General features: G+C 42.4%; 2 protein-coding genes across 3 annotated transcripts; one reads left to right on the top strand and one right to left on the bottom strand.

The window, feature by feature from the left end:
- Positions 1-23,429: 23,429 nt before the first annotated feature.
- On the top strand, positions 23,430-27,713 carry LOC308332703 (uncharacterized protein). Of its 2 annotated transcripts, none has more exons than XM_080788723.1 (4): positions 23,430-23,528; positions 25,491-25,567; positions 26,686-26,820; positions 27,208-27,713. In XM_080788723.1, the coding sequence occupies exons 2-4, from the start codon at positions 25,498-25,500 to the stop codon at positions 27,321-27,323; spliced, it is 321 nt and encodes a 106-aa protein (XP_080644849.1). In that variant the 5' UTR covers positions 23,430-23,528; positions 25,491-25,497; the 3' UTR covers positions 27,324-27,713. The 2 variants fall into 2 exon arrangements, with proteins under 2 accessions (XP_080644849.1, XP_080644850.1); XM_080788724.1 differs by having other exon boundaries at positions 23,434-23,528; positions 25,496-25,567.
- Positions 27,714-38,522: 10,809 nt separating this feature from the next.
- adgra1a (adhesion G protein-coupled receptor A1a) lies at positions 38,523-45,025 on the bottom strand (the record flags this gene model as incomplete). The annotated part of the gene is made up of 5 exons (XM_080790016.1): positions 44,904-45,025; positions 42,106-42,229; positions 41,112-41,230; positions 40,908-41,003; positions 38,523-40,548 (listed from the first exon to the last, which is right to left on the bottom strand). Exons 1-5 carry the CDS (start codon positions 44,951-44,953, stop codon positions 38,523-38,525), a joined length of 2,415 nt encoding a protein of 804 aa, XP_080646142.1. The 5' UTR covers positions 44,954-45,025.
- Positions 45,026-55,527: the final 10,502 nt, after the last annotated feature.

Below are 55,527 nucleotides of genomic sequence, written 5' to 3'. Positions count from 1 at the left end.
AAGAAGTGAGAGTCATTTACCGATAAACAGTGTGTAATGCATTTCTGGCCGCATCCCCAAGAGGATATGTTTGGATAAAGTCTAGTTTAGCCCCATTTTAGTCTGTCAGATTCTATAGAGAGAGCGAGAGAGAGATGAGATACCATTGCTGTTTAATTTCTTAAACAGCAATGGTGACTATTTGGAATGGAAGAGGAACTGGTTGAAACTTTGGGAGCTTGCATTGATAATAGTCAATAGTATTCTAGTTGTAGTGTCCTCCATTCATGTCTGTTAAACAAATCGACAACAGAATCAAGTAGTAAGGAAGAATTTAAAAAACTGTTGATCGTGTATAATCATAGACTTTTTTTCATATTTTTCCCCCTATTTCTTTTCCCTATTTTTTTCATATTTTCTTCCCTATTTTTTCCCTATTTTTTCCCTATTTTCCCCCTATTTTTTTCTTATTTTTTTCTTATTATTTCTCATTTCTTATATCTTTCTTATCGGATATGGTTTTACAACCAATCGCTTAACTACACAGCAGGTTGGTAAAACCTGCTGTGAGAGAGAGAGCGAGAGAGAGATACCATTGCTGTTTAATTTCTTAAACGGCAATGGTGACTATTTGGAATGGAAGAGGAACTGGTTGAAACTTTGGGAGCTTGCATTGATAATTGTCAATAGAATGATGCAGTTACTAGTTGCTTGCGAAGTTTTGTTTTGCAACATGTCGGAGGTTCCCTGGAGATAGTGACTACTTGCTTCGCTAAAGCACTTGGATGATACTTGTTGAGTGACCTTCACAATCAATTCAGTGTTTAAAACACCCCAGAGTCCAACAGTCAATAGTATGATGCTGTTCCATTGTAACTGTACACACCAATGACACCATGAATCTCTGTAAAGCACTTTGTACTGTACACTTTGTACTTTGTACTAAGATATTGTGCTTCACATATATCATTCCACATCCTGCACACATGGTTTGTTTATTATTTTGTTGACATCCCGTGTCGGTGCGGTGCAAAAACTAATACATAAATAGGAGAAAAAACCCTACGGGAGAAAAAAAAAGAAGAAAACTAAATTGTAAACAATAAAAATAATAACCGCGTGGGTTGTTATCCCCGCACCTGAACTGCAACAGATCCAGCACCTCGCTTCGGCTGTGGGCCAACGATCGAGCTGGCCGTAGCCAGCAGGTGAGTGGAACTGTGGGTTGTTGTTGATACGGGGGACGGTGCCACTTTTGATTGAGTTTGACACATGCATACAACATTACGACACACGCACTCTCACACGCACACACGTCCACGTCTTTTAGGTCAGGGTAGCTCCTATACAGTATATCTGTTATTTAGCGAGCCATAGGAGCAACCCATGAGGCCATGACACTGTATAGTCACAGTTTAAACTAAAACTAACACCCAAAATATATTTTTACATTCATTATTTACTCTTCAAGCCTGTCATGTCAGTCACATTCAGAGCGTGCTACAAAGTGGATTCACATTGTCTAAACAAACACAGCAGCAGCCTGACTTGTACAGGAATAATAATATACAAAGTGTAATTATTTTAATCGATTAATATACATTTTGTAATAAAATCTAAACCTATACAAAGTAACTGTCAATGAAATATTCAAATAACAGTGGAGCCAAAAAAGTACAATATTGGCCTCTCAGATGTACTGGAAGTATGAAGTGTAAAAATACATTAGTTAGCAATATACTTTTAACCACTGCACACAACTCCGTTTTAGTTTGTCTGCAGAAAGGGTTAATAAACGGTAGATTGGTGGAAAGAACAGAGTGATTGATGGAGAGAGAGAGGGAAGGGATGGTGGAGGTGAGGAAACAGGCGGGGCACACACACGCACGCATGTGCACACACACACACACACACACACACACACACACACACACACACACACACACACACACACACACACACACACACACACACAAACCATTGACTGCTGCCCAAATGTCTTTCTTTCTCACGCTCACCGTCACCGGCAAGGTAAATTTGAACTGTAATCTAAACTATCAATCTCTCATTCCTCTTGTCAATTAGTTTCTTTCATCCTATATTTGTCCTTCATTCTTCTCTCCATAATAAGCAATCCGTGCTAAATTTACGATTTTCTTTCCGACACTCACTCTATTCATTGTGAGTTGCAGTGGTTTCCACAGCAACACCTGCTACACACTCACTCAAGTCACTTCCAGACATGCACTGTATTATGGAAGTTTAACAGACGTTACATGTATGAACCCAACCCCCAGCATTCGTCACCCTACTGTTAATACCCTCTATGTTTGGAAGCCTAAGTTCATATTAATATAATCATGCTAGTGGAGAGAGAGAAAGAGAGAGAGAGATGATTGGGTGTATTTTGGCACAAAGCATCAATTCAAAGCTAGCATGCACTGCACGCACGCACACAGTCACGCACGCACACACCCATCTATGCCACAACAGACAGTGACACCTCCTAATTGGGATGAATGGATGTCATTAAGAGAGAGCCGGATAGAGAACAGGTCCAGAAAGAATACAACATGTTACAATAACAAACATTAAAGAGACCCAGCTCCCTGACACACGTACGCATGCATGCACATTGAGGCCCAAGGATTTTGGTTGAGCCAAGAGTCAGCAGGGTGACATGTGATGACAATGACTTTTACATGACAGTCTCTCTGTCTCTCTCTCTCTCTCTCTCTCTCTCTCGCTGTCCCCTGAGGTCTCAACAGTGTCTTTGGAGCCCCTCTTCTCACTTGCTGCCCCCTCTAAAGCTCCGCCATCACCTCACAAAATGGCGCCTCCCATCGACCACAAAGCTCGGGCCTTATGTCTTCATTATCAAAAGAGCGTGACTCGTTTCAAAACAAACGACGGGGGCGATGGGCTCGTTAAAAAACATCAAAGCTTTTTGCCCCAATATGGACACTAGTGATGTGTCCCCATTTGGTCGCAGCCGACAAGTTTGTTTCTTTTGAACGGAGAACAGGCAACTGAACAGATCTACAAGCCAGCGACACATTCCACTGCGATGCGTCTCTAGCTTGCAGATCCATTCTCCTTGGCAAGCGACACCCTCAAACGATTGGTTTTAAATTAAGCTTCACCATCAGTCACAATTAGAATGTTAGTTGTAGAAAGCCAAGCAGAAAGACTGTTTATTTTTGGGGTCTGTTGATGAAGTGAGAATAATAATGGCAGATTAATGTAAAGTGTAAAGCATATACCGAATACCGTACATGGAACAGGATGGTTGTAACACCCTCTATAATGATAACTGGACACAGTGGTTTTCAACCAGTGGTCCGGGAACCACCAGTGGTCCTTGAGGTGGTTCCAGGTGGTCCCCTGGAATGGTATAATTGGTATAAATGGTCAAATGGTAAAAAAAATTATAAATGGTAAAATGGTATGAATGGTAAAATGGTATAAATGGTAAACTTGGGATTTTGGACAAATTTGGGATTTGGGACAAACTTGGCATTTGGGACAAACTTGGGATTTGGGACAAACTTGGGATTTGGGACAAACTTGGGATTTTACCAAACTTGGGACAAATTTGGGATTTGGGACAAATTTGGGATTTGGTACAAATTTGGGATTTGGTACAAATTTGGGATTTTACCAAATTTGGGATTTGGGATTTTTTTTGGGATTTGGGACAAATTTGGGATTTTACCACATTTGGGATTTGGGACAAATTTGGGATTTGGGACAAATTTGGGATTTTTGACAAAAATGTATAAAAAAACCCCAAAAAAACCACACACACACAAAATGTAACTTAACTTAAAAAAAATAACTTAAATAAAACTTTTTTTAAAACGCATACACACACTAAAAAAAAGAACAACATAACTTAAAAAAACTTACTTGTATTTAGTAAACAGAAAAGGTAGACATGTTCTGGTGGGCTGACAATTTCACCCAATTATGTGGGCTGGTCTTTATTTTTTGCTTCCTTTCTTTCTTTGTTTCTTTCTGAATATGTTCAACCTGTCTCTATCAGCCAGAGTGCACGCACGCACGCACACACACACACACACAGTCACACACACACGCACGCACACACACACGCGCACACGCGCACGCATGTGCGCGCTCGTGCGTCGGTGTGCCAGGACGACTTAGGCTTGTCGGACACTTCTTGGAAGTGATCAGAAGACGACAACACCTAGTACTTCCTGTACAAGTCAGGCTGCTGCTGTGTTTGTTTAGACAATGTGAATCCACTTTGTAGCACCCTCTGACTGACACGCACGCACACAGGCGCACACACACACACACACACACACACACACACACACACACACACACACACACACACACACACACACACACACACACACACACACACACACATTAATGTGAATCCACTTGCAGCACGTTCTGCGGTCTCCTTCCACTGCCAGAACAGCCTGTTGGATGGACTTAATTAACACAACATAAATCATGGGGTGGAAATTCTCCCCGGCCTTGTCAGTTCAAAACAAACACGATTATTATTGAAACCATAGATTTGAGAAAACATATGAAATGTGAAAGGAAAAGAGGCTGTAAAACACTTCCGATAATGACTGTTTTCTGCGTGGATTAACACATTATAAATGGAGGGTGGAACAAAGTGTAATGACGTACATCAATGAGTAAATGATGTTAGCGTTAACAATGCGTTTTCTTTTGTCCTCATGGGAATCGATCTTCCATCATTGAGCTGTGAGCTTCTAAGTCTATCTGCAAGTCCTGTCTTCAAGGGGAAGGGAATAGTGTTAAAATGCAACACAGGCATATAATACAGTTTGTAACGTCTTCCCCTCACCCCAAAGGTCACATGAATCCTACCCTCGGTCCCAGGCTCCCAGACTTACTCATCTGCGAAGAGAAAAGCCTGGTCACAACCTATGGCAACCTATGGCTATCGGCGGAAGTGACGGTCCGGAACATCCGTCAGATATATTTCCCCCGGATACGATATTTTCCCGACCAATCACAACACTGTTTCATTCACAGAGAATGTAAACTGATTTGTAAATCATCAACGTAATTTCCTTGAGCAGTACTTCCGTCAAAATCCAGCAACTTCCGTCCAAAAAAAGCATAAGTCATGCCCAGCGTACATGAATCCACAGCTCTCCTCTCCTCTCCTCTCCTCTCCTCTCCTCTCCTCTCCTATAGAGTACTCTACTCTACTCTACTATAGAGTACTCTACTCTACTCTTGTGGAATCAAGCCAGGATAAACACTGGATACTGGACTTGGATCATGACTCTCCTTGCCTCACTGCAAGGAGAGTCATTCTCTCTCAGCTCAGGAAACCTGTGTCTGTGGCTATTTCTGGAGAGCAACCTTTAGCAGAATGTGACGGAGGGTGTGGTCTTATATTGTGTAAGATGCTGGGCACTACGCCAAACTGGTGCAGAAATAGCAGTATAATCTTCCTCTATGCTGATATACTACACCTGATGAGGGGGAGACACTGACGCCAGTGTCTCCAATGTCGCCAGTGTCTGAAAAAGCTAACACAGACTCTCATGCACAACTTGTGTGTGCATGAGAGTCTGTGTTAGCTTTTTGAGTGTGTGTGTGTGTGTGTGTGTGTGTGTGTGTGTGTGTGTGTGTGTGTGTGTGTGTGTGTGTGTGTGTGTGTGTGTGTGTGTGTGTGTGTGTGTGTGTGTGTGCAGGGCCGGATTTACAGTATAGGGCCCACGGGCTCGACAACATTTTGGGGTCCCCCTCGGCCTTGCGGTGCGCAATTTGCACAAATAAGAAGCTGTTTTAACCATAAATATACAATAACTAAACACAAATTTCACTTGAATTGGATTGCAATAATTTACAATTTCATCATTAAAAAAGCCCAACGGTGTGTGTGTGTGTGTGTGTGTGTGTGTGTGTGTGTGTGTGTGTGTGTGTGTCGCGTGTGTCGCGTGCGTGTGCGGTAGCTTCTGTCACGCTGCCACATGCAGACAGTGGTTGGATGGCGTCACTGCAGTTTGACGTCAGAAAGAAGCAAAAAAAAGTTAGGATCGGAGGAACAGACAGAGGAGAGGGTGATACGACTTCACTCTGTGTGTGTGTGCGCGTGTGTGTGTGTGTGTGTGTGTGTGTGTGTGTGTGTGTGTGTGTGTGTGTGTGTGAAGAGAGGACTTTAGGATCACTGCAGGACTCAGTGACACAGCTTTTTCCCACAGAGGAAGCCAAGGACAGGATGGAAACACTGTGTTGTTGCTTCATAAGACACCAAATCCTTCACCTCAACTCACCTCTCAGCCTGTATGAAGATTGCTCTGTATCCAGTTCTGTATACTTTGACCTTCCACAGTAGGATTACAATTTACAATTTAGGCATTTAGCAGATGCTCTTAATCCAGAGCGACCTACATTAAGCAAGAACAAAAACATGCTAAAATACATCAAATACACAAATATTGTCATCACGAATCATGCGTACCCGTGGAATAATAATAATTATTTTAAACTTGGTCCCGCAGTAAAAAGGAACTGTCTCAGTCAGTCAGAGGATCTAAAGGCACAACGTCTTCCTCTGTACACAGTGGGAGAAGAGGATGACTGGTCTACAGCGACACCAGTGCATCCACACTGGAGAAAAACCCTTCTACTGTACACAGTGAGGAAAGAGGTTTCGATGAAATTTGTAATCTGAGGAAACACCACTAGCGAAAAGCCCTTCTATTGCACACACTGTGTCAAGAGTTTAAATCATTCAAGTAGCATGAAGACACACCAGTGCATTCATACTGGAGAAAAACCTTTCTACTGTAAACGGTGAAGGGACACCTGTGTATTCAGTCTTGAGAAAAACCTTTCTACTCTAAACGGTGAAGGGACGGACACCTGTGTATTCAGTCTTGAGAAAAACCTTTCTACTCTAAACGGTGAAGGGACACCAGTGTATCCAGTCTTGAGAAAACCTTTCTAATGTAAACGGTGAAGGGACACCAGTGTATCCAGTCTTGAGAAAACCTTTCTAATGTAAACGGTGAAGGGACACCAGTGTATCCAGTCTTGAGAAAACCTTTCTAATGTAAACGGTGAAGGGACACCAGTGTATCCAGTCTTGAGAAAACCTTTCTAATGTAAACGGTGAAGGGACACCAGTGTATCCAGTCTTGAGAAAACCTTTCTAATGTAAACGGTGAAGGGACACCAGTGTATCCAGTCTTGAGACAAACCTTTCTAATGTAAACGGTGAAGGGACACCAGTGTATCCAGTCTTGAGAAAACCTTTCTAATGTAAACGGTGAAGGGACACCAGTGTATCCAGTCTTGAGAAAACCTTTCTAATGTAAACGGTGAAGGGACACCAGTGTATCTAGTCTTGAGACAAACCTTTCTACTGTAAATGGTGAAGCCCAGTCTTGAGAAAAACCTTTCCAGTTTCTAGAATCCTAATATCTCGGGTTCTTCGGCTGCGTTTTGGATCAAAACAAGCTTGATTTGCGCCTCATTTCTATAAACGACATGATTGCCTAATGTATGTTTTGGGTGAATTAAATAACATTCGCGCAACATGTAACAAAGTGATGATTCACTTTATCGTCTTCAGGCTTATGTGAACACCCCAGACACTTTATAAATTGCTCGATTTAGTGTTTAGATATTATTCTTCAAACTTTCTGGGGTGTTCACATAGACCAGGGGTGTCGAACTCAACTTGGGGCGAGGGCCGCATCGGTCAAAAGGTCACTTGATGGGGGCCACAACCAGTTGCGAACGCACGCTCGATGTCTCAGTCAGTCACTGCTGTCTGTCTGTCTGTCTGTCTGTCTGTCTGTCTGTCTGTCTGTCTGTCTGTCTGTCTGTCTGTCTGTCTGTCTGTCTGTCTGTCTGTCTGTCTGTCTGTCTGTCTGTCTGTCTGTCTGTCTGTCTGTCTGTCTGTCTGTCTGTCTGTCTGTCTGTCTGTCTGTCTGTCTGTCTGTCTGTCTGTCTGTCTGTCTGTCTGTCTGTCTGTCTGTCTGTCTGTCTGTCTGTCTGTCTGTCTGTCTGTCTGTCTGTCTGTCTGTCTGTCTGTCTGTCTGTCTGTCTGTCTGTCTGTCTGTCTGTCTGTCTGTCTGTCTGTCTGTCTGTCTGTCTGTCTGTCTGTCTGTCTGTCTGTCTGTCTGTCTGTCTGTCTGTCTGTCTGTCTGTCTGTCTGTCTGTCTGTCTGTCTGTCTGTCTGTCTGTCTGTCTGTCTGTCTGTCTGTCTGTCTGTCTGTCTGTCTGTCTGTCTGTCTGTCTGTCTGTCTGTCTGTCTGTCTGTCTGTCTGTCTGTCTGTCTGTCTGTCTGTCTGTCTGTCTGTCTGTCTGTCTGTCTGTCTGTCTGTCTGTCTGTCTGTCTGTCTGTCTGTCTGTCTGTCTGTCTGTCTGTCTGTCTGTCTGTCTGTCTGTCTGTCTGTCTGTCTGTCTGTCTGTCTGTCTGTCTGTCTGTCTGTCTGTCTGTCTGTCTGTCTGTCTGTCTGTCTGTCTGTCTGTCTGTCTGTCTGTCTGTCTGTCTGTCTGTCTGTCTGTCTGTCTGTCTGTCTGTCTGTCTGTCTGTCTGTCTGTCTGTCTGTCTGTCTGTCTGTCTGTCTGTCTGTCTGTCTGTCTGTCTGTCTGTCTGTCTGTCTGTCTGTCTGTCTGTCTGTCTGTCTGTCTGTCTGTCTGTCTGTCTGTCTGTCTGTCTGTCTGTCTGTCTGTCTGTCTGTCTGTCTGTCTGTCTGTCTGTCTGTCTGTCTGTCTGTCTGTCTGTCTGTCTGTCTGTCTGTCTGTCTGTCTGTCTGTCTGTCTGTCTGTCTGTCTGTCTGTCTGTCTGTCTGTCTGTCTGTCTGTCTGTCTGTCTGTCTGTCTGTCTGTCTGTCTGTCTGTCTGTCTGTCTGTCTGTCTGTCTGTCTGTCTGTCTGTCTGTCTGTCTGTCTGTCTGTCTGTCTGTCTGTCTGTCTGTCTGTCTGTCTGTCTGTGCGTGCGTGCGTGCTCAGACCCAGCCAGCCACACACATAGTGCTCAGACCCAGCCAGCCAGCAAGCCACACACATAGTGCTCAGACCCAGCCAGCCAGCCACACACATAGTGCTCAGACCCAGCCAGCCAGCCACACACATAGTGCTCAGACCCAGCCAGCCAGCAAGCCACACACATCAAAAAAATCTTGAGTGACCACTCAAAAAAATCTTCAAAAAACTGAAGAGGCTACTGGAGATTGGAGAACCTGATTTGGACATGATCTGGACAATGTCATTATGACAGAAAGAGAATATGGGTCTTCACACACACACACACACACACACACACACACACACACACACACGACTTTGTCCCTATAATGTGCACGGGCTACTGGCACCGTTCCACTTCATCATATCCCGCAAGAGACGCCACACACCAGTATGGAAGAGAGATAGTCACTTACTCACTTGTTGTAACTTGTTGGGATGCCACAAAGTGACCATCAGCCAAATCGAATAGTCGACAGCTCTGCCGATTAATAATCAATTAATTGAACCCACCCCCCATATTAATCAATATCAGATAAAACGATAAAATAAAAAGATTTTATATTATGCACAGGCCATGGTCACATAACCATTATATGTTGAGTGCATGCTTTGATGGCTACAGTTTTATAATCAGTTTTGAGTAAACCTTTGTGGAGATCTTCTCAGTTCTCATTGTATGCTAGTTACTGCCATTCAGGATGGAAAATGAAATCCATTTGGATTTGGGGAGAAGTAGTTTCATAGGGGGCTGGTATGAAGTACTTGATATAAAGAGAACTTGTTCAGTTCACTAGTCTACACTCTAATCTACACCTGCCTTCATTTCATCTGATTGTCTGTCTTGCAGGCAACTAAAGCCCACCACACACCGGCTGCGCGGCGGACACAGCCGCCTCCATTATTTTCAATGAACCTATCGCACACCGGCTGCGCCGCCCGGCGCGCCGATAGAACACAGTTCTATTTTCCAGGCGGCGCCATGCGGCGCCGCGCCGCAGACGGTCGCAGACGGTGTGCGATGGGCTTAACAAGCGATCGTTAACTGTGTCTGTTAGAGAGAGGGGCAGAGAAGAGTGGCTTTGCTCAACTTGATTTATACTTTTTTGCTTGAGGCCACATAAAATGACATGGCGGGCCACATTTGGCCCGCAGGCCTTGACTGATTGATATTTATTCCACCTGGCATATCAGGTTTTCTTTTATTGAATCCTCAGTTTCTGGTTTGATGACAAGTGACCCTGGACCAGGATTCTTTAATGTTAAAATGCATTCAAGTTGTATGTTTCAGGTTTGCATGACTCAAGTGCCTGTTCTTGTACAGGCACTTGTAGGGATTTGGCTAATGTTCTCAGAGTTTGCTCAGCATGCTGCTATAAGCAAAGAGCACGGAGCCTTTAACGCCAAGTTTAACTGTAGTGTATAGTGTATACCATTTGTTGCAACATGGTTAATCTACTTTGACGTGAGGGTTTCCTAATTGTAGAAAAATCATCCTAGACAGCAACTGTCCTATTCCATGGATCCACCCCTCTGTTCTGCTGTCACTCATCCCCAATCTCACCTGTCCTCACTCACTCCTCATTAGTGGCCGGCTATATAATCTCCCTGAGTGCCTGTCCATCCAGTCATTGTTTGACTGGATGGACAGTCAAACATCTAATATGTAGTAGTAGGCCCATACCCATCCCCCTTGAGTTCTAATTATTGTCTTAGGTACCTAATTGTTTGTCTATTGTTAAATCAATTGTTGAATTATTATGATAATGATGTTTCTCGTCTGTCAGCAAACATCAGACTGTCAGATATACCTCAGAGGTTATAATAGGATTTTGCTCACATAATCAAGGACTTTTTCCAACGTTTTTCTGGAGGTTCTGGCTAGACAGCTGTCTTGTTAAGTAATGACCGGAGTGACAGTGTCTCGCCTCCCGGCGAGACACTGTCTCAACTCAACTACAACATGTCTGTAGTCATGTTGTAGTCGAGTCCACCTAAAGCGAGTTTTGTTAACACACAATACAGTTTCAGTTAGTTGTCATTTTTCTTTTCCTTTTCTAGTTTTTCTTTAATTCAGTTTTACGAAAATGTTTTATTTATTTATTTTTGTTTTAGATTTTCCATTAGTTTCTTTTGACTATAATAAACCTTTCCACGCACGCACATGCACACACGCCCATGCCCCTGCATTGTTTGTGTAGGCAGTGTGTGAGTTCCTCTGCTATGAACTCATGTGGTTGTAGAGATTACAGATCCCTACAGGCCTCCACTAACATTACACACAGTTTGAGCTCATTCACACTCGCATCAGCAACGTGATGTGAGCTTGTATATTGCATTTTCTCAGATCACGACACCATTTTTCTTGTAGCATAAATTGGGCTTCAATCTGTCAGGGTTTTTCAACGTGATAACGCCACAAAAACTGACGGATGTGGGTTCTGGAATGACACCAGGGAATAACAACATAATAAAATAAGATATAATAGGTTTAAATAGCACTCTCCATTTTCATAGTGTGCCTTCTGTATCTCTGGGTGAATATTATCTTTACCATTGGTATGATTTCCTTTGCTTTGATTGTTGTTATTGCTATTTTATCAAATATAAAAAAAGAAGAAAGAAAATGTTATCAGATTTAGATTTAATTAGTGGACTTGCAATTCTCATCACATCTCAAGGAGATGTAGTGGACATGACCACTTCCAAATAACCATTTATTTTGCAGTGAAAATGTGTTGCATTTGCATTGATTATTATTGAAAATGTGTTTTGCCCTATTCTGAAATCATATATCCTACATATCTACATCCATGGATAAACACTCTAAAAAGCAGATTTGATGCATTTAGATATCAACAGATATATTTTTATGGAATGTTGGTTTTCGGGCATGATGGGGTTAATAATATGCATAAATTAATAATGCATTAATCATGAATCTAATTCATTGTGCATATACACTCAACTCAACTCAACTCAACTTTATTTATAAAGCACATTTAAAACAACCATAGCTGCCACAAAGTGCTGTACAGTACATAGGTAAAACAGTAAGTAAACGCATAGACTAAAAACACAGAAAACAAAGACAACCCACAAAACAAAACACAAAACAAGGGAAGGAGGGTGGGGGAGGCTCGTTCAGGAAACAGAGGTCTCATGCTGTGTTAAAAGCCAAAGAATAAAAGTGCGTTTTAAGCAAGGTTTTAAAAATGGCCAGAGAGGGGGCCTGCCTAATTTGCAGGGGAAGGTCGTTCCAGAGCTTGGGGGCAGCGACTGAAAAGGCTCTGTCCCCTCTAAGCTTCCGCTTCGCCCTCGGGACCTCTAGCAGCATCAGGTCAGCTGACCTGAGGGAGCGGGCAGGAGAGTAGGGGTGGAGGAGCTCGGAGAGGTATGGAGGGGCGAGACCACTTAGAGCTTTAAAAGTAAAAAGCAGAACCTTGAACTTAATTCTAAGATTCACTGGCAGCCAGTGGAGAGAGGCGAGGATGGGCGTTATATGCTCTCTCTTACGCGTGCCAGTAAGAAGTCGGGCAGCCGCGTTCTGAATTAGCTGGAGCCGAGCAAGGGAGGACTGACTGGCTCCAAGGTAGAGGGCGTTACAGTAATCCAGCCGAGATGTAATAAAGGCATGGATTACTGTCTCAAGGTGCTGAGTGGTTAAAAAGGGTTTTACCTTTGCCAGTTGTCGCAAATGAAAAAAGCTAGATTTCACCACTGAGCTAATTTGGCGATCTAGCTTAAAATCGTTGTCCATTTTAAAGCCTAGGTTGGAGACTGTTGGCTTCACAAACTGAGCCAGGGGGCCTAGATCAAGAGGAGGGGGGTTACCAGAACCATTTGGGGCAAACACTACCACCTCAGTTTTCTTCTCATTGAAGCTTAGAAAGCTTAGGGCCATCCAGGCTTTAATGTCATCCAGGCAAGAGAGAAGAGCTTTAGGGTCAGCGTCTTTCTTCTTTAGGGGAACATAGATCTGACTGTCATCAGCATAGAAATGGAACGAAATGCCATGTTTTCTGAGGATGGACCCAAGCGGCAGGAGATATAGGGAGAAGAGCACTGCGGCTAAAATAGAGCCCTGTGGAACACCATACGACAACGGCGCTGGGGACGATTCAGAGCCAGCAGCGCTGACAGACATGGTTCTGCCCGTCAGGTAGGACCTGAACCACTCCAGCGCCGTTCCACAGATACCCACTAGGTGCTGCAAGCGCCAGAGCAGGACGCTGTGGTCGACTGTGTCGAACGCAGCCGACAGGTCCAGCAGGACCAGAATGACATAGTCGCCTGCATCATTAGCTATGAGGATGTCGTTAAATACTCTAACTAGTGCAGACTCGGTACTATGCCGGGTTTTAAAGCCAGACTGGAAGACCTCAGGGATCTTATGCTCCTCTAGGAAAGACTGTAGCTGGGCATAGACAACCTTTTCTAGTATCTTAGAGATAAAAGGCAATTTAGATATGGGCCGGAAATGAGCCAACACAGTGGGGTCGAGGCCTGGCTTCTTAAGCAGTGGTTGCACTACAGCATGTTTAAAACACGTGGGAACAAGACCAGAAGAGAGACTGCTATTTATGATTTTCAGGACCGTGTGAGCTACGCTGGGGAAAACCTCTTTAAAGAGGCGAGCCGGGATAATGTCGTGCGGCGAACCTGAGGCCTTTATGTGGCTGACTACATCCTCCAAAACGGACAATGTTACAGGTTCAAACGAGCTGAGCACGGCGGGACATGGGACACAGACAGAGGGGTCAGAGGCAGGAGCAGTGATGAGGGCCCTTGTATTTACCACCTTGTCAATGAAAAAGTGCAGGAAGTCATTACATATGTCAGCTGATTCAAAACAGACAGGCTGAGCGATATTAAGAACAGAGTCAATGGTTTGATAAAGTACACGTGGATTAAGACGGTTAGACTCAATAATATTCGCTAGGTGATCTCTTTTTGCCTCTTTGACAGTGTTCTGGTAGAAGAGCCAGGATTCCTTTAAAATCTGTTCACACATTCATGAACACTGTAGAAAGCCAATTTGATGCATTTAGACCAAGTCTTTTGCATTAAATAGTAACCACAAAACTATTTTGGGTGGGTTTTCAGTGTTTCGGGCATTAAGGGGTTAATAACAAAAAAATGCTCAAGGGATATCACTGGGCACCCTCTTGAATTGTTAAGCTACAAGAATCAGTTGAGAAAAAAACTTTATCTGACGAAACCACGTTCACTCCCACCGCTCCCGGACTAATGTGGTTGTTGCACAACCTCTTCCCCTCCCTCCACCCAATAACCAACAATTCACATCCCTGCAGTCTTGAAATATGTGTCCATCATATTTGCGTCCGCATGCACTAAAGTCCCTATAAATCTGTTTTATTTATTTATTTTCTTCCTGATCACCCTTACTCATTATGGCCTTAGCCTCTCGCGCTAGCAAAACAAACACGCCACTGCGGTCAACTCGAGGGGGGGCGAGAAAATGCAGAGCACAGCCTTGGGTATGTTTGATTCGCTCCAAGTGGTTTATTTGAGTTGGATGTTGTCAGTAATGAGGGACCAACCAAAGCCATATAATCCGAGTGTGAGGAAGAACTAGTATTTTCCAAATAATTCCACTTTCTGCATGATGCATACACTTAATCGGTTCTTCAATAACACCACACAGAGAACCTGTCCACACACGTTGCCAGCTGGTTCTGATGAGTCTGATCCACACACAGACGCACGCACACACATACACACACACACACACACACACACACACACACACACACACACACAAAGCTGAGCTACACCGAGTACGTGTGTGCGTAAAACGAGCACACGCGAGTCCCGCATATACGCACACTTGAAAATAGGACTGGATCTACAGTACACCGAGCATGTGTGCGTTTGACGTGCACGCAGTGCGAGAAAGAAATACGCATGTGAAATGCTCCGGCTACACCAGATCTGTTGGCGTGCGCAGATTTGTGCGGGAAGACAAGACAATTAAAAACTGTCTATTCTATTTAATAGAATCATCTATTAATATTCATACAATCTCCATCAAATTCATCTATTGGCATGGCCGCAGGAAGATATTTTCAGTAGGAGGTGCTGAACGTTCAGTATAGGGGGTGCGCGCGGTAAGCTGGAGATGAGTGTGGGGTGTGCATGTGCACATTTGTTGCCCTTACCCCCTGGTTCTCACACGGAATCTCTCCACCTCCACATATAGATAACAGTTGTTTTCACAGCATTCCATATGTTTCCCACCAGTCCAAAATATGTGTTAACTCAATCTGCTCCATGCCATGCTAATGATGCTATTTCTAGCCCTAAACCTAACCTCATGCTGAAACCACGTAGTTGGAGTGGCAGTGCGTCGGAATGCCACTCTGTCCCCATGATGGACCAGTTCTTCGTTCATACTAATGCTGGACCACTTTCACGTGCACGCACGCACACACAGTAGCACACACAATCCTTATTGGAATGTGTGTGGTGTGTAACATGCCTGTGGCCCCGGACCCCTGCACACTGAAACACAAACACTCAAAAATGGTGTGTGTGTGTGTGTGTGTGTGTGTGTGTGTGTGTGTGTGTGCGTGTGTGCGTGTGTGCGCATGTGCGCGTGCTTGCTTGCCAATTCCTGCTTTTGTGAGTGCATCCATGTGTGCATCAGTGTGTGAGCAGTAGTAACATGACAGACATGAAGTCAGTATAGGCTATTATAGAAAGCAACAGAAATTCATTATGTACACAGTTGTTCTGTATGTTTACTACATCCGGACAGTTGTGTTAAGACTGTTAACTTTCAGCAAGGTTAGTAGGTGCTGTGAAGGGCTGTCCACTCCAAGCACTATAAGAATAGAGGGTTTGCACATGCATAATGTGAGTGCATGGCAATTGGCAAATCGAGTGGCAAAGTGAGTTTAACATTGTTTAATGTCGTTTAATGCATTGCAATCAGATAGGACTTTTCTGTTTGGATGTATGGGCTATAAGGCCAGAAATGTAGTTTTTTGCCACTCTGCTTCCCGCAAAACTTCCGGGTATATGATGATGATGTCACGCGCATACCCTCTATAGATCAAGCCCCCAGTAAGGCTATCCAACGTTGAAGCTGCCACTACACACTAGTCCAATTCAGAAGAACACAGTTTGCCGGCCACTGCTACAGAGCTGACAATGAGGTTATATCTTTCCTTCTTCTTTGGAGTCCGGCCTCAAAGCAGACCAGAGGTAGAAAACTGTCGTACCCTGATGTCATCGCTAGGGACACATGCATCAGTAAGCAGGAACTGGGGATGGTAATGAAGGACCGGGAAGTCTGGCGTGGCATTGTGAACTCCATGATCTAGGCCGCGGTCGAAAAATGATAACTTGAGCCGACAGCCGCGGACAGAAGAACCTGTGTTTTATGTCATTTCCGAGTTTTTAGACAGCTGGTGGATGGAAAAGAAGCTCCACCCCCGCGGCTGACTGCCGTGCCGGACAGATTCCCGGAAACGCTCTCCTCCTTACATCTTTACATCTTTGACAGCTAATACACCACATGTTGTTGTGGTTGATGGAGAGTCCAGGGAAGTGTCTGATTGGAGATGGCCTTTATGACCAAGGTCATTAAATACCAACCACATACCATCTCAGAGCTAGGTGATAGGTGCTGCAGACTAGTTGTTTTGGGATGCCCAAAAGTCTGTGAATGTAACTGTACGGCACCTAGAATATTTGTGTGTGTGTGTGTGTGTGTGTGTGTGTGTGTGTGTGTGTGTGTGTGTGACTCTCTGTGTGTGTGTGTGTGTGTGTGTGTGTGACTCTGTGTGTGTGTGTGTGTGTGTGTGTGTGTGTGTGTGTGTGTGTGTGTGTGTGTGTGTGTGTGTGTGTGTGTGTGTGTGTGTGTGTGTGTGTGTCTCTGTGTATGGGGGGGGTGGGGGTATCATACTGGTCTGTTTCTGATATCAACCTATTGATCAAATTAATAGCCACCAAACTTACCAAAAGTGTCAAACGTTCAGGTATAACAAATTGTCCTATAGCTGCCATCTTGGAAATATGCAAATTAGGGGTCCACCCAATTATAAAGCCTTTTCAACATGTGTATAATTGTCCAGATCAAGTCAGATCAATTGTAGGCTACATATCAAGTTTGCATTTGTAGATAATTTGGTTCAAACATTAGAGCCAAAACTGTTTACAGGTGGTGGTCGTGGTGGTGGTGGCCATATCGGATTTGGTCGCTGTGGCAACCCCGAAGGTCGCTGACTTGGGTGCCCTAGCTAAATCATTATTAGAGCATGCCCTGGGCTGCATCTGGGAATAATTTGGCGCGTTTAAACGGATTAACGCGAAATAACACTGAAAATATTCACCAATAAATGTAATTTTTCACAATGAGTTCTAAGCAGTTTCCTCACACTTTATTTTAAATCAGAATATTTAATTGGATTCCCCATATATGAAAACCTAAAAGAAAAAACAAATCTACCTTGTTTGGTCAAAAATATGTAATATATTCCAGTATACTGGTGGCCGCCATCTTTAAATGGTCCATTTTGAGGATGTATGTAATAAATTAACACGATTTGCCTTCAGCACTTTAAATAAGCACATTTACTGAAATACAGCCTAGTCTAATAAAGCATTACACTTGTTTACAATAGAGATAGGGTCCACCATTTTCAATTCATCAGAACATTTACTTCTATAGCCAAAAACAGGAAATAATCATAAAAGGAGGTAAAAAGGGGGAAAACATACATACAGTGAGGGGAAACAGGGTTGGGTGGGGGTGAGGCGCACCTTTATAGCTTACACTTCATCGCACGTGTTTGTCATGGTTATATCGTTTTAATGTTATATTCTTCTTGATTTGTATTGTGATTCTTTTAGTTGTAGGCCTATTGCATAGGTCAAAGAGGAAACTAGTAGAAGACAAAAAAAACCCCAGTAGATGGAGCGTTGCTGCCACCATGTGGTACATATGCAATACTGCACAAGGCTCATTATTGATGCACTTCTCAACAGGATTTACAGTATTTGGAGGCATTTCTTTATGTAAGACGATAAAAGTAAGTATTTTTAAACAGTCAATTGACACTGTGCGCTTGTATGCGTGTGTTTCTCACTGATCAAAAGAACCATAGACTGACTGACAGATGCAAGCTGTTGGTCAATCAGTCAACAACTTTTGAGTTGACAGCTAATCCAATCACATATAGGAGACAAAAAGACCATCTTGCAAATTATAATGTCATGGAAATATGTGTAATTTATGATATAGGCTATCTATATTATTAAGAAATGAATTGAAGGGTCTCACCTGCAGTAGTAACTAAGCACATTGTGTTTGAATAGATACTCGACAAAGCAGAATACACCACTGGCACCGTGGCTCCGAACACACACCCTCTGCGGTGATGGGCAGATACTTTACCACTGCCCCACCCGAAGCCCTTAAAGGTGATGGGCAGATACTTTACCACTGCCCCACCTGAAGTCCTTAAAGGACAACTTTAGTTTTTTTCAACCAAGGTTCATGTTTTAGGTTATTAGAGAAAGTAAAAGATGAGTGTTAATATTTTTTCATTCGCTGCTTCCTTTCGTTTTAGGGATTTTAGCTGTTTTTGACAGGGGGCAGGGGCATTCGATTTTTTTACACAATATGATGGCGATTTATTTTTTTATTATTTACTATAGTCCTACTAGACCCTAAGAAATTACATCTGCCACAAAAGATCACAGGATCTACTGAATGTGAAGGTAGCCTACTGGGGGGAAGCCAGTGTGTCATAGGCTCAATATGTCAGTTTGACACATTCAGTAGATCTCGTGATCTTTTGTGGCCAGATGTAATTTCTTGGGGTCTATATTACATAAGAAAAAAGAAATCGCTAGAAAATGTTGTAAAATAATACATATTTAGCCCCATGCTCGAATGCCCCCGCCCCCTACAAAAAACTGCTAAAATCCCTAAAGAAAGCAGCAAATGAAACAAAATTAACACTCATCTTTTACTTTCTCTAATAACAACCTAAAACATGAATCTTGGTTGAAAAAAACTAAAGTTGTCCTTTAACACAACTTTTGGTATTACCACTACATTTCACATGCAAATATTGCACGTTACTTCTGCAAATATGACTCAGTATCAGTACTATTACTACTACTGACAGATTACAACTTGTCCAAAATGCAGCAGCCAGAGTTTTAACTAGAACTAAGATGAGAGAACATATTACTCCAGTTTTGGCTTCACTGCACTGGCTTCCGGTTGTTTTTAGGATTCCACTGCTGGCCTGCTCGCTTTGCCTAAAGAAATGGCAATTAAAAAATACGGGGAAGCAGCTTTTTGCTTCTACGGGCCGACGGCATGGAACAAACTCCCACTGTACCTTCGACAGGCAGCCTCTGTAGACATTTTTAAAGCACAGCTCAAGACCCACTTCTACGCCATTGCTTTTAATTGATCTTTTATTTTTTGTTATTCATGTCCTCACTGTATTGCATTACTGCTTTTTTTTATGTTTATGCCTTGCTTTTCTTTTTTTCTCCATTGCTCTGTGAAGCACTTTGAGCTGCATTTCATGTCATGAAAGGTGCTATACAAATAAAGTTTTATTATTAATAATATTATAGTTGTATTAATTGTTATATATACAAAGAGAAGCTCGGTAGATACACAACCTACAAATGGAACACCCCAAAGTACTAAATTGAGGAATTGCTATTGGGCTGTTGTGAGAGTGGTGCGTGCGTGTGATCTTGTTATGTGTGTATTGTATACTACTTCAACAGGTGTGAACAGTTGGCCTAGTTCACCGCACCCACAATCCTTTGTCCTACTGATCACCTAGCACACACACACACACACACACACACAGAGAGAGAGGGACACGCAGGCACAGTGATCACATAACATCTTAACAAGAGAAGATCTGGGTTGTCAGACAATACAGAGACCTGTATTGTATGGCCGGTGTTGCGCGGAAAACTTGTATGGATCCAATGAAATTATTATTTAGTCACAAGCAGTGGTGTACTTAAGTAAAAATAGCAATACTTCAATGTAGAAATACTCTGTTCCAAGTAAAAGTACCAGTATGTAATTGAGAAAAAGTACAAAGTATTGGGCTTGGCATCAACATATGAGTATTTGTAAGTATGTTAAGTACGAAAAGTAGTCATTATCATCATGTCCTATTTCACAAGTTTCCAAATGTATGAAATCCTTTGAAAATTGCTGATCTACAAGCTAACAACTTGTCGCAAAGTGACACGTTGTGAGCTTGTATATCGTCAAATTTCCAAAGTATAGGTCTGAAGTGGTTCATGTACAGTATAAAGTAATTGTGATTGTAGGTGAGCAAAAAGTTAAATATTTGCCTCTGAGATGTAGGGGTGAGCGATGAAGTAAGTAAATGTATTGGAAATACGGTATTTGAGTACATGAACTTACTTTACACCACTGGTCACAAGCTATAGTTACTGTAATACTTTTCATTTGTTCAATATTTATAAAACACACACACACACACACACACACACACACACACCTGGTGAGACGTAGGAGGGGCCCGGACAGGAGATAACCCACAGAGCCTAGTGCTTCCATGCGCCAGAAGCGTACCTCCCAGCCCTGGCAGAGTAGTTCTGGAGTAGTTACAACTTACAACGGATTGTGTGGCCCTGGTTTTTCCCTAATGGGACTGATTGAGGGTAGCTACTGGTAGTACTGGGACGTACGTCAGGACTTGATCACCCTGGCAGGGTCGGCTGAGTGAGGGGTATGATGTTTGAGAGACCCGAAACCCTGATGACCTTGGCATATCCTCATCACTGAGGATACGTCCCAGGTGCATCCATGCAATGGTTTTATATATTTCACTAGTTGGAATGAACACACCATTGTGGAAGGTTTAAAGATTTTATTGAATGAATGAATGATGAGGAGAGTGGGGGGAGCGGGGCGTGGGTTCCGGGGGAACTGCGAGGAAGGGAGGAGGTGAGGAGAGCGGGAGGAGGAGGTGGAGCAGTGGAGATGCTGCTGGGCCTGTGGTGGTGATGGGGATGGAGGCGGGATACGAAAAGCATGGAGGATGCTGGGTTGTATTGGGCGGGTATAAGTAGGCTCAGGTAGATTGGCGTGGAGGGCGGAGAGTGACGTGAAGGTGTGGTCGAGGTGTGTTCCTCCGCCTCCTGAACATCTGTTGTTCCAACTCTATATATATATACACTTATACAGTCAAATCGGCCGATACCTATGTGTTTGCCGATTAATCTCCCATCACTAATATATATATATATATATATATATATATATATATATATATATATATATATATATATATATACACAGTTTACACACACAGTATATACAGTATATGTTTTTTATAGGCTAGCAAAAAAGTAGAAAAAATAGATCTACAAGCTTGTAGGGCTATTGTTTTAGATTGGCTACAGTGTCACACAAAGGGTGACATGTATGAGGAAGTGGTTGGAACTGGGAAGCGTTGCTTTACGTACAAAGTACAATCATAAAAAGTTGTAACATGAAGATTGGAGGTTTCTGCCCTGGGTTGTCAAACAATGAACAGAGCTGGGACACTGAAACCAGACCCATGCTTTAAAAACACAAAGGAGACTAAGCCTGTTTTTTTCCTTTAGAAATGTCTTTAGAACAGTGGTGGAAGAAGTAGCTTAAACTGATATGTTTTCCTAATTCCTTTCATATAGAATTTATTGATTGATTGATTGAAATATTTATTAACAGTTTGTAGAATTACAGTACATTTTAAGCACAAACTCAATACAGAGACTGTTAACTGTGAGTGGACGACCCAATTAAGCATTACACTTGTTTACAACAGGGTCCACATTGTTCAATTCATCAAAACATTTAGAGACATACAAATAGACACTTCTATGTAGTTAAAGAACAGAACAGGAATTCATCATGTAGGAAGCAAAAGGGGAAAGGATATACATTTACAGTGAGGGAAAAGGGGGGGTGGGGGGATTCAGATTTTACAGAGGCCAGTTTCGAATTGCAGCCATCCGTAGGTGCTCTTTGAGAGCGGTTTTGAAGGAGTCAAGAGATTCACATCTCTTAATGACTGTTGGTAGGGCGTTCCACATTTTGGTGGCATAGGAGCGAAAATAATGTTTGTGCCGAATCTGGGTTGTACATGGTTTGTTGCACTCCCTCTGGTGTTGTGGGTGTGGACTTTGTTTACATTAAGGAAGTATTTAGTATTTAGAAACCTATACGTTTGAAAATTAGAAGACTTTTGAATTGGCATACAAGATTTGTATGTCATTGGGTCTCCCGCACTGATGATCATTATACGATGGCACCATTTACTCACTCTGTGTCTCATACCTGTAGGAGGGCTGTGCCAGTGACATCATCGGTAGGCAAATGTGGTCATTTCAAACAACTTTGTCTATCTCTATTCCTTCCAGTTCCTTCTATACGAAGTATGTAGTTTTGATTAGCTTGGAATCCCCATTGATGATGTCACTAGTAGGCAGGTTTCTGATCTATCCACAGCCCTCCTCTGCGATACAGTGATGGTAGAAACTATTACACGATGATAAGAAAATAAGTGAAGCGTTCCATTAAGGTTCAACAGCGTTATGCTCAGTAAGAGGACTCCTCACTAGGCCTGCAGTCATCTGTATCAGTATGAACAGGAATGGGGTCAGGAAGGTGCCCTGTGGTGCTCCCGTCTTTATACTGAGGCCGATTATTTCACTCCGGAAATAACCATGAAACATGCTCACACACTCAGATCAGCCAACGCAGGGAAGCTGGAAGTATATACCTCTTCTCTCTTCTGGCTCCAAAACTATATGGAATGCACTTCTCATTGCAATTAGAACTGCATACTCACTCACTGTCTTCTATCTTCCACCTCTTCAGACTCTTCAGAATCTATAGGCTCGACCCCACTGTTGGGCCGTGAGGGTATCGCAAGTGGGTCCCCAAATAATTGGCAAAACTCTAAGATTTTAATGAGAATGTAACACAAATAAAACATTGAACAGGCTGAGAACCAATGATTTTAATCCTTGGATCCTTTTAAGGCTTGAACCTTCCCTATTCTGGCCATATATAGGCAAACATTCTGCCAACAGTAGAACGCATCATGTTCACGATACGACGTGTTGTGAGCTTGTACATCTGCTATTTTGCCTTGTGACACTGTACAAGGGTTCCCAATATGTTCAACCCGTGACCCCGCAAAATAATAATCTAATATTTCAACATTCAATCCTGAGAAGCACTTGGACTTGTATAGGCACTACATTTAGTCGATTCGGCTCTACGTTTGTGAAAATAGACAAACTACAAGCTCACAACAGTTTCTGCCCGACAGCCACGGTTGAAAAGCAGAGATATGTGACACCTGGGGTGGGACCTGAATGGGGACAATGACAGCAGATCACTGGGATGGGACCTTCATGGGGGACAATGACATCAGATCACATGTCACACATATAAGGGACATTTCAACTGGTTGCAACTCATTCACTCCTGGGTCAGCTACAGAGGTAAGACTACTTACAACACAATACAATAATGCATGGATTATTTTCTTGAGTAGCCTACAAGTTAGACAGTTTCACAAGAAGAAGAGGAAGGGAAAAATGGTTGTCATGTACTGCACATGCATGGCACTTCATGTAATTTTGTTTATTTTAGATGCCCATTAGTCACTGCCTCAGCAGAGACTATTCTTTCTGGGGTCAAATTACAATTAAAAAACGTTAAATACAAAATTTAGCAACACAAAAAATAGAAAAACATTTTTAGCAAAAATTAAAATAACAATTAAAGAGCAAATAGCCTACAGTATGCACATGCGAGGACAAAAACAATTAAAACTAGAACTGCACTCTGTCGAGTGCCTACTTGCTTGTGCCTAATGCGCAAGCAGAGCGCGCAAGTACTGTCGACCGCTACAAACTGTCAAAAACTCAGCTTCTCTGTGAAAGAACTTTTGAAATATTGAATTATTAGGTTTAGCTATTTGCTACGTACCTAGTTTTTGAAGGTAAAAAAGTTGTATTGTTAAGTATGGTAAGACTAAGAGACGGCTTTCGATGGTGACGTATGTCGATCAGTGTCGGGTGCATTAAAGGAAATATGTATATTTGTAAGTTGATTAGCGGTATACTGTGGTTACTTTGCGTATGCCCCGTTTGATGCGTATGTATCGTAGCAGCATATGACGTCAGGGTATAACTAGCTCTCAATGATGACGTAATAAAGATGTGGATTAATCGGCTTTCGATGTTCAGCGTCGGGTGGATTAAAGGAAAGGTGAAATGTGGAAAGGCAATGCCTCTATGTATATGTATATGTAATTTGATTAGTGGTATACTGTGGTTACTTGACGTCAGGGTATAACTAGTATAACTCTCAATGATGACGTAATAAAGATGTGGATTAAAGGACCCAATGCCAGAGTGTAATTGGTTTTCGATGGTGATGTAATTATGATATATTTTAGTGTCGGGAGGATTAATGGTAATGCCCCTATGTATACATGTACGTGTACGTACATGTATGTAATCTGACACCACTGCCATATCAAGCGCAAGTAGTCATTACGTCATACGCTGGCACGGCGCATACGCATCAAACATGGACGAAAACTATTACTTGCACGCTCTGCTTGCGCAAGTAACAATTATGTCATAAAGCTTGCAGACATTTCATCATTGGTCTCTGGTCTTTTCTGTCCCAGCTGCACTGTGGTACCATTCACAGGTCTGCTTGTTCCTCCACTTTGACCAAATTGGATCACTGTACGCTGTATATGCTGCAGTTGATTGCTGTAGTTAATTGCTCCACATTGACACATCATTTATCATTGGCATATTTTCATTTACAAATCTATTAGTGATCTCCCTTCCCACATTTGGTTAAGAACAGTCTAAACCTCAGATCAAATGCCTGGCTGTGGTGTGTAGTACCCTCATTTACATCTGAGTAAGGGGGGTACAAAAATGTCTCGCTTTCTTTGGCCCCTGGTCGTGTAACGACCTGGAGACCAGACTCAAATTGGCCTCAAAAATTCCTCTGAGAAGTTTCAAAAGGATCACGTCAGATGTAGCATGTACACTCCAACATTTGCACATGTTCGGACGTGTACCTCTGTGTAGGCCTACATATTTATATATTTCTGTGCATATTGTATACATTGTGTATACTCTATGTAGAACTTTGCCCCTTTCTTCCGTCACTTAAAGTGTATCACTTTGGAGATCTTTGTATTGTATTTGAGGTACTTTGAAGTGTATCATGGATGTACTATATTGTCTGTTTTGTAATGTCATATGTAAATTATGTGTTTTTTTTCTGCCTCTTGGCCAGTTCCCACTTTGTGTCAATGTGTTTTTACTGGTTAAATAACGGTTAAACAAAAATAATAATAAAATCATGTTGTTTTAACAGAGTAGATACAGTATGACATTCATGTTGTATTTGATTTCATTGTGTTGTTTCAGAGTAGATATGGCGTCCATGACGTGGCTTTCCGTGATGGTGGCTGTGCTGTTTGCTCTGATGGAGAGTCAGAGTCATTGTAAGTAAAGTGAAATAAAACGTATCAGGTTTTACTTGATAACCTGATAGGCCTACTCACAATTAAATGCTCATACTCATAGAATGAGGCAAAAAACCCCCCCCAAACACAAGCAATGATCACATAGTGATAATGCGTCAGGTGAAACAGGCACTGTCTCCGTTGTCCCCCTTGTCTTTGTTTTCCCCTCCCTTTCCCCACACTGGCGCTAAAGTAATATATTGAATAACATATAAATGTAGGTTTTAGAAATGTGGGCTAGAATGGTATTGTAGAGAAGTGGACTAGTGAGAGATGAGATTATATTGTCTCTCCTTCATTGCGGGATTGCAGGACTCTGGAGATAGTTACAGTCGTGAATGATCAGCTTCAGTCAGTTTTGTATAGGTCGTACCTGGAGTTGTACATTATGCACAGGGGACTGTGCTGCTGACTTTATATCCATGGTGTTGTTCAGTCGCTTTCCATGTGCGACACAAAAGTACAATGTGTTTGTTTTGGTTAGTATAGCCTACTGCAGGCGCAGCCATGCTGTTTCACATAATCGCGTTGGACAAAACGAAACCAGCTGGACCAACATTAATGGCTTTATAATGCATGTAGGACCCTCATTTTCAAACTGTCCACTCGTCGCAACGGACCCGACGGTATAAAATATGTTGTGAGTGTTCTGTGCGTGTGTGCACTGTGCATAGAGTTACCGTTGGCATGCCGTTGTTTGCTGTGCCATTGGCCAGAGGAGGCAGACGAGGCATCCAATCAGGCTGTCACTATGACTATAGGGATAGACTATGACGAGGTCGTCTAGTTTTCATGAGCTTTCATTAGTCAGGTTTCACCCGACAAAAGTAAATAGCCAATCAACTGTACCAGCTCACATATCTGGTATTTTCACAATATTTACTAAATAGCTATGCCTTGAGTGGGGGATCCCCAGTTCAAGTGATTTGTGGGATCGCGGCCTGAAAAGGTTGAGAACCACTGTACTGTAGATCGGCTATTTTCGGCAACCTTTTTGCCTATTAAACCTTAAATTTATAGAAACAAAGTATTTTTTAGGGGTGAACTACTCCTTTAATATAGGGTTAGGTATATAACGATCCATGTTGTTATTGCAGCTGCACATGCGCTGACATGCTACAACTGCACCAGCATCAAGGAGAACCACCTGTGTGACCAACACTACCAGAAAGAGATACAGTGTGGCATGGGCTTCCCTTTCTGCATCCACATCCATATGAGCATCCCTAAACGTAAGATACAACACAACAACAATAATAACAATAACAATAACAATTATTATTATTATTATTAGTAGTAGTAAAGTATAGTAGTAGTAGTAGTAGTAGTAGCAGTAGTAGTATTGCATTGTATGTATGCATTGTATATGCATGCATTCATGAATGACTGGTTCCATGAGTGTGTGTGTACACATGACATTCAACCAAATGGACCCTTGTCTGTAAGGGTCCAGTTGGTTCCACACTGGACTACACTCCCAGAGTTACAGACCTAAAAACCTGCTATAGCATCAGTCTAGAAACACCATGGTAAATAACAACTGTAGGATAAGTTTAACACCAGAGTAAACAATGAACCTAACTCCTGTCTAAACAACATTCTATTGTTGCTATTTTCAGATGGTGAATATGACGTGCTACGCTGTGCTACGGCTAAGGAGTGTGCGCAACAGTCCACAACCTCCGCAGTCAGCAAGACCTGCTGCAACACTGATCTCTGCAACAAGCTAGAATGACACAGAATGACACATTCCACAGTTTAATCAACGTTTTCATATTTGTTACTGCCCGGCAGACATTTGTTTTGTCTCCGTATTTCAATTTCCTGCTTTTACTCTTTGTCATATGCCATTGTCATGCAGACAAGTAGGGAAAATATAGCAGAATCAGAATTTCAGCTTTATTTTCACATCACAGTTTTACAGGAAAAAAAAAGTGGGTGAAATTTGTTTTTGTGCATAGTTCCCATCGTGTCGTTTTCCCAAGAAAAACAAAGAAGGGGAAGAAGAGAGGGGACGAGGGTAAGATCGAGGCAGGAAAAGAAAGAATAGAAAGTTTGAGCGGTTATACCACAACAGTACAGGTATAGGGTTTTCTTCTGTGTGGGTCTTAGATATTTACAAGCTTTGGTTTTGGCGTCAAAACCTGTTTCGTTGTGAGCTTGCAGATCTGGTACTTTTTAATGTTTTGAGAAATACAGTAAGTAACAGTTTCAGACAAGGTCTCCAGCCGACAGTAACAATCTGTTTGTGGCTTTATTTTGTGCACGACTTATTTACAAGATATTAAATCAATAAAACAACATTATGACAGGCATAAACATGTTGAAAATGTAGTCAATCATCGGGTCCTGGATGAGAAGATATTAAATGATTAATAAAGGACTGAATGATTTGTTAATGGGGCGTTTTTTTTGTTTTGGCTGATCACCCCATAGCGATGATTTGATTGGCTGAGCAAAGTACATATTGAAGATAAAAGTGAGGGCAGAAAAGTGAAGACGGAAAAGTGAGGACGCAAGTTGTGATTGGCCGGAATGAGACGACTCATTGCTAGTGTTATAGAGAGTGTTTGTTCAATAACACTAAACCCAACTTTTGTCACATTAAATATATTAAAGTACAGAAAAATATGGCAATTTGCGGTACTCTTCTTCAATATTCCCCCAAAAAATGAAAAATAGATATCACATATTTAAATGAATATTCATAAAGGAATCTCTCTCTCTATCTCTGTCTCTAAACCCGGGTGATTGGACCAGCTAGGTTAAAAAAAAAGAATGTGGGCAGGGAAACAAACCATACCTTCTATGATGTCACTGAGCATCATGAAGCTACCCAGGCCACCCACCTCAGACATCAGCTAAATGTCAAACATAATGACAAACATAATTGTCCATGGAAAATCACCCAGGTTCAGTGTTCTACTGCAGGGTTTAAATAGCTCTATATTGTATGAATTGATAGAGTGTTTGTTCAGTAACAGTGTTAAATATAGCATATTATTGTAATCATTATCATGAGAGTGACGTGTGTTCGGTAACAGGGTGTCAGGGATCTCCCTGTCTCCACTGGAGAGACAGGGAGATCTGCTTTAAGTGGGGGGATATCGGTCGCGCAACTGGCAACCCACACATTCACATTGGGTGAGGTGACAAATGTTAGACGCTAGGGGGGGGTAGTCGCCACCGTCTAAAAATGAATCCTCTACGCTGCGCGTTGCCTAGGAGACAGGTCCTTCCGGCCCGGGTTGAATCGGAAGAGGAAAAAAGATAAACAACAAAGAAAATTGATTGGATTTCCCAAGTAAACTTAAGGCTCTGTGCAGACTAGTAGACTCCAAGTTGACTTCACAATATCTATTTACCAGGCATGACTCCAACTCCAAGAAAAATGGTAAGTTTTATAATACAAAGACAATGCATTTCCACTGGTCAGGAATCTAATTGTATAGACCAGGGGTTCCCAAACTTTTTTGGACCAGGTACCCCTTTTGGGGTAGATATTTTTCCAGGTACACCCTCATCCTCGCAACACGGATAACAAATAAATGTATACGTCTAAATGTAGACGTTTAAATGTAGACGTCTAAATGTAGACGTCTAAATGTGTACGTCTTCTCTTATGGGGGTCCCTGGCATATCTTTTCAAATGGGGGTCCACGGGCTAAGTAGTGTCAATTTGGGGGTCCTTGACATGAAAAAGTTTGGGAACCACTGCTTTAAACACTTTAGCACTTTATGAACATGAACAAAATATATGGGTCCCCCCTGGAACTCCCTCAGGTACCCCTGGGGGTCCCCGGACCCCACTTTGGGAACCACTGGTATAGACGATGTATATGTGTATGTACACTTGTACTATGTGTGTGTGTGTGTGTGTGTGTGTGTGTGTGTGTGTGTGTGTGTGTGTGTGTGTGAGAGAGAGACAGACGTGTGTAGCCAATCTACAAGCTGACAACATAGCATATCAATGTGGCAGATCAGTCGAGCTTCAGTGTCATAAGTGCAGTGGTGGAAGAAGTACTTAGATTTTCACTCAAGCAGAAGTATTCATACCACATTATAGGAATACTTAAAAGTAAAAGGCTTGCTTATTGTATGGACTATTTCACATTTCTTCTTTTCCTGCTTTTTACAACTTCAACAACGTGGTGTAGTAGTAGTAACTAAAAGCCATCAAATAATCTCTATCTGAGATGTTAAGTGGAGTAGAAGTATAAAATGAAGTAGGCCTGTTACAATTATTACATAATGGTCTAATCAAAATTATTTGATTAGACCATTTCTATGCATGTTGGGGAAAAACACTTCAAACTACTCAATTATTTTGTATTAATATATTATGTTCTAATATTCAATGCCAAAACCACAATTAAAATTGCTAATCGCAATTATCTGTGTGACAATTGATCGTCAACTTAAATTTTGTAATCGTGTCAGCCCCTTAAGTACCCAACAAATGTCAATACTCAACTCAAGTAAATTCAAAGTACCTTGAAATGGTTTTATCTGTATAAGTAGCTATAACTTTCTTCAGTTCAGTATGACTCCCACATGCAATGCAACGTTCAGAATATGAGACGCGTGTTGGCTTTATAACAGTGGTCTTTTCAGACCCCTTAGCTGATAGAGATTTCTTTTTTTTTTAAACTACATATATTGTAAAAAAAAAAGAAGAAGGTAAGGGTGCAATCGAACTAAACAAAAATAATAGATTTTGTTTTAGAGAGTTGGAAATTTTGATTATTGTTTTGCTTTCAAAATGTGAGTTGTAGAGGCTCATGGTTTTAGCAGTTATAGGCATATCCATAACCAAGGACAAAAGTAGAGTATACTCGGGTACGTGCATGCGTTGGGTTTGCTCTGCAGCAGGCTTGGTAAATAGGTCAGAGTCGTATTAAGAGGATGGATGTGAACAGTGGCAGAAAGAGGTTGATGCTGACTGGCCTGCAGGCTGTGCATCTATCACACTGCATGGAGGAGAGAGAGAGAGAGAGAGGGTGGGTTGGTTGGTGGATGTGTGGATGGGTCAACTTTCAGCTCTTGGACCCTATTAAAAATAATCTTTTACAAAAATCCTGTTCATTCAACTTTTGAGTCAATTTGGTTCCAAAATATTGATAATTTAAATGAGGACTCCCTGGAATCCTCCCAAGGACCTGCTGGGGACCCCACGTTGACACTTTGGTTGACACTCATCTTTTACTTTGTCTAATTACAATCTAAAACTTGGCTGAAAAGGTTGTCATTTTACCTGGTGAATTCCCTGATTGGATGTCTGAAATCGGTTTCCCCTGCCTGCCTATATTTTCAGTTTATTACAGAGCGGGAGAATCGGGGAACTGTTATTGGAAAACAAAGAAAACACTATATCAATGATTACTATCTATCACAATATACTGTAGATCTATTTAACAGTTACTATATACAGCTATTTAACACTTAATGTAACTAAACAATATCACTGTCTTACAGCAACTTTAACTGTGCTTGTGTTTAGGACGGTACTTAATATTCCCACAATTTATCAAATTAGAATAGTGCCCGTTGGGCACCAGCCTACTCGGGAATGAGCAAATAATATGTTGAGAACGATGCAAATAGGGAATGCATGGCCCACCCGTCAGAGTACCGAGTTGTGAACTGTCTGTCTGTCTGTACCTTTTGTGCTCATATATGGATATCAAATGTCTATGTCCCTTTCATGCCCAGAGATGATGTTATGATTATATGGCCATGTTGGCATGTCCATAGATATAAGGCATATCAGAGGGATCAGCGGTTCTGAAAAGTGTGCAGTGATAAATGTGATTAATGTCTTAGTGTAGAATGTGTGGAGAATGTCGGGAGTGCAAACTGACTGTGGACAGTGGACTGAGAAGGAATCAAATGGCAGCCTGGCAGGTAGGGAATTCGACAGGTCTGGGGAATTTGCCAAATCAAGCCAAGGCCGGGGTTGCCATCAATTGGCCAGAGCTTTCTCTGGCAGTTCTAGGCGACCGCCTATCCGACAAGACTCGGCGCCATTAGACACGTCACTCCCGCGGGTCACACCGAGTTTGTAAGTCGGACAGTCAACGGTTCTCAAGATACGTGGAATACAGACATCTGTGGGCTATATCTACAATCGGCATATCTTAGGAATCTCTGTACCTACAGATTCTTAAGATGTATACATGTATCGATTTGGAAACCTGCACACCGAAATGGAAAACCTGCATTGTAGCATTTGCTTGTAGCATTTTTCTACAGGACAAAATATTACATTATTTAAGGTAGTGTTTATAGTACAGGACAAAATATTACATTATTTAAGGCGGGTGGGGGGGGTTCTTGGGTACTGTGAGTGGACTAAATAAATGATGGCAGCACTCTCAACCAGTGAGGCTACAGGAAACAGGACAGTAGAGGAATAGCACCGCTGTTGGCCAGAAACCCATCTACATATTTCAACCTTTGTATGGTTTTATGTAAATCAGTGGTTTTCAACCAGTGGTCCGGGGACCACCAGTGGTCCTTGAAGAGGTTCCAGGTGGTTCCCAGCTGCTAAATGATGAAGAGTTGGTAACCAAATGGACCCTTATAGATCTTTAACTCTTGAGAGCGTAAAATGAAACCAAATTACGCTCTCAAGAGTACAAATATTGTTAATTGTTAGTTTGATCGACGTTTGCCTGTTATCTCTCCTATGGTACCAACATCAATACAGCATGGACATATGGACATATTCTTTAGTTTTGGTCTGCAGGGCTACAGTTACAGTAAATGGCATCAAATGGTGGTCCGTGGCTCAAATACAGAATTAATTATGGTCCTTGATATGAAAGGGGTTGAAAACCACTGATGAATGAATGCCCTACTTCATGGCTTAAGTGTTGTGCAAAAAAAGTAAAACAAAAACATCAGAAATAGCACATCTACAAGCTCAAGTATCTTCTTGTGTGCAGACCTTATGTTGCATGGGTATAGTTTTTAAATAAAAGGCATCACTCCGGTACAAGATGAAGAAAATAGACATACATATACACAGACATACAGACATACATAACTCGATGAGGGATCCCAGGACATCATTTAATATCTTGAAACGTTCATAGTTCATGCGAACAATTGTGTTTTTTATCAATTAACCAAACAATTTGTATAAATAAACCAAATGATCAAACCAAACCTGTATATTAAACCTCCACAAAGTGCCTATTATAGCCTATGTCAACAACATTTTACAAAAACCCTGATTTTATCAGTGAATTATAATTCAATTCAGTTAGGCATTGAACAAAACATAATCAGATTTAAAGCAGCACTATGTAATAATGTTTTAATGAATTTTGTCCAATCTATTTGGTAGAGTATGTTAATGCAATATAACGTATACAATTGGGGTGGTTGTATTTTGTCTCCCTGCTCTGCTATTAAGACATTTAGATCATGTCAAAGGTCATGTCTCATTCAATTCAACCCCTGAGCAAGCAGACAAATGTCAGCACATGCATGTCAGCACCGGGTTAAAATCTCGGGGAAAGTTAGATAGTGCAGCTTTAATTCTATCACATCAAAAATAATGCTTCCCTGTTATAATTACAAACAAAGTGCAAAGTAAAGAGTAAAGACACAGACCAATAATACAGTTGAAACAAAAGGCACGGCAAAGTAATCCCACAGCAGCTCAACAAGCAAAAAAAACAAAAAACTCCACTTTGGGGTTACCCCTCACTCCACAAACGGTAACAAAAAGTAGGTCCCAATAATCCATTGGGGAAACTCCACTTCCGGTTTTAGTTGTACTACCTGTAGCCAAGTGACTCACGTGACTGGGCTGTGCCATGACACTTTCATGGGAGCCAAACTACCCGGAAGTTTGGCAGAATGCACTGGAGTCAATGAGAGCTCAGTGACAAGCTCATGAACAAACATTATTTATGAATGACTGAGACCTTTTGTAAAGTAATCACTTCTGGAAAATAACAGGAGACATGTAACACATTATTGTCTGCTGTGTTGCTTTTCGATATGTACACTGTGTAATTGTTATAGCTCGGTATCTAAAGAGCACAAAGTAGACTACCTTTCAGAACGTACCGTATCGCGAAACTTCCCACCATTTCCTGTCTGGCAGCCAAATATCGCGATACTTCGGAGCCAGAAACGATACCTGCTGCTGTTTAGATCCTCACATAAAATTATATACTGTGCACTCTGTGCACAGTATATCATTTTAAGTGATTAGAAAACAACCTGTGATAGCCTATGTCTTTTATATTCCTGAACTGATTATATGACAAAGGTCTCAATTGTTCATAAATAATGTTTGTAATGAGTTGGTCCAGCCGGCTCCATTCACTGCCATGTATTCATATTGCACTTCCGGTGTGAGTTTGGCTCCCATGAAAGTGTCACGGCGCAGCCCAGTCACGTGACCACTTCTCTTCCTTCTCAAAGCGTCCTTGCCTGTTGCTCCACAATAACACAAGGAAGAAATAGCAGCATGCTAATAGCTCAGTGAGGCTACCAGTGTACTGAGCAGAACACAACGAAAAATGCATGAATTGACCAAAAATGTTCTTTGGATTAATTCCAACAACAACAAAAAAGAATCCCGCTTACCATTACTCTGTACTGTACTGTACTGTACTGTACTGTACTGTACTGTACTGTACTGTACTGTACTGTACTGTACTGTACTGTACTGGTCACTTAAGTAAATGTACATAAGTAATTGTACTTAAGTACTGAAATTAAGTACATCATTTCTACTTAAGTAAATGTACAGAATTTCTACAAAATGTGTACTTAAGTACTGACTTGAGTACAAAATTTGTACTAAAAAACAAATTTACTTAAGTAAATGTCCACCTATATGTACTGTACTGTACTGTACTGTACTGTACTGTATCCCAACACCTCTCTCTCCCTCTATGCCACTTATATTGGCTTGCATATTATTGATTGCATTCTGGATGTAACAATAATGTGATTTGGGTGTTTGGCCAGTGCTGTGAACATAAGTTGTGTTTAGACAAAATTGCTTAATACTTAAAACTGCAGTTACTAAAGTGCTCTTAATGTCACAGTGGATCCATCTTGTACAAATGGCACAAAGATTTGTGTTTAGGCTGGTCATGCACCAAGAATAAGTGGCAAAATATATATTAAAGTCTAACTCATGTTGATTAGGTGATGTAATGGTGATGTAAAACAAACGGTGCCAACACAAACATTCAACGCCATTAACAATAAAGAGACAATATGACGTAAATGTCACTTCATTGTCAATGCGTTTACTAAACAAACTTTGAACTAAAGACAAACATTAAACCTGTGTATAGGAGCGGCTAGCACCCCTCAAAAATAGCAGCACATCTAAAACCCATTTATCGGAATTCCCCAAACACAATAGACTTGACTTGGACCATTGATATTGGACCATCCTGACTGACTTGTCAAGGTTTTCATCAGAATAGCTGGGGACACTGATTGAATGAATGCAGAAATGCTGTACTTTTTCAAATGATTAGCACATTGGAATGTGCTACACTTACATCAAACGTTTCAGGCCGTGACCCCCAAAATATCATATTTGAACTGGATACAGTTTTGCATGTGTCTATGAGGTGACAGTACTTCATTAGACACCCTGGAGTCGTTTTTATGGGCAATGGTGTATTAACTTTATATTTAGGGTTTCTTCCTGGAGGCTGAACCCTTGACAGTCAAACGGGCCAATGAAATAAACAGTAATATAGTGACATCACACTATCAGCCCCTCCCCTAACCCCTCCCCCTTTATCATACAACTACAGCTGTGGGTGCGGCTTCAGTTCAGGTGAATCTCCACCCATCACCACCCACCAGGCAAACCAGGCATACTTAATGAAGTGGTGGGCAATGGGCATGTCCACATAAAAGCATGATTTATAAAATACTGTACACTTTTTGGAAAAAGTTCTTCCTCCTTATATTATATAATACCTGATAATCATGTTTTAGGGTGGAAAAAAATCAGTCACCAGAAAAAAGGACGGGTGTATATGAAGGGGGCTGGGCATCTAAAATGAATATCAAATATCTGCTGAAACGACCAACAGTCTGGGGTGTTCACATAAGCCAGAGTAGTAGTTTTTAAAATGCTACTGTGTTTTTGGCCTGTTTGCCAGCGTGAGTGCAAGAAGTTACACACTCCATGAAGCCTTGGAATCATGGAGATTTGTTAGTTGTCATCGCATTCCTAAGCCAATTACCGGCGAAGTCTCCGCTAGGAGACGCAAAGAGTCTCCATTGAGTCTCCTATTGACCCATTACCCGGTCATCAAATTATTGACAAAAACTAATCTCCATGAATTCAAGGCTTCATGGAGTGTAATTGATGGAATTGTTGGGGTTTTTGGGTGAACTACTCCTTTGAGCCTCCAGCTCCATACCTTTTGTTTGCGCCTCAGTCACAATCCAGCCTATGACACCAGTGTGCCTTTGTGTGGCCGTCTCTATTGACTTTTAGTGTGATTATTCATGCATGTTTTTAGCGGGTGACACTGATACAGAAAAGCACAATACATATTACCTTATATTATATATTTATGTTTTGTCATGAGTGAGTATGATAGCCTTATGTTTCGTTAGCTGCCTTTCTGATCATAGTGACGTATTACTGACGTATTGTTTATTGCGGTGTATTCACACATAGAAGACAGAACCGCTGAATCTACATTTTTCATTAGTTTATGCTTTGCCCTGCTTTATTGTACTTGAGTGACAAGCTCACAACGTATCGTTATGTGACGTCTTGCATGTTTTTGTGTAGCAGATTTGGGTTTTGAGTGGTATAGTGTATACCATACCCTGATATAATGTCTGCTGAGATATACTTTTCTGATCACAGATTGGATATCAAAGTGACCCTAGTGCTGTTTTATTTTTGATTAGAAGTTGGTTATCCTATAGCACTGTCCATGGTGCTGATGTGTGGATATTGTGTGGCGCTGTCCATGTGTGGTTTATTGCAGGTTAATTTTGGACCATGATGTCCATAGTATTACTTGCGTGCTCCAGTGCTAAATCTGCCTCTAGGCATCTTACTGTATACTGTAGATCCTCTGCCCCATTAGCCTACAGTTGTTCATTTCACAGACTTGATTAAAGCGTCTTCTCCAATGCAGCTCTGGAACACTTTGTCTCTTTGCATTAGGTCCCCTTCTATTGACACATTTAAATCTCATACAGAGCTTATGGATCTGCAATAAAGTGCATTTTTTAATCTGTTTTTATTATTTTTAATAGTCAATATTTGTACTGACTTGACTTGTTGATGTAAGCCTTGGCCTATATTTCAACAACTTTGTTAACAAAATACTTATAACCACGTAAAACACTTCATAGTTTGGTGTAGGCATATGTCTAATACCAAACAAAAGCCGATCTACAAGCTCACAACACGCCACGTTTAAACTAATATTTGTCTTTTTTCTTCTTTTTGTAATAAAGAGATAAAGATAAATCTTAAGACAGAGCATTACTGTATTTTTATGCATTGTTGTCTTTGATTCATTTCTTTTTAAGGTTATATGTATTGAGTTGCACCTGACACTAGACAGCCTCACACACAAAGACTAATTACCCATATATTCTGGGGGAATTAAAAGGCGAACAGGCTCAACACAAAGTCATTTGGATGCAGGATTTCTTGAGATTTGGGTGGACAAAACCATGTACAATACAGCTTGCTGAATATTGTTGGCATTGGGCAGAGACCTTGGTTCACCATCTTTCAACTTGTTGTGTGTAAAATAGATGCCCTAATTCATTGCCAAGAGTGTCACGCAAAAGTACAGAACATTGCCAATCTATGAACGCACAACGCATCTCGATGTGATCAATTAAAATTAGCTTTTTTGCAATGTGTGTCTTTGGGTTTTAGAATGAAAACCATAAACCAATTAGAAGTATTAACAAGAGCTTGTTGTGACTAAATAATGACTACATTGATAATTGGATCCATTGGGACACAGGTAACGTTTTTCCATTTCCAGAAAAGTATCAAGGTTTCCACCCGACAGCGATGATCTTCTCACTCTCGTACTAGTGAGGAGTTGAGGCATCATCTCATCTAACCACGCGTCTCGGATTCCCGTTGGATGCAACGGGAATCCTCTGGCACGTCATTCAATGTCCCAGTAGTCACGCCCCAATGGAAGACGGAGGTGCTGTCCACTAAAAACATTTAACCACTTGAATGAAGAGATTTGAATGAAGAGATTTGGTGTACACAAAAATAAAAATAAAATAGCGGTCCGACCTGAGTTGCAATTCAGGTCTGTTTCACTTAGAGGGTTTAAGTGGTTGAAACAAGGCAGGTGCGCAGTCAGATGTGGATTGAGTTTAATTGAGGCCCATGCAAAGTCCGGTTCTGCCGGCTCAGTGGCGTTCCAGTTGCATAGCGATAAGGCTTGGAATCGTAAATCACGCATTCCCTGTCGGTTTGCGCCTCCACATGGCGTGACCTATGGAATGACCTATGTTCCCCAAAGACCAAAAGGGTTTAAGTCAAGTCATGCGCCACCACAGGACCGAATCCCATTGCGTCGACGTCTGATGCAGGGGAGTTCCGTCATGTCAACCCAGCTCTATGCAAAACAGCTATAAGGGGGCCTTTGGAACCCCCTTAAGGAACCACGAGGGTCCCTGGACCACACGTTTACCATGCCCACTGGTGTAATAAAGTGTTTCGAGTCAGCCAACATGACAAAATATCAGCACCCTGACTCTGTTTGACCTGACTGGAACAGAGCCTTCTTTAGCATCATTAACACCTGTGAAGGAAGCATGGAAGAGGCCCAATGTCTTTCCAATATGGCTGCTGTGCATAGAGCCTATAGATCAAATCATTTCGCAACTCATCACGCAAATCGACGCAACGAGGCGTGAGGATCCGTCGACCTTATACGGCGGTTTCATTCCTCCAAGGTCCGGTCCGTACGTTCCCGGCGGAGTCGGAGCTGAACATGAAGTCCTCCTGCAGGCTGCCGTTCCTGCTGATGGTGTTGCGTCTGCTCAGAGCACGGTGGGGGCGGGGCAGAGTACACGTGGGATAAACGCCCTGCTCCTCCTCTAGGGGGCGGGGCACAGTACACCTGGGATAAGCGCCCTGCTCCTCCTCTAGGGGGCGGGGCACAGTACACCTGGGATAAGCGCTCTGCTCCTCCTCTAGGGGGCGGGGCACAGAACACCTGGGATAAGCGCCCTGCTCCTCCTCTAGGGGGCGTGGCACAGTACACCTGGGATAAGCACCCTGCTCCTCCTCTAGGGGGCGGGGCACAGTACACCTGGGATAAGCGCCCTGCTCCTCCTCTAGGGGGCGTGGCACAGAACACCTGGGATAAGCGCCCTGCTCCTCCTCTAGGGGGCGTGGCACAGTACACCTGGGATAAGCACCCTGCTCCTCTTCTAGGGGGGGGCGGGGCAGAGTACACCTGGGATAAGCACCCTGCTCCTCTTCTAAGGAGGGGCGGGGCAGAGTACACCTGGGATAAGCACCCTGCTCCTCCTCTAGGGGGCGGGGCAGAGTACACCTGGGATAAGCGCCCTGCTCCTCCTCTAGGGGGCGGGGCAGAGTACATCTGGGATAAGCGCCCTGCTCCTCATCCGGACACAGCATGTCATCCTCCTCTTCATCGTCCATCTTCGCGCTGCAACCATACGTCTCGGGGACCAGGTGACGCTGTGCTACGAACGGCTCTGATATTTCTCGCCGACTTATTGTGGTGATGAGCGGCTCGGTTTTCGGAGTGCCGTACAGACGCCGCTCGCAGGTGTGTCCCTCCTGCGAAGGCATGAAGTGCGTGCTGTGGCAGGAAATTGTGTCGGCGTGCACACTGCGCGCCAGCAGGTCCTGGCAGGAACCGACGGGGTCCATGGCGCTGTGGCAGGAGCTCTGGCGCCGCAGCAGGCCGCCGTGCTTATCCGGGAGAGGGCTGGGACACGCCATGTGCGCCCGCATCGTCCACGGCACGTCGCAGCCGCCGGCCCGGCTCCCGTCCGGCGCCTGGGGGCTGTGGCACGCCATCTCCGCCAGGCCTCCACGTACGCTGTTGGGGCTGTCCAGGTGCGAGCCGTAGCCGCAGCCGCCGCCTCCGTCCATGCTGATGGAGGTCATGTGGCCGTGGACGTCGCGGAGGCAGGGGCGGGGCCGGTTGAAGGAGCGGGACTTGTTCCGGTCTTTGAGGCAGCTCTGCAGGGGGAGCGGCGGCCGAGGCAGATCGTCGTGGAGAGACTGTGGCCGAGGGGAGGCGGCGCGGGACACGCAGCACGGGCCGACGGGAGTCATCGGCCGCGGGGGCAGAGGTGGCATAGGGGGCAGAGGGGGGCTTTTGGAGGATATGTGGTGGGTGTGGCCCAGCTGAGGAGACAGCAGAGGCTGTTTGCCCGAGCAGGGGGAGTCCAGGTAGTGCTGTGGCGGCTGGGAGTGGACCACCCTCTGTCCGCCGCTGCACGCCGGCCCGCTCCGCTCCTCCGACTTGGACGAGCAGCAGGACCACCAGCGTGTCCAGACGTCGTCCCGCTTGGCACAGTGCTGGATGAGCAGGAAGAGCCCCAGTGTGACGCAGGAGGCACCGTACAGGCAGCTGAACACCATGTCCAGGAAGTGGCCCTGGGTGATGGCGAAAGCCCCCAAGGCCCAGGTGGCCAGGAACAGGAGCAGGGTGGCGGCGGTGGTCCGCAGCTGGGCTATAAACGAGTGCTCGTTGGCCAAGACCGACATGCCGGTAGCGGTGGCGTCCCCGTGGGGCTCGCCGTGGCAGTGTCGCTCTTTGTCCTTGCTCACGATGATGCGCACTTCATACTTCCGCTCCGGATGGCACTTTAGCTTGATGTAGGTGCACAGGAAGTAGATGGACATCACCAGCACCAGGAGTGCCACGGGGCCGTAGAAAGCCCCCAGGCTGGGCTGCCATGCCATCCAGCAACTGAGACAGACAGACAGACAGACAGACATTATAAGATGCCAACATTTCTGTCTACTCACTCATTGGTGGGCTACTGGGCTAAGGACAGTTCAGAAACCTGCCAACCAGTGACATCCTCGATGGGGATTCTAACTGCTTTATCTTCCTGTAAAGATTAGCATGCTGAGATAGAAGCCATTGTTCTTGCATTATTTCATAAAAAAATGGCCGTTGTGTGAATATAATATACTGTGTAAGGTTATAGATTCACAGCCAGGAAACTGAATTCCTGGCCACCTTCTTGTGTTACAGGTAAACGGACCGGTGCCGGTCCACGCACCGGTGGTTGGGAACCCCTGCTTTAACCAACATATACTTACTAAAGAGCCTCATCTGTGCTTCCATAATTATTCAGACCGAATGCTGCAGTCACGGCAACAACGATGAGTGGAACGCCATTACTGAACACATAGAACCTGCAAGACACGACCATGAGAGGAATGAACATTACTCATTACTCATAACATAAGAAAAAAGGAACAATATACATTTAAAACCGTTTTCCTGTATTGTTTTACTCTTACCTGAGTACAGCGGACTTGGTTTGAGTAGGGGGGCGGGACACATCCCTACAGATGTTCCTGGCGGTCAACAGCAGCCACAGCATGGTGGACAACGATGCATAGTGGATGATAACTCCAACCTGACATGGTGGCACAGCATGACAACATGAAAACACAACATGACAGCATGATTCTAAACATATGGGCTGGGACCCACAAGGGGGATCCCCATGTCATTTTGGAGTGGTCCCCAGATGACAGTAAAGTTACAATTACAATTTTTAAAATAAATAAATACATTTTTAATACCTAACAAAATAAAAGAAAGTATACTGGTAACATTGGTCAAATTGTCAAATAATATAAGAAAGATGCAAACATTGTGAAAGTAACGGATCTACAAGCTCACAGTCACAACAAGAATCTGAACCTCAACCTAGACTGACCTTTGGGGAAGGGATGTAGAGGGTTGTGAAGGGTAGAGGCTTAACTATTTCATAGAGGCTGTACATTGTAGCCTATAAAACAGTGCTCAGGTATCCGATCAATACACACACATATATATATATATATATATATATATATATATATATATATATATATATATATATATATATATATATATATATATATATATATATATATATATATTTTTTTTTTTTTTAATATATATATAACTACTGTAGCTTGTGTTTGTTTCCCATTGACACTACATTAATTTGTGTTACCATAACAGACATTTTTGGCCACATTCTGTATTTTGTCATCTGTATCAAATGTCATGCTTTTATCCGCCATGTAAGGATTTTTTCACGTAATCCCCCCATGTATTATTACTACCACCATGTTGTTATACCCTTTCCGTAACTAACTAGAAATAGCATATCCACAAGCTCACAATGCGTCACATTGTACATCAGCTATTCCCACATTTTTTAAACGTCTTTAAAATGAACACACAGTTGTACCAGATTGCACATGGAGGACAGTTGCTACTTGCTAGTATCATATGTACCAGAGTGCACAGTGGAGGACAGTTGATCTGGTTGATGCCGGCAGCGAATGTGCTGAACGTCACGCCCATGTGGAACAGGAAGTTCACCAGGGTGTGCCAGCCATCCCTGTTGATGCGAATAGACCTGAAAGTGACATACAATACAACTTCACTTACTGTAGACTACATCTGAAATATACCTCTGATTGATTGATTGATTCACTCATTAATTCATTGAATCCATCCATCCATTCATTCATTCATTCAGGACAGTCTATGGCTATGACATGTGGGGATATTCTCAGGTCGGGACACCAATCCTATCCAATCCGGAGAGAGAAAGGGGATAAACTATAGTGAAATTGGAATGTCATGACAAATGAGTAAATACAATTGGAACTGAAAACTATGAAAGTTAAGTTGATCAATGGGTTCTCTCTCCTGATTGGATGAAATTGACAACCCACCTGAAAATGCATTTTCTGAAAGAGATGGGGAGACCCTTGTTATTGAACAAACACACTGTCTATAGCAATGGTTACTATATACTACTATTACCACTACTTAAAAACATCACACTCGTGAAGTGAGGGCCACTCTTATATATAACCATACATCATCATACGTCACATTCCGTGCTCAGCCATTCAAATCATCAAGAAATGTCATTCTGGCCAATCACTTTTCTTAAATCCCTTTATTTTAGATTGTTTTTTAGTAATAGTACAGCATAAACATTACAGAGACTTTAGTTGTCACTGTACAATACTTTAAAACAGTTGTCATGTTGCACACATGCCTAAAATTGCTGATATTTGCACCGCCCTTGTTGAAAACAATGTATTTCAAACTCCAGCTTGTCACTCTCCAGGCTGCATGAACAGCGCTCGAGCACTCCGTTTTCTGCCCCCTCAATGACGTAACTCTGTCTTACTCTATGGCCCTGGTCCTACTCCTCCCGCCCAACACTCCCCGGCCGGCTTCCCTCCTCTGAACACAGGCAAATTGTGTTTGTGTACACCCGACAAGGATGGTTGCACCACGATCTATTCAAACCCACAAACTCTGTGGGCAGGGACTTTACCACTGCACCACCAGAGCGCCCACTACTTTTTGAGGGGTCCACTTCATATAGATCTATATGAAGATTATACGTCATATGGCAGCAAAGTCTATGGGATTTTTAATGTTGGGTGCCAGCCAAGTCTATGGACTATAATATTTGTTTAGAGCACTTATGACATAAATCGTTTGCCAGCAAAGTCTATGGACGTTAGTGTTTGTTTAGGGCACTAAATGACGACGTAAGACGTCATGTGGCCGATATAAATACAAAGGACACCCCTCACTTCCCACAAGTGTGAATTAAAAAAACCCCACTTTATTTCACCGTCACATTTGGAAGTGTACACCCTATGACGTCATACGTCATTGTTTGGCGTCATTGGCTGTACTCTGCACCCTACGACATAGGGTAATTTTGCCCACGATATATATATAAGATCTTCTCACTTTACCACAGCATTTAGGCTAGAAATTGCCAATGGTTCCCTTCAGCCAGTGAAGCCATGGATTCACCGACGTTCGTCAAATAGTGAATCTACAAGCTCACAATGTGTCGCGGCACGGCAGCTCATGAGCCTGCCGATATGACACGTCTGCTGAATGTCTGTCTATTTTCACCAAGTCGTCGCCAATTTTCACCAGGTCTTAGTCAGTTTTCGCCTCACCTTCGGCAATTTTCGCTGATGGTTCGTGCATTTTCGCCGATAGTTCGCCTCTTTTCGCCGAGCGCTCGTCTGTTTTCGCCGAACGTTCGCCTATTTTCGCTGAAAGTCCGCCTACTTTCACCGAATGTCCGTCTGTTTTCACCCATTGTCCGCCTGTCTTCACCAAACATTCGGCTATTTTCTCCAAACATTAGGCTATTCTCTCCAAACGTTCGACTATTTTCGCCAACTGTCTGTCTGTTTTCACAGAACGATCACCCGTTTTCATCCAATTTTACTCTATTCTCGCCAAACATTGTCCTATTCTCAAAGAATGTCCGTATAGTATGACATGCCCTGAATTGCGATGCTAGATCTCATGTGGTGATTGTTGAGTTTTGTCTTCCAGAACAGTGGTTCTCAACCTTTTCAGGCCATGACCCTAAATAATCATATAATCATATTTGAACTGGGGACCCCCAACCCTGACAAGCGTGCACATGTTGGATTTGAGGCCTTACATTTTATTTGACTCGGTTCTACAGATAAATACCGGTATTGTAAAAATTGTAGATCTACAAGTTTAACAATTTTTTTCCTCTTATATTATTTGACAATCTTGTTTGTTTTTATAGTTGATTGTTGATTACTTTTGATGCAGTAATGTACTGCATCAAAAGTACTGGTGAGTTCTGTTCTCTATCTAGAACATCTATTCTCAAAGTCTCTCAAAGCCAATTCTATGGACATGTGATGTTTATTTAGAGGACTTTAATGTTTGTTTAGGGCAGTTATGATGCAATTTGTTTGTCAGCCAAGTCTATGGACAGTAAATGACAACGTAAGATGTCACCTGGCTGATATACTGTATATATACTGCCCTTGCTGCCCTCCTCACTTCACATGAGTGTGATTTTTGTTAAATCTTTTTTTTTGGTCCATCTGGTTGAATTTGTACATTTGCAGAGTTACAGACCCCAAATTAACCCTCATGGGTCAATGTGGTGACACAGTGTCACCACATTGACCTGACAACATGTATACACTCAGACATATACAGATCCCTGGGGGAACTACCTGTGGTGCACAATGTAGGTGAGGATGGACTACCTGTGGTGCACAATGTAGGTGAGGATGGAGACCAGCAGACATAGTAGCATGACCGCCGTGCAGGCGTACACCACAGGATGCAGGTAGTCCCCTGGGTATGGCGGGAAGGACAGCACTCGCTTCAAATCCTGAAAAACATTCAAAGTCGCAACGCAATTCAAAACTCAATTCACATATCCCTGGCCTGAACCTTTCCCTGTGGATCTGCCATGTGGGTTTTCTTGAACTGTACACTTTCTGCTTCATGTGTTTGTTTGTTTCACCTTACCTAATCATGCACGTAGACATACTGTACCTGCTGCTTCTACTGACGTGTTACCACATTCACACCTTATGCTAATCGTCTTGTACATATTGTATCTGCTGCTGTGCTATGCGTAGATGTATATATACATGGCACATTAGACATTTAGAGGTTAGAGTTATTAACACTTACTGCTTTTGCCTTAGAGTTAAAAATGGCAATACATCAATATGTCATTCCATGTGTATGTGTGTGTGTGTGTGTGTGTGTGTGTGTGCTCGTGCGTGCGCGTGTGTTTATTTTTGCATATCATGTGACGTGCAGTGGAGTGAGTCAGTCATGCGTGCAAGATGTCGGTGTGCATCAGAGCGTGGCCAGAGCGAAAGAGAGAGAGCGAGAGAGAGATAGATAGACGCTTGTCCCGAAGAGACACCAAGAGACGTAACACTGTTCTGTACGTCTCTCTCTCACACACACACACACACACACTCATGCACGCACTCTCACACACACACACACACACACACACACTGTGACACTGGCTGTGCGTCACATGAGCACTGCATGTCTCTTTACACATCATCATCATCATCTTCACCATGCCCCACTGGGTCTCTGCTAAACACAGGCCACGATTTAACTCTGGATGGATGGATGGAGGGAGGGACGGACGGAGGGATGGATGGATTACTGGGAGTTTATGGTATAATAATAATAATAATGGGGCAATATTCTTTATTTATATTGCACTTTACATTCAAAACAAATCTCAAAGTGCTAAAGCACAGTGCAGTATATGTCAGCGAATGTGTACTTGTGTAACTATTTGTGTGTCGCCTTTATCTTTAGCACAGACCCTTATATGACTATTTAGTATAGCATCTCTGTTAAAACAAAACTATAAGAACTGTCTGAGAATGGGGTTGGGGAGGCTTGCGCCCGAGGGTCTACTGGAACAGGCAAGGAGGCCTGTTCCTCACTCTCTGTATGCTGAATCTTCTTAATACATTCTCAATACTTCACCCTGAAGAACTTTGTCAATCCTTCAATTTTGGAAGATTATTTAATCTACAACACTTACATACAGGTGTCTGGAATATTTAACTGGCCCCTATAAAACGTCTAAGGCTAAGCTTATCACCTAAAATGACTGCGAGCTGATACATATGACTGTGTCATTTCTTTTGTTGTTTTTCTTTTCGTCTACACTAAATCTCTTTGCCAAGAATAGTTGATCTGTGCCCCAAAATGCAGCCCTGGGTAGGCAACCAGGCCTGGCGGAGATAGAGGACTTTTCTAGTTGTCATTATCTGCCTTGCGTGATGTTTGTTCACAAAGTGAGACAAAGAGAAATGCAATTTTTTTCCTTATTTAAAATACAGTATATTATGCTCTAGTTTTGGAAGCTAACCCCCCAAATTAAATCATTTGAGGGGCAATTTGAGTTATACTACGGTGTGGGGGGGGGGCTCTTCATCAGGAGCTCTTCATCAGACGGTCTGATGAAGAGCCATGAAAAGCTAGGCTCGAAACGGCATGTCCACTATGGTGTAAGGAACCTTAATAAACCTTTAAAGCTTTGGAGCTTACTTCAGTGCGAAGTGCGAAAACTATTTATTTTCTTCTATTCTTGGCCTCGGCCCAGTATAGTTTAGTTAGTGGATGTGCGTGCTCTATTGTATTTTTCTGTCTAAAGATCACCCCGTCATTCCTGTATTCTATGGTGTGCCACTGCCTATACACTGACCCACCTCTCAGTCCTATTGTGTCTTCCATAACAGAATCTTTATCCCAATATGTTGTTCTGAGAAACCATGTTCAATAACTGCCGTCGGGTGACACCACAGACGTTCTGAACATCATTGCCAATCTAAAATGTAACAATGATGTCATACTAGCCACCCTGGATGTTCAGAGCTTATACTGTACTTGTATCCTGCATGATATTGCAGGGCTCACATCCATTTCAAATTTCCTGGGTAAACATCCTATACGAATATTCTGCCTCCCTCCACATTTCTTGTGGAACTGGCAGAAATGGTGACCAGCCTGCGTCGGGCCACTGACATCTAGTTATGCCACTGCGTTTGATATCACTAAACAGCCCTGCTGCGTATACCACCTGTTTTGAATTTGCACATAATGCAGGAGACAGCAGGATGTTGCTTTACTGAAAATGAGTGCTTGACTGTGCTTCCAAAATCCAATGGCAAGATGTCCGCGGTCTGCAAATAATATAGTCAATTGCAGCTCTACCCCAGATTTTGTAAACAAAGCTACAGAGCTAACAAACGATTTTGAAGAAAGACTGAAAGAGGCTTTGCCAAAGCAGACCTCGATTCTGCATACGGCAGAGCATTACGCCTCTTTTAAAAGATAAACCCAAGAAGTCATCTTAAAGACTTGTAGACTTGTTTTTCCACCCAATACACAGAAACATTAACATTAGAAAAGGTTTAAAGCAAAAATACATACTTTTGGATTTTTAGTATTTTCATAAAAAAGTATTTTGTATTAAAAATCCAAAAATATGTATTTTTGCTTTAAACCTTTTCTAATGTTTATTTGCCATCTAATGAATTATCTTACTTACACTTGAGTTCTCCACATGATGTATTCATTATTGCTGGCTGTGTGTCGTGAGGAAGGTCCGGAGGGAAACGTTGCATTAAAAAGAAAAATACTTTATTCCTTTCATGACTGTGTGACATACCATTGGCTAATTGAAGGGCCTACCCCTGATCCTGACTTGTGCCATTCTGTGTAGCCTCTTCGGGCTATATGACCTGACGAGGATGTTATAGTTACGAGATCGAAACGTTTTTACTTGCTTGCTAAATAAATAAACTGTTCGAGTCTGCTCCAGTGCCTTCCAGTCCCTTCTACCTCATACAAGTCCTGCTCCTGGGATGCACCGGACCAGCCTAAAAAAGGGCTTGAGGCGTGGTGGAATCCCCTGTGCAGTAGCCTCGGAAACCCAGACGTTTTATTTCACCTGTGCAGTGGTTCCCAAACTGTGGTGCGCGTTGAACGCCCTCTAGGGGGTGCATGACATGAAAAGGGTAATGGCGGTTTTATGTATTGAGCAGCTGTGGGAGTCTCTCAGTGCATTGACATTCCGTGATTATTTGCCATAATCATATTAAAAAATGTATAATTTTCGGCCAAATGCAACGAGACTGAGCGTTGGGGGGTGCGTCAGCTATAGGTCAGGAGGTAACAGGGGGTGCACGACCAAAAACATTTGGGGACCGCTGCTAATGCTATAGAGCATTTGTTCAGTAACAAATGATCCCTGTCTATCCCACTCTTTAATATGGTAAACAGAAAACACCCATTTATCAGCTTTTCAGTTCCAATTTTGTCTTCTCATTTATTTGTGTCATCACTTCCGAATTTCACTTGTCTGTATCATTTCTGTTTAATAAGGAGCAGGAGAGAGATTGGAACCTTTAAATTAGATGAAAGTGCCAAATCACAAGTTGTCTCAAGACACGTAGCCTATAGAGCAGAGACATTGTTCCACCCTGAGCAATCACTTTAACAAAAAACGAAAGAAACAAAAATAAATCCCTCTTAGCTGAAGGAAAGAAAGAAAGATCGATAAGGCTCACTCGCTCTTCAATCTACATGTGGAGGGGTGGAATCGTTTCCATGTAGAAATATGTTCATACACTTTCAAATATATTGTCGCTGTCAGGCACAAATCTACATTTTTCAACTAAAAAAAAAGAATCACTGCTATTGAACACTATATGTCCGTGAGATAGTTTTACATGCGTTTGTCAGTTTGTTAGTTCAATGTGTTTTGTAAACGCCATTGACAATGAAGGGAAGATTTACATCATAATGTGCCTCATTACATAATATTGTCTCTTTATTGATAAAAGGATCCCTGGCTAATATGACAAATATGTCTTAAAACATTATACTTGCCCTCTATAACTAAAATTACAAAATAACAATAATAATAATAATTATAATATAATAATAACACCATAAATATTTTATTTCTTTCATAAATAGAGAATCTTTCATCATGTGTAGTCTAGCCCTATGGAATTATGGAATGCATATGCTAATAAAAAACAACTTAATACTTCCTAAACTTAACATCAAAGCAATGTTTAAAATATTTTTTATTAGCACGTGCATTCCATAATTCCATAGGGCTAGACCACACATGACATCATCAACTTGCATCAGGAGCAGTCCCTATTGAGTGAAAGATTCTCTATTTATGAAAGGAATACAATATTGAAGGTGTTTTTATTTAAAAAAATTAGTAATAGGGCAATTATAATGTTTTGAGACATATTTGTCGTATTAGCCAGGGATCCTTTTAATGGCGGGAGGATTTTACAATTTACAATTTAAACAATAGAACAAGTCTTTTCTTGCTAGTTTGAACCCTTCTAACTTTTTCATTTGATACAAATGCCTGACAGTCATAGCGACTGAGAACGTTTATCAATTATATGCAAATTGTGCGTGTGTGTGTGTGTGTGTGTGTGTGTATGTGCGTGCGCGCGTGCATGCGCGTGTATTGCTTACTTACCATTAGATTGGTTGAGTTTCAATTCTAGTCATCAACGCTGGTCTGGCCATGTCTGTGCTGTGCTGTGCTCTGCTGTGTGTGTGTGTGTGTGTGTGTGTGTGTGTGCGCACGTGTGTGCGTGAACTTCACTCCAACTGGGTCATTGTGCTCCAGTGCACCTCATCCAGGAGAGCTGCTGATACAAGAAGAACAATCAACAAATAAATTAGACATAGCATCTTCTTCATCGCCATACACGCTGGCGTTTTCATGATTCAACCATCCTACTGTAAAATGTGCAAAATCATGCATCGCGAGAACCATATACATCCGTCTGTCCGAACGATCGACTTCCAACTTGACATGCATCATAACGAGGAACCCAAGGGCATGGGGGGAGTGGGAAGTCGGTTGGATAATCCTTATTTTTATCCTATAATTAAATTACCTAATAGGCCGTCCGGGACCCCTAGGCCAGTGATTCTCAAACTTTTTCATGTCAAGGACCCCCAAATTGAATGTATTTAGCCAGGGAACCCCATAGCAGATCTATACAAGCTCACAACACCTTGAAGCTATATGTATGACATCTAATTAGTTTAACCTGTAACACAATTGTGTACAATAGTGTGTGTGGGGGGGAGGGGGGTACCTACTCCATCTCTCCCTCAGCTATAAGGGGGTCCTTGGCCTGAAATACCTTGAAGGCCTACATGGTGGGTGGGTCGACCCCGGTCCGCGGACGTCAAACGTAACCGGCACACTGTTGCTCCGATAACGGTCACACCAGGGGCATGCGATAGGGCCATCTTCAAAAATAGCAAACAAATAAAAATAAAATACATCTACCAACATGATGTGATTGACACAAGACATGCAGGCTTAAGGGGTTACAAGTACATGCACAGTAATGGTTCTTAACATGGGTCCCCATGCAGTTAAATCAGTATAGTCTTCACTATTATTACAATTATTACTAGTAAATACAAACAGAACACAGAACAATGTCTATAATGAGCCCAGTTGTTCTGTTATATAGACATACAGCGGCAGTGGACACGGACAGATGTGCGGGTGGGCGGACGGACGGACAGACAGACAGACAACTGACAGACCATATTAGACCAAACGGTGTCTCCGAATAAAGGTCCGTAGATGCCTGGAGCGTTTATTTTGTGTGATTCATTCGCATTAGTGTTATGAGCACATGCACACAGAGCGCTGTTGTTTTTCAAAATTAGGTGGGATTTCCACCAACCTGTATGAATGGAGGCATCAGCAAGATTAAAAGGTTTGAAATAATAATCGTGTCGCTTTTTCGTATCGTTTATTCTTGTCGCCACTGCAGTGGAAAGTTGAGTACTTTTACTCAAGGGCTAGTGCATGCACTTAAGTACAATTATGAGATATTGTTTTACTTTACTGGAGTATTTTCAATGTTCACTCGTGTTCCAGTACATCTCAGAGACAATTTAGGCTTGTACTTTTTGTTTTACTAATATTGTATTTTAATCATCTGCAATGGTTTGAACAGCTACATTGTTTATTTTGATTATTATCACAAAACATACATTATAACAACTTTAGCCATATATACTATGGCTATTTGAAAATAGCAGATACAAGGTCTCAAGCGAGAACTTGTAGATTGGCTATTTCAAAAGATTTGTATATACATTTTGAAGGCTTGTTAAATGGAACATTCTGCATAATGACTACGTTAAGTATATATTTTTGATGCCAATACTTTTGTACTTCTTTATTTACCCAGGGAAGTAGCTGAGCACAGGTGCTCATTTTCAGCAACGCCCTGCACATAGAAACACACAGACAGACACACACACACACACACACACACACACACACACACACACACACACACACACACACACACACACATTAAAACCTGGGAGCTGACCAGTACAACCACAGTCTTATACTGTTGGCCACTAAGCAGCTCCAGGGGGAGCAGTTGGGGGTTCAGTGCCTTGCTCAAGGGCACTTCAGCGGTGTTGGGCAGTTGGGTGAGTGATGACAATCACTTCCCCACCCAGATATTTTCCTGCACGTCCGGGGAATCGAACCGGCAACCTTTCGGTAACGAGGGCGCTCCTCTAACCCTTAGGATACCGCTGCCCAACTCAAGTTAATTTTGAATACCGGACTTGTACTTGTAACAGAGCATTTGTATGTGTGGACTGGTGGTATTGTTACTTTTACTTAAGCAAAACAATTGAGTACTTTTTTCCACACCACTTGCTTGTCGCTACTGGTGCGTGACGAGCTTATAACCAAACCGCATATATTTGAAAGGAGTCCCCCAGGGTTCTACTCTAGGGTCTTTTCTGTTTTCTATTATTGTGGGGAAAGCTTTTGCTGAAAATAGTGTGATCAACAAGCTCACAGCGTCTATGCCGCGCGACACGTCGTGAGCTATTTGATTGGCTATTTTCAGCGAAAAGCTTTCCCAAATTCATAATAACAACACAAACAGTGTCATTATGAACGCCAACGCAGGATTTAGCACGAGAATCATGTTTAATCAAATGTTTCCATAAGTGTTAGCCATTATACAGTGTCTTAATAATAATACTAATAATAATTGTAATAATCATCATCATCATCATCATCATCATTGTAGCCTAGTATACGTAGTAGTAGTAGTATAGTAGTATAGTGCTATTACACATAATATTATATAATTTTACCATACTTGTGGTTTGCAGAGTAGGTAGAGCAGCTTACCTTAATTATCTCCATATAGCTTGAATTGAGGAAAATGCAGTTCAATAATAATAATTATAATAGCAATAGAAAGTGCAATAAAATAAATAGGAATCACATGTCCAGCCTGCTCTTTTTATGAGCCTCTGTACATTTGCACTCGTGCAAGTGTAGAGAGAGAGAGAGCGAGAGAGAGAGAGAGAGAGAGAGAGAGAGAGAGAGAGAGGTTCAGTGACTGTAAGAAACCCACAGGCTTCATTATGTATCATGACGTGATGTGATGACGGCAGGAGAGAGGGAGAAGGGGGAGGGGGGTGCACATGCGCTCATCCAACACCAGAGGGCGATGACAAATCAGCTGTTGACATGATTTTTTACACTTCTAGGGAAAGGTTCATCTGTGTGCTGCTGTCTTTGATGACTGCGCAGAGATGACCGACTACAGAGGTCAGGGGACAGTCCAGAGCAGTGGTTCCCAAACTTTTCAGCTCAAAGACCCAAAAGAGAAATTCAACGTTTGACCAGAACCCAAATAAAATAGCAGATAAAGCTTACAGCGCAGTTGTGGAATTTATTAGATTTATTTATTTTATTTCTTCATGAAATTACTGAAAATATATATATTTTTTAACTCATTGAATTTGTTTTATACTCCTGGTTAGTATTTCAAAACATGTAAAGGCATGTGGCAGCTAATTGCATTGTATTTAAAAAATTGAAATAATATAATATAAATAATATAATATTCTTGGTCCTCCCACAGTCATCTGAGGATTACGTTTGTAATAGAATCATTTAGTTGAACAACTGATTTTTTATGTTTGCTCCACTAACACATCTGTCCCTGAGCTGAAAATGTGGTGTGCAAAATATTAGTGATATGTTTTTTAAGTGGTGCAACCACTTCCTTAAGTAGCTTTGTGTGTGCCTGGCTGGGTGGGTCTGAGCTATAGGCGTTCCTATAGGGAGTCTGGAAGTTCTGGGGACCCCCACACGGAGTTGCACCACTTACTTCACACGGGTGTGATTTTTCTTCGCCTCAAGGTAAACTGGACATGCACTGCCTCTGCATTGGAGCTTAATGTTTTATTCTTGGAAATTGGAACCCTGATTTTCCAGTATTGTCACAGATGATTGTTGTAATATACAACATGCTGTGTACTTGTACAATGTAGTTGTACGTAACTATACAATGTAGGCCTACTTATATGTATTGTGTACTGCCTGAACTGTGACATACTTTATAGTCAGCTCCTGGAGTAGAGCAAGCAGCAAGGTCAAAGCGTGCTGCGGCAGTGATTGTGATGTCTAGTCAGTGACGTCATTAGGACATGAGGATCCAAGCTATATATGTGCTGTATTAATGTAATAAACTTTGTGAGCGTCTTAACGTGATACTGTCTGGTGTCATGTTATTGTTCTCCCGGACTGGGCCTGTCCGCCGTCGAACCAAGGAAATATTCAACCCGGGACTCATCACACACCAACCTCAGCCTACACACACAAGACCGGTCTGTCAGAACCAGACGAGGGTCCAGTAGGCCTACTTAGTATAGTATCATAACAATGATGACTTTGGTTAGAAGAACTTAGAACACCAGATTCAGCTCAAAGTAGGGTTTTACTATATGTTTTGGGAGTCAAATTATTTTAAGCCCTCTGCTTCAACTTCAAGGCTAGTCTACTGGTCCACAGCACAAGCTGTAGGCTACTGTAGCCCTCATCGTAAGCTCCCACTCATTGATTCTTCATTCTTCTCTGTCATGCTGCAGCTGCAGCTGCATGGGCTTCAATCAGGAGAGAACATTGTCATATGTGTTTCTGCAGTGGCTGAAGAAGGAAATTATATGGGTAGAATGTGGATTTCCTGTTGTGTTATGTAAGAACAATAAGGGACATTTGTAGGCCTACTTTTCACTCCACTACTTTGCAATTTGCAACCAAAGTGTTATTGCTTGACAAAATAAAATCCCCCACCGTTTTAGGATCAATCAATCAATCAATAACAATTATATGTCAACTTAGTCAGAATTAAATGTGCTAATTTAGATTATTACAAAATCTTTATTTAACCAATCAAAGCCTATATTATTAACCTTTATCTAGGCTATTTGTAAACAGCAAAGAGCAATTTACAAGTCACAATGTGACTCATGGTGATCTTTTCAATCGGCTGCTTTCAAAAAGTTATATAATAAATAAACAAACACACGCACGCACGCACGCACTCACACACACACACACACACACACACACACACACACACATTATTTCAGAGTATTTCTACATTGTGGTATTGCTGAAATTACACTTAGAAATAAAAGCAGTTCTTCCACCACAGCAATATAATATCATTGATATCATGTATACAATTCCAGACCAGCTGGCAGCTGAGAGCCAGCTTGTAGTAACTGGGTCTCTCGCTTGTTCAGCCGAGCTAGTGTAAGCATATGAGGCGGCCAAGCCGGCCATGTTGTAAAAAAAAAAATGGCTGCCTGGATTTCGTGACATGACGACCACACGCACGCACGCGCGCACGCACACACACACACACACACACACACACACACACAACTTTGGAGAATCGAGGTAAGCATGCAGGTAAGAGTGGATAGTATAGTGGAATAAGAGATAAGACTGATTTAGTGCAAAACAGTCAGACTAGCCTAGATTAGTTTACTCTACATATGACATGATTATTACATAACATTGTGATTGTGTTACTGTGTTACAAAGCACTGTCAGGGAGGGATGATCAGCATATCAGTATATATCTGTCAGCACAGGGTGTAGCTGATATATTTTTGTCTAAACACAACGGATAACATGTTCAAATATGTAAACAATCAAAGTAAACTATTCTAATACATTTATTGAGTGGTAGGAAGTAGGCAATGAGGAAAGAGACGCCATTGCTTATTATTCACATTAACCCACACACATCTCGCGAGAACTAGGGAGAGGGAGCCCAGATCTCCAAGCCATCGCCGCCCATCTTGGATAGCACCCCGAGGGCTGGTAGATCTGCTCTTTTGGGGCCCTGTATCTCAACTAGAGGAGTATCGAGAGCAGTAGTCGGAGTTGCCATGTCCGCTTAATATAAGCGACTGTGGGCTTGT

The sequence above is a fragment of the Protomyctophum bolini genome (genome assembly GCF_963924005.1).
Source record: "Protomyctophum bolini genome assembly, chromosome: 18".
Lineage (NCBI taxonomy): Eukaryota > Metazoa > Chordata > Actinopteri > Myctophiformes > Myctophidae > Protomyctophum > Protomyctophum bolini.
This window is presented reverse-complemented; position numbering and strand designations above follow the sequence as displayed.

Bases quoted from the DNA above. Each gene is read 5' to 3' on its own strand.
- LOC308332703 (XM_080788723.1), top strand. From the start codon at position 25,498: ATGGCGTCCATGACGTGGCTTTCCGTGATGGTGGCTGTGCTGTTTGCT. The intron at 25,568-26,685 runs GTAAGTAAAGTG...TTGTTATTGCAG, and splicing joins GATGGAGAGTCAGAGTCATT to CTGCACATGCGCTGACATGC. The intron at 26,821-27,207 runs GTAAGATACAAC...TGCTATTTTCAG, and splicing joins CCATATGAGCATCCCTAAAC to ATGGTGAATATGACGTGCTA.